The sequence below is a fragment of the Canis aureus genome, chromosome 19 (assembly GCF_053574225.1).
Source record: "Canis aureus isolate CA01 chromosome 19, VMU_Caureus_v.1.0, whole genome shotgun sequence".
In the NCBI taxonomy this organism is placed as follows: domain Eukaryota; kingdom Metazoa; phylum Chordata; class Mammalia; order Carnivora; family Canidae; genus Canis; species Canis aureus.
In genome coordinates, this window is record NC_135629.1 from 55,661,232 (window position 1) to 55,730,984 (window position 69,753).

Genomic DNA, 69,753 nt, shown 5'->3' on the forward strand with positions numbered 1-69,753 from the left:
CCCCCCCAGTGGTGGAGATACCACAATCACACCAGTTTTACGGTCCTGGAGACTCAAGCGCAGAAGAGAGGCAAGCCTCTTTTGTCAAGGGCACCCAGCAGTAATAAGGCTGAGCAGGTGACAATGGAAACCCATGTCCATTTGTCACCAGACCTGGTCCCTGCGAGCAGTCTAACCTGTCCCTGCATAGAAAGGAAAGACTTCCCTCCGAAAAGCAGGTAGGATCTTGAAGGCTTTGCAAGGCTCAGACCCCATGGTTGGGTTTGAATCTCAATTTCAGCCACTATGTGGCCTTGGGCAAACATTGAACATCCTCTTGCCTCCACTTCTTTGTCAAGGGGATGGGCTGTCGTGGGGCTGTTGGGAGCTGCGGTCCTGAATATCATGGGAGGACTGTCAGATAAAATACAAAATGCCCAGAAACATCACAAATAACTCTTATGTATAAGTATGTCCCAATATGGATGGGTGGGACATACTTATACTAAGAATTCATTTGTTGTTTATCTGAAACTCAGACTTAACTGAGCCTCCTGTACGTTTATTGCTCAATTTGGCAACCCTCGCATGGGGCTGTGAAGGAATAGAAGCTTCTGGACACGGTGGGGCGGACTCATTTCCATACACGGTGCCAGGCTCTCATGGCTGCTGTGGGTGCAAGCAGGAGGTCTGCAAACCCCGAGCAGGCTGAGAGATTTTCCGGCAATATAGCACCCTTGCCTCTCAGTCGTTTGGAAATGGCCATGTCCGTGGGACTTGCCTGTCTTGGGCAAAGCTGACCAGACACCCAACGTCTCGAGAGGTGACAGCAAATGCGGTCGGACTCAGGCCACCGTCTCCCAGGCCTGTCCCCCTGCCCCCCTCCCCACCAGGGCTGGCCCGCCACCAGCCACCTCGTCGCCGCCCATCCCGAAGGCTGGTGGCACCTTTCTCAAGGTGTCAGTATCTCGTGTTCTAAATTTCGCCCCAGAAATCAATTAGGGCTCCGGGCGACTTGATTATAAATCAGCTATTTTCATAATTGTTATGTCTTTAATAAATCAAAGCCATGCACGTCGCCGGCAAAATGGAACTGATCTCCGGGGGTCATCCATTCCCCGGGGGAGACAGGGCTGCGGCCACGCTGCCCGTCCTCCTCCGGAGCTGGAGCCGCGGCCCGCCAGCCCAGCCAGGGAGTTCCTGGACCCGGGCCGGACTGTTCCATTACAGAATTGCTTAAGCAGCATTTTAAATAACAAAAAGGGATATCATTTAATTTTTTCGCAACGTGGAGATCAATACACTGTCCTTCAGATGGCATGACGGATCATCTTGGCCGGCTTCTCCGAGTTAATCCAATTTCCCCTGGTCTGGCTGCGACGGGGCAGGCCGGGCCAGGCCTCCCGCCTGCCGGAGCTACCCAGCCCGGGGTGCTCGGGCTCCCCGTCTTCCCATCCCAGCCTCGGGGGCCCGCGCTACATATGGGGGTGTGGGAGGCAGGGAGCTGAGCAGGGACCGCACCCAGGAGATGCTGAGTGATGTCCGGGGACATCTGGTTGTCACATGGAGGGGGACTCCTGGCATCGAGGGGGTGGGGGCCAGGGGTGCTGCCCCCCCGAGAATGAACGGCCCTGAATGCCAGCAGCGCTGAGATTCATGGAGGGCAGTTTGGGGTGCCCCTCCCTGTTGTCCATCTTCACCCCTGAGCCCTGTGTCCTGGTTGTTCCAAAGCTGAGAGGGATGAAGTGGAGAGACCTGGGTTCGAGTCCTGCATCTGCAGCCGATGGTTCTAATCCAGAGAGAATGGGCTGTTGGCTCTTTCCACCATCATGGGGGGCCTCTAGGTCCCCAGAGCCTGGAGTCAGTGATTCAATCCACCTACTGTATATTGAGCACCTACTGTATACCAAGCACCACTCTAGGTACTAGGAACTCAGCCACTGAAATGGAGAAAATGCCTGTTGTCCTGTGGTTTAGATTCTGATCAGGGGAGAGGGAGTCAGAGTGTAACTACGGGAAGGAAGAAGGTGATTTCAGAGCTCAGTGGAGGAGATAAAATGGAACATGCGTGGAGGTGAGGCGCCCGGACAGGGAAGCCCTGGGTGGTGTCTCAGTCAGGCTTCTGCAGGGGAACGAAATAGGATGGATGCAAGTCTAGAGAGAGGAATTTGTTGTAAGGAATTGGCTCCCAAGATTATGAGGCTGAGAAGTCCTAGAAGCTCGAGAGCAGGAAAGCTGATGCTGTAAGTCTCAGTCAGAGGGCAGGAGAAGACAGATGTCCCAGCTCCACTAGTTAGGGAGGGAGGGGAGGAGAGAGGGAGACAGAGGGAGACCGAGGGAGACAGAGCGGGGAGGGGGAAAGAGGAGGGGAGAGAGGGAGGGAGGGAGGATGGGAGAGAGAGAGACAGAGGGGGGAGGGAGGGAGGAGGGGAGAAAAGGAGGGAGTGAGATAGAGGAAGAGAGTGGGGGAGAGAGGGAGGAGGGGAGAGTAGGGGGAGGGAGGAGACATAGGGAGGGAGGGAGAAGGGAGAGAGAAGTCTCTTTTTGTTCTGCTGGGACCCTCAGTGGTATGGACAAGTCCCGCCCACCCTGGGGAGGGCCATCTGCCCTACCGAGTCTACCGATTCCAATTCTAGTCTCTTCTGCAAACCCCCGCTTCCCCCCAAATACACCCAGAAATAATGCTTAACCAACTGTCTGGGCTCCCTGGGGCCCCATCACCTTGACACCTGAAATGAACCACCCCAGGAGGGCTGCCCTGAGGAGGCGTCAGGGAGCAGGAGCCCTCTGGTGGCAGCCGCGGGGAGGACAGGCTGTGGGCTGTTTAAGGGGGGGAGGGGGGATATGGGGGATCAGGGCAGAGGGCCCTGGGCTGTCCCCGGAGGGCAGGGCGGAGGGCGGAGGGCGATACTGGGGTTTCAGACCAGAGCAGAGGGAGAGGAGGAGAGAGGAGCCGCCAGGCTCTGGGTGGGTCTGAAGCAGAGGGCTCAGGACTGACTGACAGAGCGGATGTCACATGGGCCGAGGATAGAGGTCCTAGGGGCACAGGGCCCGTCACATATGGGAGCCAGGGGGAGTGCCCCTCGCGGGCCCTCAGCGTTCCAGTTCAATGGGGCCCAATCTCCTGTCTCACCACAGCCCATGACTGTGTGACTCCAGGCTCAGGCATCCCCGACACCTGGATGCTTGCACGCCCGGTTTCAAGGTCAGTGTGCAGCCCACAGCAGGGCTACAGGTTGACGCGCGTGTGAGTGGCCTCTCCCAGCTCGAGGTGGCACCTCAACCTTGCTCTAGTATCCCTGGTGGGGGAGGTGGGGGGGATAGAGGGGCCTGAGTGGGGCGGGGGAGGTGAGATCTGACCTGAAGCCTCCCTGGATAAGGAGTAGAGAAATTCTATTTTCTGGGCTTTGGGTGGGTTTGGGCAGGGGCAGAGTTAGGGGAATCCTATGTAACAGGCGCAAATCCTGGAGTCTGATGGAAACGTCTTCTAGTTTATTCTTGTGGCTGTTGCAATAAACTATCACAGACCGGGAGGTTTTCTTTTTAAATTTTTACAAAAATTTTATTTATTTATTTATTTATGAAAGACAGAGATAGAGAGAGAAGCAGAGAAACAGGCAGAGGGAGAAGCGGCTTCCTGCAAGGAGCCTGATGTGGTACTTGATCCCAGGACCCCGAGATCATGACCTGAGCCAAAGGCAGATGCTCAAGCCCTGAGCCACCCAGGTGCCCACAGACTGGGAGTTTATTTTTTTATTTTTATTTTTTTAAAATACTTTATTTATTTATTCATGAGACGCACACACACACACACACAGACACACACACACAGAGGCAGAGACACAGGCAGAGGGAGAAGCAGGCTCCATGCAGGGAGCCTGACGTGGGACTCGATCCTGGGTCTCCAGGATCACGCCCTGGGCCGAAAGCAGGCACCAAACCGATGAGCCACCCAGGGATGCCCCCAGACTAGGAGTTTAAACAACAGAATTGTATTCTCTCACAGGTCTGGAAGCTGCAAGTCTGAAATCAGGGTGTTGGCAGGACCTTGTTCCCTCCAAAGTCTCCAGAGAAGCCTTCCTGCCTCTTCCAGCTCCTGGTGGCCCCAGGCATCCTTGGTGTGTGGTGACAGGCCTCCCATCCCTGCGCCTGCCCTCCCACGGCCGTCTTCCCTGTGTGTGTGTGTGTGTGTGTGTGTGTGTGTGTGGCTTCACGTGGCACGTCCTCTCTGGGTGAGCATCCCCATAAGGACACCAGCCACACTGGACTCGGGTCCATCCTAATGACATCATCTTAATTCAATTTTATTTGCAAAGACTCTATTTCCAAACGAGGTCACGTTCATAGGTGTTGGGTGTTGGGGCTTCAGCATATCTTTTGTTTTATTAAAGATTTTAATTTATTTATTCATAAGAGACATACAGAGAGAGACGGAGACAGAGAGAGAGACAGAGACACAGGCAGAGGGAGAAGCAGGCTCCACGCAGGGAGCCCGACGTGGGACTCGATCCCGGGGCTCCAGGATCAGGCCCTGGGCTGAAGGCGACCCTAAACCGCTGAGCCACCCGGGCTGCCCAATTCAGCGTATCTTTTCGGAGGGGACACAATTCAAGGGGTAACACCTGGCCTTGGGACCTCCTGCCTCTACGGGGCAAGCTCCTTGGACCTCTCTGAGCTCCCGTTTCCACATCTGTAAAACGGGGTTGTGAAGAACACCTTGACGCTTGAAATGACAACACTGGGGTAAAGCACACAGCACGGGCCGGCACGGTCAGTTCCTGGCAAGCGGACTGCAACATGTGCTGGTGTAGACACCGCCCTCCCTTTCTGCTTGCATTCCCTCGGCTCTTCGGCGATCTGGGGCAGGCGGGAGAAGTTTGGTGAGTGTCTAGGGGCAGCCAGGAGGGAGATGGAGGGCTGGATGACCCCACTAGGACCCAGCTGGCCCACGTGAATTCGTAATTTGTGGTGGGTTGAATAAAAGTACTATTTCTAAGTAGGCCCCACACCCAGCATGGAGCCCAATGCGGCCTGAGCTCATGACCCTGAGCTCAAGATGTGAGGTGAGGTCAGGGGTGGATGCTTAACCAACTCGGCCCCCCTAGAGGTACTATTTCTAGAAGGGTGCTGGAGGTGAAGAGAAATCCCTCAGGGGTGGTTCAGCACCCTGGCTAGCGGCAGCGGAACGGCCTTCCCGCCTAGAGCCCAGCAGGCGAGGGCACGCGGGTCCTGGACCCCAGGGAGAGCTGTGTGGGGAGGGTCACCCGGCCACTGGAGCCTCTGGGAAGATGGAGCAGCCCTGCAGGGAGAGAGCCGGGGGGACGTACCTCCCCAGCCCCCTGCAGCCCGTCTCACGCCTGCCAGGTTGCTTGGTCCATCATGTGCTTTGGGGGAAGCTGACTCAACCCTCGGTCCCAAGAGAGAAGCACCTTCTGGCCTCTAGGACTGTGAGGAAACAAATTTCCAGGACGGTCTGAGCCTCTCGGTTGGTGGTAGGTACTCTGTCTACTGCAGCCCTTGCAAACCACCACACCTGCCTTTGGGGGAAATTTTTCTTTTCTTTTCTTTCTTTCTTTTTTTTTTTTTTTTTTTGAGAGAGAGAGAGAGAGAGCATGCATGAGTGGGAGGAGGGGTAGAGAGAGAGCGACTTCAAGCACACTTCCGGCTGAGCGTGGAGCCCGATCTGGGGATCAAGCTCACAACCCAGGAGCTCACACCCTGAGCCGACACCAAGAGTCGGAGGCTTCACCGACGGCACCACCCAGGCGCCCCATACACCCGCCTTTGGAAGTGAGGTGTGGCTTCGTGAGTTGCTCTGGCTGATAAGCTGCGAGCAGAGGTGGTGTGGGTTCCCTCCAGGTGGGAGCTTTCAAAAGCCGGAGGGCAGCTCCCCACCCCACCCCCCTGCCTCAGGGACCGCTGGCGCTTTATCCATCCGCCCCGACAACCTGCACATGTAGCGCGAGTCATAAATAAGCCTGGGCTGTTTTAAAGCCACTAAGATCTGCGGACTTGCTCTAGTTACTACGGTTGTGTAGATGCCTGAGAACGTAGTAGCTTCAAATCACAATTTATTGCTGCTCACGGTTTTGTGGGTGAGGAATTTGGGGGCTGCGTAGCTGAGCAGTTCTGGCTTGGGATCTCTCGCGAGGTCACAGCCAAGCTGCTGGCTGGGGCTGCCTCATCTGAAGGCTGGAGCGGGGCTGGAGGAGCTGCTGCTTGGGAGCGGGCTTCCTCGCTCCGCCGCGGGCAGGAGGCCTCGGCTACTTGCCACGCGCGTCTCTGTTGCTCTGCTTGAGCTTCCCCTCCCCGTGGTGGCCGGCTCCCCCCGGGGCGGCCGATGCAGGACACAGCAATGAGGACGCTGAAGCTGATGCTTCCACTATATTCCACGGGATGACACGAGTCAGCCTTGATTCAGCGCCGAAGAGTCTCCACGAGGTCACAGATACGGGGTGGGGGTGTGTGTGACTCTATAGGGTTGTTTCTCACGGAGCCACCAGCCCGTCCTGAGTGACAGAGACACTGGCAGCACCGGCTGGCTGCTGAGCTTCCGGAGATCACCTCCGCCTCGTGAACCCAAGTTTTCCCATCTTTGAGAGAGGGAGGTCGGTAAGGTGGGCAGGCCTGCCGGGCAAGGGGGACTCCCCAGGGGTAAACCGAGTCCGCGGACTCCATCGCAAACCTGGAGATAGGTTCACAGGGGGGAAATCTTCTCCCCCTTCAGCCCCTATCCTGGTTGCCTAAGTTGAAGATTTGAACCCAGGAATCTTGGCCAGGAGACCCAGCGGTGCTGAAGCGTGAGCGCCAAGTTTGTAGGGTCTGGATGACATCCGATGTCTCGTCCCGGCTCTAACCACCCACCAGCTATGCGGTCTTTGGCAAGAGGCTGCATGTCTGCAGTTTCCGTTTTTCTTAAATCGTGAAGCGGTGCTGATGCTAGAGCCCACCTCATGCGGGAGCCGGGGACTGACACTCACCTCATCACAGGCCCAAGGAGCTTGGTCCTTACCAGCCTGGCCGACAGGAAGCATTGCTAATGTCCACTGTGAGGACCGTGGCCAAAAGGGCCATTGGGGAAACTGATCCCCACTCCCCGTGGGGGCCCAGACTCACCGGACCCTAGAGCTGCCAGAGGTTCTAAGGATCCTGCACTCACATCCTCTAATTTTCTAGGCGGGGACCCTGAGGCCCAGGAGGAGGAGCAGACAAGACTGGGCTTGGGTAGCAGACAACTCCCTGACCTCTCTTTCCAGGGACCCCACAGCTGTACTATCTTTGAACATGACATTTGAGCCAAGGAATTAGGGGAACGGGACATGGGTGGTTAGAAGAGTGGAACAGGCCTGCCAGGTGTGGGCGAAAACCCGGGGGTGGGGTGGGGTGGAAAAACTTGGGGAGTCTGGAGAAGAGGCTGGGATTCGATCCCAGAACAGACAGCGCAAACTTGGACTCTCAATGAACAGCTAGAATGCTGGATCAAGCCACTCTTGAAGTCCACCCCGCTTCAGAATTAAATGCAAACCCGGTCCCCGTTTGCCTCGCAGGTTGCTGAGGCTGGGGGACATTCAGGAAACCCACAAACTCTGTGGGAAGAGAGCTGGCGAGCTGGCGAGGCGAGCTTCCTCTCTGGGCTGTTGCTTGCCAGGTTGCCCGGTTTGGACTGAAGTCTTTGGTGGCCGGGAGCCATGGAAGGTGCTGGAGCAGAGCACTAACTCCCTGAAGCCCTTCAGTGATTTCACTTTTCTTTCCGTGACTGGCTTGGAGAGGGCCTCAGGCCGGGAGCCGGCCGGCTGGGACCCCCCAGTCCCCCCCAAGACTGGCTGCTGGGCTGTCATCCCTGCGGGAGAGCCTGGGAACCGGAGGAGAATGACCCTTGATTGTCACAGAGGCCTCTGCTCTAATTTCCCAGAATGGGTTTTGAGCGGCTAATGCGGCCCCCGCTGGGCAGGAGATGGAGCTCCCGGCAGGGCTTCCAAGCCTAGAGCTGGAGGCTCAGCCACTGCTGGGGCCTTACCCCCAACCCTCTCGCTCGCTCAGTGCCCCCCGGGCCCCCGGAAACCTCCAGTCCCCGGAGCTCTGCTGGGCCGGGCGGGACCCCTGCTCCTTTGGACTCAGCTGAGCCAGCGGTGGGGGCAGGTGGGGGGTGTGCCGCCCCAGGCCCTGCAGTGGGACTTAGGTCCGGGTTTAGGATTTAGAGGTGGTGGGTCTGGGAGCAGCCCAGTATCTCCTGGGGCTGGATGTGGAAACTGAGGCCCCGAGTGGGGCAGCATCCAGCATCCCAGCCTGGACCAGGGCTCAGCTGGAGCTGGAGCTCTCTGCCTGGGTCGGACTTACTCAAAGGGGGCAGCAGGCCAGTGTTTGTTGAATGAATAAAGGAACTTCCCGATGGCCTCCATGAGGCCCATGACAGTCACCATGGTTCTCGGCATGCTCCACTGCTGGTAGGACTGATGTGGCTGTGACCTTCTCCCACCAGGTGCCCAGAAACTAGGTGGGGGCACTGGGGCTATGAGGCTTCTCTCCCAGCCCCCCCAATCCTGCCCTGGCAGGTGGAGGCCGCTGTGGGGGTGGAGGGGGAGGGAAGGGCTCCGTGTGTGGGGCCTGAGCCAGGTTGAAGGTGGGGGGACAGTGTGGGGGCTCAGCCAGGCCAGCTTGGGGTCTGGGGTAGGGCAGGGCCTTGGTCAGGAAGGGGATGCCGGGGACACGTGCGAGGTGAGGGTCATCTTGTCTTCCCAGAAGGTTCTTTCCATATGAGGTTGTGGCTGTGACAGTTACAAAGACCCAGGAGGGACAGATGTTTGTGGAGACCCACCGGGATGCCCATCTCCTTCAGGGTAAAAGCCCAAAGCCTCCCAGTGGCTCACAAGGCCCTGTACAACCTGCTCCCCTTACCTCCCTGCCTCCTCCACCCCGACTCTCCTCCAGCCACATGCACCTCCTCTCCCTGGTTCCAACAGGACCTTTGCATGCGTTGCACCCTCTGCCCAGCGATGTCCACGTAGCTGGCTCCATCACAACTTTCAACTCTCTTAGTGCAAATAACACCTCTTCCAGGAAGCCCTCCCCGACTTCCCTGACTTAACTAGCATTCCTGGATTCCTCGACTTCATCGTTCTATGTGTTTTGGCCCTGAACTTAATCATCACCTGACATCCTGTTGTTTGTTTATTCGCTTGGCGTTCCTTCTCTGTCTCTCTGCTGCACGGGACGAGGGCCGGGGGTGAGACTGTCTGGGCCACCCCCCACCCACAGCGCCGGGCAGAGTCCCTGGTACACAGTGGGTGCTCGGTGCATACCCGCCAGTGGAAGGTGGGTCCTGCCTTTGGAGCACCTTCAATTAATCATTGAGAATAAAGCGGCGCCCGAGCGAGGAGCACACTTGGCGCCGGTGTGGGGCGCAGCCGAAGCTGCTGCACCTGTGAGCCACCCTCTGTCCAAAGACACCGGTGCTCCCGATGTTTCTTCACTTTTTGCTTTTCTTCCGGGGCCTTGGTGGCTGGAAACGGCAGGGGTCTTGCTGGCGTCCGAGATGCTGGCCCGGGCACAGCCTCCGGACACCAGGCTCTCGGAGAACCGCATGGGATTGGACGCCTGGCCAGGAGGGGTCGCCCGGAGGGCCGCATGGGGGGCCAGGGGCACCGCTGGGTGCTGGCGCTGGAAGCCAGGCGCAGGGTTCCCGCAGCGGACGGGCCCGGGGTGCTGCACAGGGGGGCCGGGTGGGGGTCGGACTGGGGCAGGCGGGCCCCACCCTCACTCCCACCCTCACCCCCACCCTCCCCGGCTCCCCAGGAGCAGGCGGGTACTGGCCAGCGGCACGCGGGCACCCAGAGGGGCTTCCCGGTGGAGGTGTCCCCCAGGCATGGAGGGAGAAGGGCGTGTAGGGTGGGTGGAGGCTTTGGGGGAAGGAAGTGTGTTCCAGGCGGAGGGAATGGCAGCGCTGCCCCGAAGCAGGGTTCCGACCAGCCCAGGCGCCCCTCCTTCTCCTGGGATGCCCCCCCAACCCGCGGCCCCACCCTGGCCCCCCTCCATCCTCAGGACCCCAAGTGGGTTCCCATCTCTGAGGGCCCCACGTGCTCGCCCCGGAGCCCCGGATGTTGACCTCGCCCTGGCTCTCAGCATGGGCCCCCAGCGTCGGCCTGCCCGCCTCCCAAAGCCTCTTCCGTCAGCCTCCTCCTTTCTGCCTCCACCCGGGCCCCCACCGCTGCCTCCTCCCTGGCCCCCCAGCATCCCTCATGCACCCTCTCCTATTGCCCAAGGGGGTCACAGTCTCCCCTCCAGCTGCACCCCCTCAAATCTTGTCCCTTGCTCCTTCCCACACATCCTTCAGGTCTTTGCTCCCAGTCGCCTCCTCCAGGAAGCTTTCCACGGTGCCTTCCCTCGCTGGGTTCAGGCCCCCTTACCCGAGCGCCTCCCTCCCACATCGGCCCCACCACCCCGTTTCTCAGGCCGTCCCTGTCCTTACACAAGGGCAAGCGTTTTTGTTTTTTTAAATCTGTTTGTGTCTCTTCTGTGTCCCGTGGGCTCAGGCACACAGCAGGTGCTCAATAAATATCTACTGAAGGAAGAAATATCTGCGGGAGTGAGAGCGCAGGGTCGGATCCCAGCCTCCAGGCGCTGCCTGGCCCCTTGCACGGCTCATTTCCTCGGTACCAGGGACCAGCGGGACCAGTGAGCTTGTGTCCCGACAGGACAGGACAGGACAGGTCGCCGCGGGGCAGACCCAGAGGGGGGATAGAGCGACCCGAGCCCGTGGGCAGGATGGAGGGGCAGGGGAGCTCGGGGACAGCCCAGCCCTGGGTGGGGCGCCTCACCCTCTGGCTTGAGCCCAGAAGGGGGGGGGGCCCACACCACAGCCTCCGATTCTGCCCTTTCTTTTGTTTTTTAAGATTTTATTTATTTATTTATATTTTATTATTTTTAATATATATATATTTATTGAAGTTCGATTTGCCAACATATAGTGTAACAGCCAGTGCTCATCCCATCAAGTACCCCCCTCAGTGCCCGTCACCCAGTCACCCCATCCCCCTGCCCACCTCCCTGATTTTATTTACTTATTCATGAGAGACACAGAGAGAGAGGCAGAGACACAGGCAGAGAGAGAAGCAGATCCCTGGGGTGGGGAGCCTGATGCGGGACTCAATCCCGGGACCCCGGGGTCACGCCCTGAGCCAAAGGCAGACACTCTACCCCTGAGCACCCCCGGACGCCCCATGATTCCTCACTATCTTAGGAGAAGAAATGACATCTGCGCAAACTGCCTCCTTTCATTGCCTCTGGGCGACAGAACGGTTTGGGGCGTGTTATTAAATGGTTTGCAAGCACAGGGGCGCCCCCCCCCCGCCCCCGGAGCAGAGCTGTCATGAGCCCTGCCCCCCCCACTGAGGCTTCTGTGCCCCGCCCCCTGTGAGCAGATTGGGGGGTGGCACAGGGGTGGCTGTGTTGAGCTCAGGCCCTAGGGGCTCATCTCCTGATGACACAAGACTCCCCACCCCGAGAGTCATCAAAGAGGATAAAAACCAGGGGGCGGGACAGGAGGGGGCACAGGAGCCTCAGGGGTGCCTTTTGCCCCGAAGGGAATGACCCTTTGCCATCTGCTGTCTTGTGCCCCGAGCCCAGAGCTTGGGGTGAATTTGCTCGTTTCATCCTCCTGCTCCTCGGTGGTGTTGGGGCCGCCGTTGTCCCCGTTTTACAGATGCAGGAAACGGGGGCCCAGGGAGGGGAGGCGACTTGCCCGGGGCCACACAGCATGACGGTGGCAGATCTGGGATCCAGAGGTGGGCAGGCTGGCATCCACCGCTGGAGGACCCTTCCTGCTCACAGCCCTCCTGGCCACCCCTCCTGTCCCCAGGGCCACTGGCAAAGTTGAGGCTCTGAATGCTGGAGCTCCGTGAGCTTGCCTCCGGCGCCCCCCATTCTGTCCACCAGCTGCCCTTGGGCTGCTGCACCGCTTTGTTCCAGGCTGGTCAAGCTCCCGGTCTTTGCCCAGGCTGCAACCCTACATCTTTCATGAATCCTTGAGCTATTCCTCCCTGGAACAATCTCTCCTGTCTCCTATTTGGTCCTCAAACCTGCTAGGCAGTAAGCTGCCTCAGGGCCTTTGCACTTACCATCCCCACTTCCTGGCACACCTTTCCCCCACGTCTTTATATGGCTGTTCCATCCCAGGTTTCCCCTTTCAGAGAGGCCCTCCCCGACCCCACTCTGCTCCACCCCACCAGCGTCGCTCATATCCCCCCATGTCCATCGTCCTGCCCGTGGGCGCAGAGGCCGTGCACGTGTCTTGGTCACGGCTGAATATCTGGTGTTACATGGTTGAGCGCGACTTCTTGACGACCCCAAGGGTCAAGGTGTACCACTGATGCCCATTGACAGATGGGGAAACTGGTCCCCATCAGAGGTCCCCTGATGCCAAGGCTTTGCCCGGACCCCCTCTTCCGACCCCATCTGGGCCAAGCCCCCTCAGAGGGTGGGCGGACCGTGCTCCCTTCCGAGGGCCAAGGGACTTCGCAGGTGGGATCAGGCTAAGGCTCTTCAGATGGGGGTTATCCTGGGTGCCCGGGGCGCCCGATGTCAGCACCAGAGTGCTTATCAGGGGGAGTCGGGGGGTCGGAGTCACAGGAGACGGGAGGCTGGAAGCAGAGGCTGGAGGGAGGGGCCGGGGGTGCCGCCTCTGGAAGCCGGGAAGGGGCGGGAGAGGGTCTCCCTGGGGCCCTGGAGGAAGCAGCCCTGCCCGCACCAGGGTCCAGCCCCGGGACACTCAGGTTGGACCTCTCACCTCTGCGGCCCCCACCTGCGCTGTGACCTTGGCCCCCGCCTCGCTCGCCACTGAGCTGCCTCTGTTTTCCCATCTGAGACAGGGAGTGGACGCGACTGCTATCCTCGCCCCCCCCCCCCCCCCCCCCCCCCCCCCCCCCCCCCCGGCGGTGGAGAGCCCCAAAGAGAAGCCGGCAGGGCGACAACACGCTCCGAGGCAGCCAAGGCGGCATCAGGGCTGGGCTCCCCTCATCTTCGTCTCCACTGGCCCAGGTCGGCTGTGGCCTCTGTTCTGTGCCCTGAGCGCCTCGGCCATCATGTCCTGGGGACTTCCTTCCTTCCTTCCTTTCTTCTTCCCCTCCCTCCCTCTCTCCTTCCTTCCCTCCCTCTCTCCTTGGCTTTTTCTTGCTCACCGAGGGAAGACCAGGAAGACCAGTCATTCCCCGCCCCCCACCCCCGCCCCGGGGGACAGTTCCTGATGACTCGGGTTACTCCAGATGTGCCTGTGCGTCCCCAGGAAAGCCCCCGTCACCCTGGAGCTGGAAGGCTGGGCCCTTCTGGTCTCTGTCCCTAGTGTCCAGCACGCAGCCTGGTACGCGGTAGGAGCTCAGTCACTTTGTGGCCTGAATAACTGAACTAATCGACATCCAGTGGATGCATTATTATTATTACTTTTTATTTTTTTGGATGCATTATTATTACAGAGGGGGAGGGGAGGCTCCAGAGGCCATCTGGGAACCATCCTTGTGATGATGCTGGAAAGGTGGCTTTTGTCCTCAGTGGGGACGCCCTGCCCAACCTCCGTGGCCTCTCCTCTCGTCCTTACCCTAAGGAGCCTGAACAAAGAGCTTTCCTCCGGGTGGCTGGCTGAACTTGGGCAAGCACCTTCCACTCTCTGCTCGCTCCCAGATAGCACCTCCCTCCAAGGTGGGGACATCAGGGGTTGCTTATTAGCAAGGCACAGAGACCGCAGGCAGATTCTTCAAGGTCACACAGCAAGCCAAGAGGAGAGAGGACACTGGCCCCCAGGGGGTCTCTGCTTCTCAAACCTCTGATCCAACCTCGGGCTGGTGCCCACCCCGTGCAGCCTGCCCGCCTTCTCCAGGCCCCGGAGGGGGGCGGGGGGACGGTGGGCGTCCCTGGCGCGCGTTAACGAACGTCTGGTGGCCAGATCTTGCGGAGACAGGCCCGATGAATTTGTTTTTGTGACTGTCTGGCTGCAGCTGCCAGGCCCGGTGCGCCCGCCCGCGCGGCGCCCCGACCCCCACCCACCCCCGCCTGCGCCGCACCCCGCGCCCGCCTTTGTCGGTATCTCAAAGTGCCAGGCGAAAATCCCCTTCCGTGCAACCTGGGCCCGAAGCTCGGAGCATCTCTTTTATTTTACCCTCCACATTTATTTATTCTCGCCAACCCCCCCCACCCCCTCCTCCCACAGCTCCCGGAGGAAGCGATGAACGCAGACAAGGCCAAGAAAAGCCGAACAAAGGCGCCCGCGTTCTGGGCTGGCCGCGCAGAATGGGGGATTTTGAGGCAAGAATGTGGCAGCAAAGGTGGAACGTGGCCTGAAAGGAGGCCGTGCGAGCAGAGCAGAGGATTCCACCGGCTTCGGGCACAAAGGCAGCCCTGCAGCCTCCTGGCAAAGCCGCCGGCACCTGCTCCCCTTTCAGAGGCCACAATAGGGCAGTTAAGCTTTAGCCCTGGCCTCCTGGAATCGGAAGGCCTCTATCTAGCCCACGGGGCTCAGCTGTCCCCAGAGCTGCAGGGACACCAGGGGGATGAGCCAAAGGGGCGCTCAGCTGGGTGGGAGGCTTGGGGTCACAACAACCTGGATGCCAGAGTGTTACCTGGCTTGGAAGCCCAGCTCCGTTCTCATGCACCTGCTATGTGTGTGTGTGTGTGTGTGTGTGTGTGTGTGTGTGTGTGGCGGGGCGGGGTACAGGGCCCCGGGGCGGAAATGAGAGGGAGGCCACATTCCTTGTCCTCGTGTGGCTGACCTTCTCACAGACTGTGTAACCTTGGGGACCTGACTTTGCAGCTCCGGGCCTTGGATTTCCCGCATCTGGAAAATGGGTTGGTGTTTCTGCCCACCTCGCCGGACGTTCAACTAGAAAAGCCCCCGGAGAAGCCTGGTGCGGAGTGAGCATCCCTACACGTTAGCTGGCTTCAGGGACCCGTCACCTCCCCTTGACCCTGCAGGGGGCTGTCGCCCTGGGTTCACGGAGCAGCATCCCTGACCCCTGCAACCCCATGACACACTTGATGCCAGGAGCACCCTCAACCCAGTTGTGACAACTACAGAAACCTCCAGATACTGGACACTGTGCCCGGGGTTGGGGGGGGGGGGCATAGTCAACCCTCCCCCCCACTGCCCCATCAACCCCCTGTGAGAACCACTGCTTTACATTATTATTAATTCTTAGAAATGTCTTGGTCGGGCCACAGTCGTTATGCTTGTGGTTTAAACACTCGTAGATGTTGTCAGCTGGTCCCTTTGCATTTTCCACCCCGAATGGCAACGTTGTTAGGTTGTGACTGTGACCCTAGCTGGAACTGGATGGATGCCCAGCAGCAGCTCCCACCTCACCTCTGCTGGGATCCAGCCGCCTCCTCCCCCCACCCCCTGCCCTCAGCCTCCGGGCACCAGGGCCTGCACCCCCCTGCAAGGGGGACTGAGGGGCTGGCTCCGGTGGGGGTCCCTGTCATGGGCTGGGGAAGGAGGGGGGCTCTAGGCCTGCAGGTGGTGAGCCCTAGAGCTGAGCAGGGGCGGCTCTCTGAGACCCTGATGTCTGGGGTCCCTGGCTCCTCCCGCGCCAACACACTTGTTCATTCACTCATTTATTCATTCTTTTTTTTTTTTTTTTTTATGTCCTCATTGCCATGATCTGTTCTAGGCACTGGGGGCAGCAGCAGTGACCACAACAGACCCAGCCCTGTCCCCCCAGAGCTCCTGATCTGGGGGAGGGAGGGGGACACATGACTGGGCAGTGAGAACATAGATGCTGAGAGACAGAACTGGGGGCGGGGAGCGCACCAGCAGCCCAAGAGCCCACAGGAGCCCAGGCCTGGAGATCAGGGGAGCTGCCTCCTTGCAGAGTCTGGAGGCGGAAGGAGGGGCAGCTGGGTGAAGGTGGGCAGCGGGCAGCCCGATCGGATTTGGGGAGCCCTCTGGAAAGGCTCCGGACTGGAGGCTGGGGCCCAGGAGGAGAGGGTAAAGCCCGTGGTGGGTGGCGGGGCCAGGTGGGGGCCAAGCAAACCTACGGGCATGCCCGAGATGGGAGCAGGCTTGGGGCGACGGCCGGACAGGGGTCTCTCCGGGTCTGGGCGCCGCGTGGTCGGCGGCGGTAAACAGCAGTGGGGGAGCCGAGCAAGCGGGGCCTGAGCAGGCCGACAGCCCGAGTGACGGGCCTTTATTAGCTCGAGAGCCTCGTGCGTTTAAAATAGCATCGTGAAGGCAACAAAAGCAATTTGCCTTCTGAATTTTCATTCTGAACGGATGATCTGCTTTTAATCAAGCAAGGCGTCCCAAAATGCTCTTAATTACCCGGAGTCAAGGGCTCGGCAGTAATTTCGATGTCGACTTTCAGGCGGGCGTGATTTGGTTTCCACGAGACAGGTTCTGGGGAAGCGTGGCTGGCGGAGCAGGGTGTTGGGGCGAGGCTGGAACCAGCAGGCGGGAGGCCGGCCTCAGCCGGGAGGTCAGTCTCAGGCGTGATTGCGTGACCTTGGACGAGTCACTCTCCCTTTAGAAGCCTGTTTCCCCTCGGAAAATGCAGAGCCCCACGGTCTGTGCGGCGAGGATGACGTGAGACCGTGCTTGAAACTCCTTGGCATCAGGCCACACACTTCGCTCATTCATTCAGCCAGCATGTATTGAGCGCCTGCTGTGTGCCAAGCCCTGTGTTTGGTGCTCAGCGACCATGACAAGCAACATCCTGCCTCTCGGGTCTAGCAGGAGAGACAGTCACGAAGCAATGAACACAACATGTTTCACTGAATTGATGGTAAGCAATTTTCCCGTTTTAACGTCTCTGCAATCAGGATGTGTCTTCTTCGCCGGGGCCGTGATTTAACTGGGCAGGGCTTTGCAGGCTATAAAATAAAGGCAGGCTTTCTTTCTTTCTTTTTATTTTTTTAAAGATTTTATTTATTTATTTATTTATTTATTTATTTATTTATTCATTCATTCATGAGAGACACACACAGAGAGAGGCAGAGACACAGGCCAAGGGAGAAGCAGGCTCCCTGCGGGGACCTCAATGTGGGACTCGATCCCAGGACCCCAGGGTCGCACCCTGAGCCGAAGGCAGATGCTCAATCGCTGAGCCACCCAGGTGCCCCTAGTCCATGTTTTTCTGACCTCCCTTGGATTAGTGACTCCTCACGACATGGACACCTTCGTCTCACGGCCAAAGGCAGGAACACAAGAGGGCGTGCGGAAACACGCAGTCCTTCTTGGAGCCTAGGCTCCGCATTGTCACTCTGTCGCTTTTGCTCGTATCACCTTGGCCAAAGCGCATCACAGGGCAGGGCCTGACATGAGTGGCGCCGGGAAATATATGGCTCCCTGTGGCATTTGGGAAGAAGGCGCATGAAATTTGTTGAATAATGAGGTAACCTTCCATACCCCGGGAGGTGAAGATCAGGAAATACTACTTGGCGAGAGCATTATTTGTTACCACTCATAAGCCGTAAGGATAAAAACCCAGGTTGCAAGTGAAAAGTCCGGGTGTACGTGAGTTTCAGGCATGGCTGGATCAAGGAGCCCACGTCTCTCGGTCCCTCCGCTCTGCTTTCTCCGCATTGTTCTGTTCTCAGGCTCCATGTAGACGCCTCCCGAGATGTCCGCAGCGATGCTGCCTTCACAGCAGCCCGGGTTTGTGCAGAGCAGAAGGGCCTGCACGGTGACATTCCCTTTCCAGGTGTCAGATCTCTCCCACGGCGTACGACAAAGAAACAGCAAACTTCATTACTTGATTGACAGGCAAAATGAGCAAATTATAGCCTTCTTTTCCCACTGCTCCCCTCACACTGCCAGTCCCAGCGAGCAGTTCATCTTGTGCAGATGAACGGGCTCCCGTCTCCCGGGGTTAACTCACACGGCAGCCCCCCCCACCTTCCCCACGGGGGTTCAGATTAGATGATCCAATATCGAGGCTCCCAGGGGCCCGGGTCTGGGTTCTCTGGATGGAGTCCTGATCCCGCAGCCCCTTCGCAGATCTGCCCACAGATGCGTTTGCTTGAACCCGACCACGTCCGCCAGACCCGGAGCGTGAGCCCCTGGGCTGAGGTCGGAGAAACAGGGCAGCAGCCGCCATCGAGTTTGTTTAATTGATTTGCTCCTAATTGGCCGTCTTCCCGGATGGTCCGGGGGAAGCTTGTCTTGCGCACTTGCTGACCACCCGCTTCTTCCGTGGGCTCCGGGGGTGGGGAGGGGGAGAAAGAGCTGGACCCAGATGCTCCTGGCCCTCAGTGCTGAGGGGAGGGCTGGGGGGCCGGAGCAGGTGGGCGGGGTGGGGAGCTGAGAGTGCCACACAGGCAGTCCAGCAGCCTGGGGTTCCAGTCCCTGCTTGGCCACTCATTCCCTGAGACCGCAGCAGAGCCTCTCAACCCTGTCTGCCTCAGTTTCCCCAAAGAAAGCAATAGCATCTAACTTATAGAGCTGTAATAAAGGAGTGAGTACACGAACCGCAGGAACCCTCGAAACCCCGCAAAGGGCCAGAAAGTCAAAAGTTTGGGCTTTGCAGGCTGTGTGATCCGCTCTGGCCTTGTGCAGAAGCTGCCATCAATCACACGTGAGCAAATGGGCATGGCCGTGTGCCAATAAAACTTTATTCGCGGGCCCTGAATCTTGAATTTCATATCATTTTTGTACATCCCAAAATATTATCCTTTGATATTTTTTTCTCCTCCAGCCATTGAAAAATGTACAAAACAGGTGCCGGGCTGCATTTGACCTTGGGCTGACCCTGGTGTGTGTACAGCATCGACAGTAGGACTTGGCACATAAGGCTCAACAGACGTCACGGCTGGCACGATTGCTGCTGCGATTGTTAACCTTGAGGTCATCAAGGGGGTGTCAGAGTGAGGGTAGGAGGGCAAAGCAGGACTTCAAGCATCTGTTTCCCAAATGGGGCTGCTCCTCTTCCCAGCCATGTGACCTGGAGAAAGTGACTCCACTTCCCCGGGCCTCAGTCTCCCCCTCGGTATGATGGGTACACTGTGGCCTCCCTCAGAAGCAATGTGATGCCTCAGGCCCTCGCCCCCTTTGCACGACGACACAACTCTGCAGGTGCATCTCTCTCCCTAAAGCTTCCAGCACTTTGTCCTTGTAGGTCCCTCCACCCAGAACCTGCCATCGCATCTCACTGTTGCCTCCATCCCATCCTTAGCGGGCAGTGCAGGGGCTTCCTCCTCTAGGGAACCCTTGCTGACGCCCACTCCTCCGTGGTGAATCAGACCCTCTTGGGCCTGGGAAAATAGGGACTGACGAAAAATATGTTGGGATTTAATGTCTTTCTCCTAATTCCCAATCACTCTTACCTGCAGCTCCTCCCGCCTCCTCTTTTTCTTCCTTCCTTCCATCCCCGAAACCCCACTGGGGTCCAGAGCCATTGCAAGCACTCTGTCCCTTTGTTTCCTGTAGCAGACAGAGCCTCAAGAGGTTCTTAGGATTCCTGTTCCTGGCGTCCACACCTTTGTATGACCCCTCCCTTTGCATGTGGGTGGGACTTGTGACCTGCTGCTGCTTCTTCTTTTATTTATTTTTAAGGATTTTATTTATTTATTCATGAGGGACACACAGAGAGAGGCAGAGACACAGGCAGAGGGAGAAGCAGGCTCCATGCAGGGAGCCCGACGCGGGACTTGATCCCAGAACCGTGGGATCACGGCCTGAGCTGAAGGCAGAGGCTCAACCGCTGAGCCACCCCAGCACCCTTGTGACCTGCTTCTAATTGGTAAACTACAGCAGAGGGGCCAGGATGCCACATCCCTGATATGTTACCTTATATAAGCCTCTGTCCTGCTAGCCGACCCGCCACCTTTATTCTCTCTTACTGGCAAGTGGTCATGTTGGGAACAGCCCGTGAAGAGGGCCGTGTGGCAAGGAACTGGGTGGCTTCCAGAAGCTGGGGACAACATCCCGCTGACAGTCAGCAAGAATCCAGGGACTTCAGGCTTATAGCCATAAGGAAATAATTCCTGCCAACAACCTGAGTGAGCTTAGAAGCAGATCCTCTCCTAGTCGAGACTACTGTCCCGGCTGACACCAAAATTGCAGCCTCATGAGAGACCCGAAAGCGGGGCACCCAGCGAAGTTGGGCCTGGATTCCCCACGCACAGAAACTGAGATGATAAATGTGTTGGTCGCTGTTGCTGTGTTTCGAGTACTTTGTTACGCAGCAGTAGCTCACTGATACATCTCCACTTAAGCATTTCCTTCAGGGCTCTTTTCAGGTGACATACAAGGAGTGCCAGATTCCCCCACTCAACCTCCCCGGGCACCCAAATGAGGCCCATGGCCACCGGGTGGGGTGTGGTCATGCTGTGGGGTGTGGCAGGGTTGGGTGATAACAGCCAGAGAGGGGTGGCCAAGGACACGGTGGCCATCACCTCAGGCCTGTGGGTCCAGACCTTCCCTGGGGAGGAAAAAGCCATGGGCCCAGGAGGCCTCATGTGGACATGGGCTCTTCCACTGTCTCCAAAGCCCTTGGGCTGTGTCCACCCCGGGCAATAGGTTATCGTGGGGGATGCTAATAAACACGGGTGGCTTGTAAGATGTCATTTTGGCCAAGACGGGGTGTCATATTACACAGAAGAATGAGAACATTTACTCTCAATTCTTTCAATCCTTCTAGAGGCGCACAGTGCAATACAGTAGCCAGTAGCTACATGGGGCTATTTAAACTTAATTAAAATTAAATACAATCTGATTGACAGCAGGGACTCAGGCAGGTATTTGGACACCCAGGTTGATGGCAGCCTTGTCCACATTGGCCAAAAGGTGGACACAACTCAAAGGTCCATTGATAGGTGACCGGATAAATAAAATGTGGGATATATCCCCACAACGGAGTATGATTCAGCCTCGGGAAGGAAGGCACCCCGACACCTGCCCCCGTGTGGACGGACCCCAAGGACACCGGGCTCAGGGAGGCGACCCAGACCCAGAAGGACGCCTCCTGCAGGTGTCCCCACTCCCAGGAGGTCCCCAGAGGAGGCCCGTCCACAGAGACAGAGAGGAGGTGGTGGGAGCCAGGGGTGGGGCAGGGAGCCGGGGAGGTCAGTGCTTCCTGGGGACGGGGCCTCCGTGTGGGGAGACAGAAGGTTCTGGAGATGGATGGTGGAGGTGGGTGCACGGCGGGGTGAGTGTGCTTCGTGCCCTGAGCTGCTTGCGTAGAAATGGTCAAAATGGTGAGTTTTTTGTACGTGTTATCACAATCTTAAAAAATTAATTAAAAAATGAAATAAATTAGAAATGCAATTCCATAGGTGCACGAGACACATTCACTGCTCCGAAGCCCTGCCTTCCACGGGGGGCGCAGCACCGACACCCCGTTTCTGCTTTCACAGAGGGTCCGCCCACGGTCTTTTAACACCTCTTCACACCCGCTAATTTTCCTCTTCAGGAGGCAGCGAGGGGGCCCTGGGCTCACTCGCAGCTTGGGGAGAATGTAAGATCCGGGTCGTGTTTTCATTGCGGATCCCCCACATGTTCTCCTCACGGCGGCCAGAGGGCGCCCGCGAGCTCCCGAGTCAGGCCCTGGCCTCCCCTGACCAGGGGCCTCCAGAGCTCCCACCTCCCTCGGGAGGGTGGTGCTGGGCGGGGGGGGCGGGGAGCCCAAGTCTCTATCAGGGCCCAGAAGCCCCTGCCCTCCCCTCCTCCCTCTCTTCCCCTTGCACCTCCATCCCTCTCCTTGTGGTCCCTCCCACACACCAGCAAGGTCCTGCCCCAGGACCTTTGCACAGGCCGTTGCCTCCGCAGGCAAGCTCTTCCTCCCTTTTTCACTTCCTGTGTGTGTGTGTGTGTGTTTTGCTCAAACGGCTCTGCAGTGAAACTCTCGCTTTATCCTAATTACAAACCGCAAACCCCTGCCGCCCGTACACTCAGAATGTCGAGCCATCATCTCCTCTTCTACACTCCCGACAAGAGCCCTGGGGCTGGGAATCCGGGACTCCCCGGACAGTGCTCCTCGGATTGGGGGTCCAGAATGCTCCCGCCCGCCCGCGACCTTGTCCTCAGCCTCGCCTGTCCCCAGCTCGCTCTGCGCCCCCCCCACCCCGCAGGAGCTCAGAAATTCACCCGGCGCACAGATGCCAGACGGGAAAATTAATTGGGCCTTGCTAGGGCTGCTCTCCTCGCTCCCCGTCAATAACAGCCGTAAAGCGGGATTTATGCGGCGGTGCTGGCTCCGGATGGAAACCAGGAGGAGGGGCGACATTCTAGAAAAGTCAATCCCTTGCCATGAGAACAGGCAGCAGCTGGGACTCCAGGACCAGAGCCATCTTCCCGTTGCCTTGCTGGAGGTTGCACCCTTCCCTGCGCGGGGTGGGTGGGCAGCGAGGGCGGTGCGCCCCCGCGGCCCCATCCCTGGTCAGGAATCACCGAGCTGATTAGATGCCACATTTTTCTAAGCACCTGCTGTGTGACAGGCCATGTCCCAAGTGTTTCTGGAACAGTAACTGTCCTAATGGGGTCGGGGGGAGGGAAGGTAGAGATTGGGTTTTCTTTTCTATCTTAACCAACAGGGAGTGTGTGGCACAGAGAGGTGAAGTGACTTGCGTGAGGTTGCACAGCTGCCGCCACAGTTTACCCCTGGCTTTGGGGTCTGTGGGACTCGGATGCGACTGGGACGATGTAGGCCGTCGAAGAAGGTGTGAGGGCCAGCTGGTGGACTCCAAGAACACCCCATCCCCATTACCTTTGTGACTGTGGGTGAGGGGGGTCCTCTCCCCAGATGCGGCTTCTTCCAGGCTCCACATAGTCACAGCCCGATTTAACTGAGGGCTGCTGGATGCAGCGGAAGCTGTTGAATGGAACGTGCTGGAAGCCCCCTGCATCTGCTGGTCCCTCGGCCTCTCTTGCCTTTCCTCCCTTCTCTGGTCTGGGAGGGAGCCCCTTCCGGGCATCCTTGGGGAAAGCCGGGGAGGGTCTGGGTTTCAAATCTGGACTCTGCTGTGTGACCTTGCAGGGAGAGGGGGATGTGTCTTCCTGTCTCTGGGCTCTGCGTCCTCATCTGGAAAATGGGGATCATAGTCCTCGTGGAGCTGCTGCGGCGCGGGGGAGGCGGCGCGGGGGGCATCTGGCCCTGACCCAGTGCTCAGGGGCAGCCCCTATGTTACTATTATTCTTAGGGCTTTTGTGGCGCCCCCCAACTGCAGCGAGAGGCGAGGCGGCTGCCTCTCCCCTTCCCCGGAGCCCTTCTTGCGATCCCCGGACCAAATCCAGCGGCCTCCTTTTCCTGCAGGCACCGCAGGGACGGTTTTGATGGACATGTTTTTTGCACAGAAAAAAAAGCGGGAGCAATTGTATTTTGCCAAAAGTGTCAGCCGGAGAGAAAATATTTCCCGCATCTCTGGCGAGTGTTGATGTGCGAGAGCTAGCACATTGGTAGGGGGTGGGGGGCCCACACGACAGCGCCCCGCTGTCCCCACCCAGCCCCGGCAGCCTCTTCGGCCTCCCACTCCCTCTCTCCCTACACCCTCACGCGTGGGGGGCCCGGGACCCCGCTTCCCACCCCCTCCTCCCCAGTCTCCGCCTGGCTTCTCCCCTTGGACGGGCTCACATTCTCTCTCAGACACCCTCACCTGTCGCGCTCCCCTCCGTATGTTTGGGATGAGCAAATGGCATGAGAGCTGCGATTTGCAAAATGAGGAGTTGGCTTGGAGAAGCGGGTGGGCAGAGGGTGCAGCTCGTGCAAATGCCCTGGGGCAGGGCCCTGCCAGGCATGAACTGGAGCCCCAAGTGTCTGGAGCAGAGGGAGCCAGGTGGAGGGAGGGAGAGGAAGCCGGGTAGGTCATGTGGGGCCTTTTGGGCTGCAGGGAGGACTTGGGGTTTTAATCCAGGGGCGCTAGGGAACCCTGGGAGGACTTTGAACAGGGGAAGAAGGGAGATGACATGGAACAAGCACGTTCACACACGTGGGGACAGTGGGACATGCCAGCAGCCCTCCGTGGAACTCAGAATAAACCGAACTGGGCCCCTACCCCATCCTATAGCGACAGAGATGTGTCCCATCCCCTTTGCTTGGGCGTCAAGGCACAAAGCACCAGAAACCCACCGCCAGGGGGTGGGCGGCCCCCCGCGACCTGACTGAAGGAACCCTAGGCAGGCGTGATGATGATTGAGGAGGGGTGGGCCATGGGAGCCCACGTGGATCCATGTCTGGGGCACGCAGCTGGGGCGAGAGGAGGAAGCTGCAGAACAGTGACACGGGTCGAGAAAGTTCCGGAAGCATTTGCACCAGATTGTCCATGGGGCTCACCCAAGGCAAACAGGTTGCTGCTGCAGGATTTTAGTTTGTTTTATTTTATTATTATTATTATTATTATTTTTTTAACTCCAGGGAAATTAACCATAACATGAAATTAACCAGTCTAGTGGGGTTCATTCCCAAGGTCGCCCTAGTTCTCTCTCGTTCCAAACCATTTCCATCACCCCAGAAGACTGAGTCCCCCTAAATATTAATTTGTTTTATATTTCAAAAGCGTTTGTTATTGGGGTGAAATGTGGGTAACATAAAATGTCCCATTATTGGCAATTAGTATCTTCACAGTGTTGTGCGACGACCACCTGTATCTAGTTCTAGAATATTCCATCACCTAAAGGCAACCCTGTACCCGTTAACAATCACGTCACATCCCCTCCCCCAGCCTCTGGCCCCCACGAGCCCCCTTCCTGTCCACGGACGAGCCTGGACGTGTCACACACGTGGACTCACCCCGTGGAGCCTTCTGTGTCTGGTTCCCTCTTCCAGCCTGTCAAGGGCTCGGGGTCCATCCCCGGGGCGGCAGGTGTCGGTGCCTCGATCCTGTTGGGGCTGAATAATATTCCAGAGCGTGATGGACCACGTTTTCTGCATCCACTCACCAGCAGGTGGACATCTAGTTTGGCGTCCCGACCAAACTAGTATTAATGCTCTTAAACCAGGGGGAGTCCTTGGGTGGTGCAGCGGTTTAGCGCAGCCTTCGGCCCAGGGTGTGATCCTGGAGACCCGGGGTCGAATCCCACGTTGGGCTCCCTGCATGGAGCCTGCTGCTCCCTCTGCCTGTGTCTCTGCCTCTCTCTCTCTGTCTCTCATGAATAAATAAATAAAATCCTAAAAAAAAAAACACCATAAAATAACCCCGTCCGTATGAGCTCCCTGTGGCTGCTGTAACAACTGCTGTAACCACACACTTCGTGGCTGAAACAACACAAACATATTATCTTACCCCCTGGCGGCCAGAGGTCACAGTGGATTCAGGAGGCTAAAAACGCAGGCATGGGCAGGGCTGGTCCCCCCACCTCCACCCAGGGCCCTAGGGAGACCCGGCTCCAGCCTCCGTCCCGCCCCCCCCCACACCATCCAGAAGCCCCTCCTCCATCCTCCCTGCGCAGGGTCTGCCCACCTCCGGGCCTCCCACCCTCTGCCTCCCTCCCACGAGGACCCAGGTGATCATATTTGGCCCAACTGTTAATCGAAAAGAATTTCCTCGTCTCAAAATCCTTAATCTAGTCACGCTTGCAAATCTCTTTTTTCCTGAAGCTGCTGCGACCAAGAACCCACAGACTGGGTGGCTTAACACAGCAAAGACTGATTTCTCCAGAAGGCGTGGGTGGGGCCGTGCTCCTCCACCCCAGGCTCTAGGGGAGGGTCCCTCCAGCCTCCTCCGGCTCCCCGGGCTTGGGGGGAGGTGACCCCGGCCATTCCTGGGCTGTGACAGCGTCCCTCCATCTCCGCTGCCCGCTTGTGTCCTTGTCCCTGCCTCCCCTCTTCTTATGTGGACGCTAGTCATGGGATTTAGGGCTCGCCCCGGACGCAGGCTGATTTCGTGCCGGGGTCTTTAACTAGTTACATGTGCAGGCCCCTGGGTGGACCCGAGTCTGGGGGGATCCTACTCACCCCACTATGCCATGGAAGGTGTAGCCATAGGTTCCAGGGGTTAGGATGCAGACGTCTTTCGGGGGATGCTGTTCGGCCTCCCACACCCTGCTCTGTCCCTGCCCTGCTCATAGCCCCCCACTGCTCCCCGGCTCCCCATTGCCCTTGGGGCCATGGGGCTCCAGGGGCCAGGATCTGAGTCCTCCTCCCATGCCCCCCGCCCCCCACCTCACTGCACCTCCGTGCTGCTCTTCACATAGTCCCTGCATGTGCCTGCCTCAGGGCCTTGGCCCTGGCTGTGCCTTCTGCCTGGAATGTTCTTTCTTACCCTGGATCTCTCCTCGGTGGCTTCTCGCTCCCCGAGCACTCAAAGCTCTAGGCGTCTTCCCAGGACACCTGTGCTAAATCTGCGCCCTCCTCCGCTTTCATTGACTCATGTAACTGTCACCCATGGGGGCACCCTCCCTGACCAACTCCCCACGGCCTCCCTCCCCGCGGTGGCCTCCAGGGGGCACCCGTGAGCACCCGGGTCAGGTCCTGCCTCCTCTGCCCTGGGGCTCCCACCTCCCCTGGGGGAAAAGCCCCAAGTCCTCCTCGCTGGTGTACTCTCTGGTGTCCTCAAGGCACGACCTGCCCTGTCCCCCCTCCGCCCTCCCGGCCTCTCTGGCTCCTCGCCCACTCGCTTACTCGGCTCCAGCCACAGGGGCCTCCTCGCTGCTTCTGCGACACACCAGGCCCAGCCCTGCCCCAGGACCTTTGCACGGGCGGACTCTCTGCCACAGTGCCCTTCCTCCGGGTACCCACGTGACCCCTCTCGTGACCACCCTCAGGTGTCACCTCCTCAGTGAGGCCTCCTCCTCTGTTTATAGCGTCCACTCTCCTCTGTCTCTGGCATCCCGTACCCCTCTTCCTGCTTTTCCCTGTAGCATTTATTACCAACATGCCCCACAATTATGTATGGTGTTTATTGCTTGTTGCCCGTCCTCCCCGCTGGACAGGGGCCCCAGGAGGGCAGGCCCAGGTCTGTGTCGGGCTGCTGGCCTAGTCCCCCACCCGGGGCCCGGCATTCGGGGGGACTCAGACAAGTTCTCGTGTGACCCAGGATGGCTTACTTCCTGTCCTAGAGCCTCAGTTTCCAAATCTGCCTGGTGGGGCCCTGATCTGTCCCTCCCTGGGGTCGGTGAGCGGCCCTAGCGGTCCCCTAAGCGTGTGGAAGCACTCGGCCAGCTGGGCCCTGGCAAACGGTAAAAGCCCAGCTCACGCTCCCTCGGTCCATCACTCAGACCCGGGGTGGGAGGTGACAGGCCTGCAGATGCCACTGGCTCAGGCTGTATCATCGGGGCCAAGACACTGTCACATTTAGCAAATTGCTGGCAGGCGGCTCCTGAGGCCGCAGTGCTGGAGGCAGCCAGGGACGTGACTGGGAAAATGCGGAGTCCCTCTTGAGGGTGAGGGCTGGGCTCGGAGGGAGAGGCCCGGGAGCCCTCCCTGCTCCTCACGGGGCTTCAGTTTCCCTATCGGCAAAAAGAAGAGCCATTGAGATTGTCGAGGCCTCTTCGAGTTCTTTCTTCCGCATTCTTCTGCATTGGTTCCCCGTGAGCCTCCATATACAAAGTGCGAGGATGAAAGAAGAAGAAAGTAAAGTCTGAGCATGGGGCTGGATATAAGAGCAGGGACTGTCTCCTTTGCTGTTCCATCCCCAGCTCCCCGGGTAGGACCCAGAGCACAACGAACAGTAATAATGCCTCCCTCCTGGTATGTGGAGCATCAGCTGTGTACCTGTGGATGCACACTGAGAGCTTTATAAGGGATTTTATTTTTAATTTTTCAAAAGAATTTATTTATTCACTCATGAGAGACACACAGAGAGAGAGAGAGGCAGAGACACAGGCAGAGGGAGAAGCAGGCTCCATGTGGGGAGCCCGATGTGGGACCTGATCCTGGGAACCTGGGATCACATCCTGAGCCAAAGGCAGATGCTTGAACACTGAGCCACCCAGGCGTCCCTATAGGGGATTTTAGATCTTATTTAGGCCTCGTGGCAGCCCCGTGAACTGCCATTATGCCCATCTTGCAGACGGGGCAACCGAGACCCAGACAGGGGAAGGCACTCACCCCAGGTGACACAGCCCAGGAGTCATGGGGGCTGAACTGGCTCCGGGGCCCCGATCCTGTCTGCCCCCCTGACCTGCTACCCTCTGAGCCCCAGCAGACTTCTGTCACACGAGTGGGGAGGGGAGGGACGGGGGCTCTTAGCCACTTGTCATCAAGAGCAAGGGCATGGTCACGACCCCTGCCACCTCTAACATCTTCCTGCACGGCTGCTGTCTCACACAGAGGCATCCAGGGGAACCGCTCCCTTCCTTGAACCCCAAGCTAAAGGCTCCCCATCCCCTCCGCGTCCCTCTGGCAGGGGAAGGAATGAAAGACAGGCAGCAGAGGGGAGTGGTGGGGGACTCCCCACATTGACGGCCTGCAGCCTCCTTTACAGACCAGCAGAGTGTATATATATAAAAAACCCCCCCAAAACCCAGAGTCAGCCCGCTAGCTGCGTGCGAGCGTGTGTGTGCGAGCGTGTGTGAGCACACACACAGATCTATGAAATATTTAGGTGGTGCCCAACGTGTTTGGGGCCGTAATTAATCTTGTGTCTTGTTGGCGGAGGGCGGCACGTTAAGAAATTACTTTCCGCGGCCTCGGGGTACAGCGCAGGCTCCCCGGGCTGGGGGTGTGGGACGAGGAGGGCGGGGGCAAGCTGCCGGCCTGGACCAGCTCGTCCCCGCCCCACCCCCATGCCTGTGCCCCGTTACAGCCATGACGTCCCCACCCCACCCGGCTGAGCCCCCTGTGCCCTGGGCTCTGGGCCAAGTGAATGTTTTGTGGTGATTTCGTTCCGTTTTTATGGCTTTATGAAGGTGTAGCCGGTGTGCAGTCACCTGCAAGTGTCGGAGGTGTGCAAGTGGGTGCATTCTCTCCCTCCCCCTCCCTCCCCTCTCCCTCCCCCTCTCTCTCTCTTTCCCTCCCCCTCTCCCCCTCTCCCTTCCTTCCCCTCCCTCCCTCTCCCTCCCTCTCACTTTTCCCTCCCCCTCCCCCTCCCTCCCCCTCCCTCTCTGTCCCTCCCCCTCACTCCCTCTCCGCCTCCCTCCTCCCTCTCCCTCTGTCTCCCTTCCTCTCCCACTCCCTCCCTCTCCCACCCCGTTTCTCCCTCCTCCTCCCCCTTCTCCCTCCTCCTCTCCCCTTTCTCCCTCCACCTCCCTCCCTCTCCCTCCCTCCCCCTCTCCATCCCTCCCTCCCCCTCTCCCCATCTCCACCTCTCCCCCTCCCCCTCCCTCCCCCTGTCTCCCCCCCACACCCACACCCACACCCGGAAAGCCATTAGGACAGTGATCAAACCCATCACCCCCAAAGTTCCCTGGGTTCCCCCCGCCGTGGATCCTCCCTGCTGTCCCATGCACCCATGCATCCCCTTTCCAGGCACCCCCAGCCTATGTTTTTTTTTTATAAATTTATTTTTTATTGGTGTTCAATTTGCCAACATTTAGAATAACACCCAGGGCTCATCCCATCAAGTGCCCCCCTCAGTGCCCGGCACCCAGTCACCCCACCCCGCCCACCTCCCCTTCTCCCACCCCTAGTTCGTTTTCTGTCTCCCTTTTTTTTTCTGTCTCCCTTTCTGATATTTCCCACTCATTTTCTCTCCTTTCCCTTTATTCCCTTTCACTATATTTTATATTCCCCAAATGAATGAGACCATATGATGTTTGTCCTTCTCCGACTGACTTACTTCACTCAGCATAATACCCTCCAGTTCCATCCCCGTCGAAGCAAATGGTGGGTATTTGTCGTTTCTAATCAGCCTATGTTTTTGATTATAAATTAGTTTGCATTTTCAGCTGTCCCGGAGCGTGCACCTTTTGCGCCCGGCCCCTCCGGCCCCTGTCGGACTCTGAGGACTCTGACGTTCCCCTGTGCTGTCGCAGGCCGAGCACTCTTGTGTCTTCTCACGGCCGAGGAAAGTTCCACGGTGCGGATGAACCACCGCTTGTTTCTTCGTTCGCCGCTTGACGGACCGTGGGCAGCTCTCAGGCGGGGCGATGGCGACCGCTGCCCTGAACACGAGGGCTCAAGCCTTTGCGTGGACGGGGGCGGGGGGCTCTGGTTTCTCTAGTGTAAATCCCTGGGGGGGTGAAACTGCGGGGCCATATGGTTGGCGCCTGGTTCACTGTTGAAGGGATTAGGGCTGAGCGTGCGTGTGAAGGTCTAGGCGTGCACCTTGCCCCGTCCATGAGACAACTCAGTGACAAGAAGGGGAAACTGAGGACAGATCCTATGGTAGGACAGTGGCAGAGCTGGGATTCCACCCCAGGGCTGTCTGTGCCCAGAGTGTCACTGGGGGCTGCTCCATGTTGAACTGGGATGGAAGCACGTGCGCGTGCCCAGCGTCTCCCTTTCCCTCAACTTGGCCACGCGTGGGGTCTGTTCCTGCCTATCATCCCCGGAGGCCCAGGTGTCCGGTAGATGCTCTCACAAACGCCCAGATGAGAGACATTACGTCTGGCTGCAGATCAGATCTTGCTCCCTGCACCCCCCCACCACCCCGAAACCACCTCCATAGTGCCTTTGGGATAAAGCTCAAACCCTCTTAATGCAACTGAAGCCTGGTGCGAATTCTGGCCCTACTCCTGCTGCAGCCACGCTGGCCTCCTTGCTATTTGCACATAGTCCTGCCTCAGGGCCTTTGCACCTGCTCTTCCCCCTGCCTGGAGGGCTCACCTCCCTGACCTCCCTGACCTCCCTGTGCAAGTCAGCCCCACCCAGACCCTCTGTGGGATCTGCCACCCTCTTCTGTCCTCTCCCTAGCCCTCTTTGCTCTTTCAACTTCTATCCACCCTCTACCAGGCACCACGTTTAACATGTGGCAGCTCATCTAAACTTTTTCCCGACCCCCTGCGTGAGGCACTGTCCTCACCTCCATTGTCAGACGGGGACACTGAGGCGCAGAGTGATTCAGGCCACATGGCCGGGAAGCGTGTGAAGCCCGGGGGTCTGTTCTCACGGGCCTGTCGCACCCGTAATGGGGGGGGGGGCGCCTGACAGCTGCAATCCCGGCGCGGGGTGCCGTTTGGTGAGGCGGGCAAACAGCTCCCTCTGTGCAGAGAAATCCCGGGGGTGGGGATGGCTGGATTCGAACCCACATCCCAGGCCATGTCTCCCGCCGTCCCCGGAGCTGCCACCAGGGCCCCGGAACCGTGAGCTCAGAGGCTCGGAGTGGCCTCCGCGGGTGCTGGCTCAGACGGCGAACAGATGCTCGCTATTTTAAACCCACTGTTTAACTCATTAAGACAGCTGTTTCCCATCCCCAAAGTCGGCGGAATTAGAATTAAATTCATTCCAGAATTAAATACACACATACACACGCGCACACCCCGCCACCATTTGGAGGCAAAACTTGTTAGCATTTAGGCAAGCTGTGCCTCTGAGCCTGGGGACGTGGCTCCGCGGCCGCCTGACAAGTCACACCCCGGCCCGGCGGTCGCCAGCTGGGCCCGAGCGCCCCGCGATCCCAGGGCCGCCCTGGGGCTGCTGCTGCGACCGGCCACCTGCCGACAGGGCGGCCCCCTGGGCTTCCCCTGACCCCCCAGGTCAGCAGGGCCCAGACAGAGCGCAGGGTCTGTCCCTGAGCTGGCTGCTTCTCCAGAGTCGGGGGCCGTCCTGCCTCCACCTGGGCTCGCGGCAGAGTCCGGGTCCCCCTCTTCCCCCTCAAATGGTCAGGACTCCCTGGTGATGCTGCTTCCAAACAGCTCTGCTCCGCCCCCGCTGGCTACTGCACTGGTCTGGGCCTCTGCTCCCCCAAACCCGGATGCTCGCTCCCTGCATCCTCCCTGCGCTCCCAGATTCCGCCTCCGTGAACCCCAAACTGGCTGCTTTTCCTCAGCAGAGGAGGCCTTTTCCTAGACTCGCCGTCAGATTGCGTCCCTCTCTTTGTTTAAAATTCCCCAGCGCAGGGCCGTCCAATACAATTGTTGGCGATGACAGAATGTTCTAGACCTGTGCCCACCCAACACCGTCCCTCCCCCCTTCCCACCCATGTGGCTACAGGGGACTTGAATTGTGGCAAGCGGGAGTCAGGAACCGAATTGCTAAGGTTCGCCTCATTGAGGAGCACTCGGCTGGCTCGGTGGGAGAAGCGTGTGAGTCTTGATCTCGGGGTTGTGAGTTCGAGCCCCCTGTTGGGTGTAGAGATTCCTTAAAAATAAAATCTTTAAAAAATTTGCCTCATTGAAATAATTTTTTAAAAAATTGTATTTATTTATTCACGAGAGGCAGAGACACAGGCAGAGGGAGAAGCTGGCTCGCTGCGGGGAGACCCCGGGATCAGGCAGACGCTCAACCGCTGAGCCCCCCCGCTGCACCCCCCAGGCGTCCCTCCAGTCTTGGCTTAAATGCCAACCCACTCAGAGAGGACTCCCCTGACCACCCTCCAGCCACCGGCTGAGGCTCTTTCTCTTCCTTCGTCTTCTTTTCCTTAAGGCTGTCTGGGTCTTTTAAAAGCTTTGTTATGAAATAATTTTAGATTTACACGAGGGCTTCATGGAGACCCGCCGCAGGGAATCCAGAATCCCTGCACACCCCGCACCCAGCTCTCCCCAGTGGTGACGTTTTTACATAACTCGGCCTGATGATCAAAACCAGGAAACTGGGACGCTTGGGTGGCTCAGCGGTTGAGCGTCTGCCTTCGGCTCAGGCCGTGGCCCCGGGGTCCCGGGATCGAGTCCCGCATCGGGCTCCCCACAGGGAGCCTGCTTCTCCCTCTGCCTGTGTCTCTGCCTCTCTCCGTGTCTCATGAATAAATAAATAAAATCTTAAAAAAAAAAAAACACAAAACAACCAGGAAACTAGTGGGGGCACAGCATTGCTAACAAACCTACAGGACTCATTCGGGTTTGACGAGTTTCCCTGTGGGGGTCCCCTTCCTGACCCAGGATCCCACCCAGAGCCGCTCCCTGTACCTTGTCAGAGCATCTGCCCGGTGGCGCCCTGCGCTCTGGGACAGTGTCCTCATCTTCTATGACCTTGGCACCCAGGAAGAGCACTGGCCACCGGTTTTGTGGGACATCCCTCAGTTCGGGTCCATCTGGAATTGGCTCACGATGAGCCCAGGTTGGGCATCTCCACCCGGATCCCGCGTATGGCAGCGGGGTGGGGGGGGGCAGGCGGGGACGACAATGTGTCCCCCGTGCAGAAGGCCAAGCCCCTGGAAGCGGATGCGTCTCCTTGATGTTAACCTTGATCCCACGGTGACCACCGTGTCTGTCCCCGCCCCCCCAACGCAGGCTCCCCCACTGGAAAATTCCCGTTTTACTTTCCGAATTCCTAAGGATCTCGGGAGCGCTGCTTTGACACCCTGCCAACACCCTGCTTGTCCTCACGCTCTTGCCCACGATTTCTTGTCTCGCAGACACTCGATCGCGTCTCTTCGTTGTCTTACTTCTGTCATGGGACTCGCCACCACTGTTTGAAATATGCTTGTTCATTTGTTTGGAGGCCCTGCTCCTCCCCTGGACTGAGCCCCGGGCGGGTGGCGACTGACTGGGTCTGTCCTGGTCACTTCAGTGTCCCCAGCGTCCAGGCCCAGTGCCTTGCACACAGTGGGTCCCCAGCAAACATTTGATGAGCAAATAAAATGAAATGACGCCGATCGGCAAACCCCAGGTCAGTTTGGTGGAGTGTGATTTGGTGGCGCCCCAGGAATGTTCTAGAAGCAAAGTTCTTCCCTCTTCCCATTCAAACGTGCGTGCCTCAGGGAGACTTTCCTTGAGCGCCCCCCCACTCCACCCCCGCAAACGCTGCCCCCCGCTTGATTTCCTTCGCTGCACGTCACACCCTGAAATGATTCGTCTGATGGCTGCTTTATTCATTAAGCTAATTCGTTGTTTGGCTGTCTTCCCTCTTCTCAGCTGGAACAGAAGCTCCGTAAGGTCAGGGGTTTTGTCTTGGTCACCATGGTGCGTCGTCGGGCGCCTCGCACGTTGTCCCAGGCAGACAGACAGACAGATCCCTCTGCTCAGAAATGCCTTCTGCGGGGGGATGGGGGGAGGTAGGAAGAGAAAGGGGGGAGTCTGGCCAAACAGCGAGGCCGCTGTTGGTTTGCAGCCGACGCCGGGCCTGCGGGGCAGGATGACGCGGGGCTCTGGGGCCAGGAAGGCAGCCCGGCCCCCCTCGTCGGCTGCAGCCTTTGGGAGGATCGTCTCCTCTCTGCAGGCTCGCTGGCTCCTGGGGGCCACGGGGAAAAGCAGAGTGGCAAGCCCAAAGGGCAGTGGGTGGCCCCTGGGGGACGGTGTTCAGAAGGCCTCTGCCGACCGTGCATCCGTCCCCCCGAAGGTGAGCGGTCCGAGGGGAGGAGCAGCCTGCTGGGTCAGCGAGGGCCACTGTCGGGCTCCAAGGGCGCGGCGGGGGGAGACTGAGGCCAACCACATCATCGCGGGGCCGAAGGGACAGACACGGAGCCACCGAAGGAAACACGACAGGCAGGAGAGAGTAAGTGAGAGAAACACAAGGGGAGACGGGAACAGAGATGCCAGGAGAGGAGAGACCGAGAGACAGAGGGGCCCGGGTCTGGCTGCGGGTGGACGGCTTCTCCCTGCCTGACCCTTGCACACCTTGCCCCCCCCGCCCCCCGGGGCATTCCTCGCAGAGAGGGGCAAGTTGGACACTGAGTGCAACAGGGGATGCGGGGATGCGGGAGGAAGGAGGGAAGGACACGCGACTACATGTGACTCTGAGCTCCGGGACACATCCCGTCACCCCATCTGACATGTGTTTTCTAACAGCCTGAGGAGCCAGACACCTTCAGCGTGCCCCCGCCAGCACCACGAAAGGAGGCTCCCCCTGCAAACATTGGGTGGCAGGTAGAGGTGGGTGAAGCAGAAATAGAATATCAGGCTTACAGTTGTGCCGGGTGTCCCTTCTCAGGTGAGGTTCTGGAAGCCTCACCTCTTCCCTGGGAGGTTAATTGTGTGGGGACAGAAATCTCCTTTCAGCCAAAAAAAAAAGGGGGGGGATGTATTATTTCATCTCCCAGGTGGCCTTCAGGCTCAGCTCGATCCAGATGTGCAGACGATGTTTCTAGCACCTGGGCGTCTCTCGGTCTCTTTGTTCTGTTTTCTTATGCACCGGCTCTGTTCTCAGGCGGCCTCCTAGTTTCGGCTCCCCTCAGAAGCAGATCCTGAGACAAGAATTTGAAATGAGATTAGTGATGTTGGCAGTGATTTCAGAAATCCCTGGGAGGGGAGTGGGGTGTGTGTGTATGTGTCAGACACAGGAAAGGGAGGGCAACTTCAAGGAAGCACAGTCAGCATGGGGGCAGCTGGAGCTCAGTCCCACTGGGGTCCTCAAGGAGGTGGTGAGGGACACGCACCCCAAAGCCATTTCATCTGATCGCCTGAGGAGCGCGAGAGATGGAGTGTTGGTCCACGGGGTCCCACCGGTCGTGGGTCCGGGGCCGCTCCCAGGGGTGCTCACTGGCTGGCTCACGTGGGCAGAGCAGGTTCCAGCAGCTAGAGGAGCCCTCGAGGGGGTCGGGGGGTGGGGGAGGTACACGCTGCCGACACGTTGATCGTGGACCTCTGGTCTCCAGAACTTGGAAAAAAATAAATTTCGGATGTTCTCAGCCGCCCAGCTCGCGGTGCTCTGCTGCGCAGCCCTAGGAAACCAAGACGCCTCGTTATCAGCTGCCGTCTTTGGAGAACCTTTCTCTGCCTTTTTCCCCATAATCGTCCGTCATTCCTCTACTTACCAAACATCCCCTAAATATCCACGCTCCCGTCATCTTCCCTTAAGGCCGTGGTGAGAATCACAACATAAAACCCCAAGTCTCTCACCACAAAGGGCTGGGACTTGAAAAATGCAAAGACACAGATGTAGGATTCCAGCGGGGCCCAGGCCCGTCCCTTAGGGAAATGAGCAGTGGCTTGAACAAGACGACAGCCGCCAGCACCAGTGACTTCTGGGAATGATGCCCCTGTGGGTGGGGGGGCAAGCACCTTCAGTCCCCTTCGCTTGCTCACTCGGGCTGCGGTGTCCCCTCTGAGCCTGTCTCTGCTCCCCGGACTCTCTGTCCTCCCCTCCGCAGCTTCCCGGCCTCCTGGTCCCTCTCCAGTCTGCCCTCCAGCCGGAACCGTCTCTGGTCAGAAGCACTAATTGCTTTTTGTTTCAGGAGCAATGAGGGACTTGGTTCCCCTCGCAAAAGGGCCAAGCGGTGCAGAGATGTGGAGACTGGGGGTGGGGAAGCACCTGCCCTTGTCCCGCATCCTCTGGGCCTTGCCTGGGCCTCTCCAGCCCTTGAGTCAGACCCTCCTTCCAGAAGCTCAGCTGGTAAGTCCTCCCTCCCCATCCCCCATCCCCCCCTTCCCTTCCTCTCTCTCCCCCTCCCTCCCTTTCCCTTCCCCTCCCCCTTTTTTCTCTCTCCCCCTCCCTCCCCCTCCCTCCTCCTCCCTCCCCTCCCCCATTCTCCCTCTCCCTTCCTTTCCTCTCTCCCCTCCCTCCCCTCCCCTTCCCATCCCTTCCCCTCCCTCCCCCTCCCTCCTCTTCCTTTCCCCTCCCTCCCCCTCCCTCTCCCTCCCTTCCTTCCCCGCCTTCCCCTCCCCCATTATCTCTCCCCCTTCCTTTCCTCTCCCTCCCTCCCCCTCCCCTCCCCCCCAACCTCAGGACCTTCTCACTCTCCCTTCCCATTCCCAGCATGCTCCTCTCCGCTCTCCCACACCCAGCCCATCCTCACTCACCCTCCACTCTGGGCGGGGTGACACCTTGCCCCGCTGGCTCCCCTGGACGCAGACCTGGGGCAAGGCTCCCAGGGAATGTTCCTTGCCTGCAGCGGCTGCTGTAACAAGGAACCACCACCCCAGGGTGCGGGGCTGGGGGGGGGGTCATGAAACCACTGAACTTTCTTCTCTCCCAGCTCTGGAGGCCAGAAGTCTACAACCCAGGTGTTGGCAGGGGGCGGTTCCTCCTGAGGCCCCGGGGGAGACTCTGCCCAAGTCCTGCCGCCTGGGCTCCTGGCGAGGCTGCCGCCGGCCTCCTCCCCGTGTCCCTGCCTCTCCCCCGTGGCCAGATGAGGGCTGCCCAGGGAGGCATCCGGCCACCGAGGAGACCTGAAGGGTAAGTAGTCAGCCTGGCGAGGTGCCACGGAGGAGATGCTGCCGCTCCTGGCGCTGGAAGCAGCGTCTGCAAAGCTCTGGAGGTCAAGGACTCGAGATGCATTTGGAGCATCCAAGGGCCTCAGGTGGAAGAGATCGATGGGCAGGGTCTTGACCATCATGGGGGGTGGGGGGCTTGTGGGCCGGTGTGTGGCCTGCATCTGGGCGGCAATGGGGAGCTGTGGGAGAGGCCGGAGGACTGGGACTCTAGAAAATTCCCTGACTGGAAAGATTTCAAAGTGGAGGCAGGGCCAGTCCGGCAGAGAGAAACGGTCAGACCCCAGCGCTGGGCGCAGATCACGGGTCATCTCATTCACTTCTCTCCCCGCCCGGCTCCTAAGCTGGGTTCCTCATAGTTATGCCTGTTTTTTAGGATCTGGAGTCGGGGGCCCAGAGAGATTGAGTGATTTACCTGCTGTCACACAGCTTGTGAATGGCAGACCCAGCAATGAAGCCGGGAGCAGGCTGCCTGGCCCGGCAGGGGGCAGACTCCAGGTGGGAGGTGTGGGGGATGAGGTGTCCTGTGGCTGAGGAAGGGCCCGCGGGGGTGGGGGTGGGGTTGGGGACAGCTGGGGACCCGGCTGGAGCAAAGGCACAGAGAATAAAGCTGGTGCAGGACTTGAGGCCTACCAGGCGGTGAAGACAGGGACCACCCAGTCCTGCCAGCTCCACCCTGACTTGGGCACCTCTCTCCCCCCAGATCAAATCTAGTTAGACTCTGAGGACGTGCAAACTCAGACCTCAGTTGTGAGAAAGAGCCGGCCCTGGGAAAGGGCATTTCAGGCAGAGGGCACAGCCTGTGCTAAGGCCCGGGGGCAGGACCGCGCCTGGTGTGTTGTAAGAACCATGAGGAGGTGCCCGTGGCTGGAGCAGAGTGAATAGAGCGGGAGAGACGGAGGAGCTTTGCAGTTCGGGTTTTGAGACCCGACCTCATGGGGGAAGGGGTACCCTGAACAAGTCTGGGTCCTTCTGTGTATCTCTAAAGGGTGGGGGGGGGTGACATTGGCACCTAACCTTGGTGGATCTTTGGTGGTCTCGGGGAGATGACACTCTAGAGGATGGGTATAGGCGCCGGATCCGCGACCCTGGGGACCACCAGCCACTTTGTGGCACCCCGGAGCCTCGTGAGGTCCAGGACCCGGGGGTGCTCTGAGCGTTCCACAAGTTTTCTCAAAGGCTGCTCAGGCCCCGAGGTCAGAGACCCAGGAATGCTGTCCTGGCCCCAGTCCTAGGCAACTGGGGGCTCCTGGGGACAAGATGTAACAGGACGATGTCACAGAGGCCGGGGGCATCTAGAACCCTGGGGCTTCCTGGCCTCAGCGTCATCCGCCCGCAAGGCCGCCTGGGCGGGTCAGCTGCTCCTGAGACCAGCCTTCGGAGACACGATGCGCGCCGGGCTGCCGCCAGGAGCAGCTTCCGCCTGAGGCCGCCCTGGTCCCGGCCGCCCTGCGAACCCGCCTCGGAGCCCCCCCGCCCCGGCGCGCTCACCTGCCGCCCGCCCGGCCACGGGCCCCTGGGAGGCCCTGGAGATGCCCGAAGGCCTCCCGTCCGCCGTGCCCAGCGGGACCTAGCTGCCCGCGGCGGCCGGAGGAGGGGCAGGGGCCGGGCCGGGGGGCGGCCATGGGGTGGGCGCGGGCAGCCCCGGCCCTGGGGGCCGCCGAGGCCTCGCTGATCCTGCTGGCGCTGCTGGTGCCGTCGGAGGCGCTGGTGCGGGCCGTGCTGGACGGCAACGCGAGCACCGTGGACTTCGCCGACCTGCCGGCGCTGTTCGGGCTGCCGCTGGCCCCCGAGGGCGTGCGGGGCTACCTGATGGAGGCCAAGCCGGCCAACGCCTGCCATCCCATCGAGGGCCCGCGGCCGGGCAACGGCTCGCTGGGAGCCATCGTGCTGATCCGCCGGTACGACTGCACGTTCGATCTCAAGGTGCTGCACGCCCAGCGGGCCGGCTTCGAGGCGGCCATCGTGCACAACGTCCGCTCCGACGAGCTGGTGCGCATGGCCCACGTCTACGAGGACCTGCGGCGCCAGATTGCCATCCCGTCGGTGTTCGTGGGCGAGGCCGCCTCGCAGGACCTGCGGGTCATCGTGCGCTGCGACAAGGCAGCCCACGTCCTCCTGCTGCCCGACTACCCGCCGTGCCCCGACCTGGACTGCCACCCCGTGCTGGCCGTCTCCTGGGTGCTGGGCCGCGCCCTGGCCCTGCTCACGTCCGTCCTCTTCGTCCTCCGACAGCTGTGGAACTGGCTCTGGGCCTGGTGGACCCGAGGGCCGGCGGTGAAGCCCCAGCCCTGCCAGAGAGCCCAGGTCCGGACCTTCACTCGGCGGAACGACCTGTGCGCCATCTGCCTGGACGAGTACGAGGAGGGCGACCAGCTCAAGATCCTGCCCTGCTCCCACACCTACCACTGCAAGTGCATCGACCCCTGGTTCTCCCAGGCCGCGCGGCGCTCCTGCCCCGTGTGCAAGCAGTCCGTGGCCGGCACGGAAGACGGCTCCGACTCCACCGTCGATAGCTTCGGCGACGAGGACCCCTCGCTGCCCGGCCACCGGCCCCCGATCTGGGCCATCCAGGCCCGGCTGCGCTCGCGAAGGCTGGAGCTGCTGGCCCGGGCTGGAGGCTCCCAGGGCTGCTGCAGCTCCACCTCCTTGGGGGTGGCGGAGGCCGTGGCATCCTCGGAGAGGTCCTCGGAGAGGCCCCCGGAACCCTGGTGAGGCCGCGGGCCCCTGGCCGGCCAAGATCGGGGTGGGGAGAGTGGAAATACGGAGTGTTTCTAGTCTAGAGAGAATAAAGTGGGTTTGAAAGCGGATTCTTGCCCTGGCTGCTGTGGGGCTGCCAGGCTCCTGGCCCCTCGTGCCTCCCATGTCGCAAATCCCAGCTGGGCCCTAAGAGTGGCTTCCAGCTTCCCCAGGTGAGTGAGGAGACGGGGTGGGGCAGGGGCAGGTGTCTCCAGAGCCGCTGTGTGGTCACACCGGCGGTGGCACCGGGACACACCCCGCGCCTTCGTTCCACCCTGGGCACGCGGGCTTCGGATCTCTGATTCGCTTTTTCATTCTGCGTTTCAACGTGTTTTTTTTTGTTTTGGTTTGTTTTGTTTTTAATAAAATGTTTACTTTGGACTGATTTTATATTCCCAGAAAAGTGGCAGAGGTGGCACAGGGAGCTCCCACGTACCCCCTCACCCGGCTTCCCAGAATGCTCACCTCCCACCCGGGCCCAGCACGCTTGCTCGTCCCCCTCCGAGAAAGCAACGTGGGTGCGGACGTTTGGGTGAACTCACCCCCGGCTTGGATTTGAACTTCCCCAAAGGCCAAGGAGACGGGAGAGAATAACGATCCTCCCGCACATGCACCCGTTACTCGGATTTGACAAGTGCCTATCCAGGGCCACTCTCCCCGCCTCCCTCAGTCGTCGTTCCCATGAAAATGCCAGATGGTTTTTAGGGGTAAACATCTGGTGTTTCTAAAGCAGCAGTTCTCACCTGGGTTGGGGATTTTGTCCCCGGGGGACTCCGGGCCGGTGTCTGGGGACACCTTGGTGGTCATGCCTGGGGTGGGGGGGCTGGCATCAAGGGGGTGGGGGGCCGCTCAGCCCACCCAGCCAGCGCCCTTATGATGAGCAGGCCCCAAGGTCACCAGTGCCAAGGAGGACGGCCCCTGCTCTGAGATAAGACTCTCTCTCTCTCTCTCTTTTTTTCTAACACGGGGCTTTATCTCCTGACCCTGAGATCATGACCTCAGCGGAGACCAAGAGTCAGATGCTTAACTGACTGGGCCACCCAGGGTGCCCCTCAGATCAGACCCTCAAGCCCTCACAGACTTCAGTATCACGTTCAAAATAACGATTCCCTCGTGGCATCAGCTACCCAGCCAGCGGGCGTGCGGCACCGTGCACGCTTGTGAGGCGGGTTCCCTGGTGTGGTCTGGGCCACGGTCTAGATAAAGTCTGGAGTCGGCGGCGGTCTCCTAGGTCTCCATCGACAGCTTCCCTGTCTCCGGCTCTCTTACTCCTGCCTTGCAATTTATTCATTGAAGCCACTGGGTCGTAAGCCCCGTGGCGACATCTCCCACCTGGCTTTGCCCAGCTTGTCCTCTTGGGGCCACATAGCCTGCTCCTCGGTCCCCTGGGTCTCCTGCAAGTTTGCAGCTGGATTCGGAGGCCAGCTCAGATTCGGCTTAATGTTCTGGCGAGCAGATGAGGTGCCCCCTTCAGGAGGGTCAGGCCTATCAAGGGGTCCTCCGGGAGATGAGGGAGGGGCAGTTGCTTCGGCCTCGTGAGGAGGAAGGTCAGGGAGGGGACACTGGATCTGACGCTGCTGACCCTGGAATGGCGAGAAGGAGGGGCATGTGAAGGAAGAGTAGTCCAGGCCGAGGGAATAGCCCATGCAAAGGCCCTGGGGCAGCACCAGGCCTGGCATGTTGGAGGAGCTGCAGCCAGGAGGCCCTTGCGGCTGGAGCAGCAGGGAGGAGGTGAGGGCAGGAAGGGGACGGAGGCAGGTTGTACAAGACCTTGTAAATTTGGGCAAGGAATTTGATTTTTATTCTGAGGGCTGAGTAAAACCGCGGGAGGGCTCTCAGTAGCTCAGAGAAAATCCTTCGCAGCAGCACTTCTAGGTCGCTGCTTTCCAGATGAGGTGGTCCTGGCCCAGAGAGGTCAAGTAGTGGCTTGGGGTCACGCAGCATGAGAGCCATGGTAGGATTCGGGCCATGCAGTCTGGTGTCGGGAAGCCCACAGGGGAATACGTGTGCGTGGTGGGAGGTTTCCCGTGTTAAACATATGAAAGTGTTCTTCACCTGTGCTTTGCTGCCCACACTTCCTGACCAGGCTGGAAAACTTCGAGGTGGTTTAAGGAAAAGAGTCTCCCTTCTTGGATTGATGATGGCGACGGATAGGCCCTTGGTCATGGCTCTGGGGTGCACGTGTGTGTGTGCACATGTGTGCATGCGTGTGCGTAGAGGCAGGCTGAGGTCTTTGCATGGGATCCCTGAGGGGCTGCGGCTCTGTGATGAGGACTCACACCCACCTCCTGAGGGACCTGCTCCCAACTCTCTGTAATGTCACAAAGAAATGCCTACATTGTCCAGGGCTCCCTGCTTGGCCACGGGGGATGCCCATTGGCTCTGCCAAGCGAGGACAAGCATCTCCATCTAGCAGGCACGAGGGGGGTGAGCATGGGGATATGGAGACTGGGAGGGACAGACGTAGCAGTCAGGACTGGGGTTGGTGATGGGATCCAAGACCCAACCAGAGAAGAGTAAGCACACGGGGCTATAAATCTGAGCAGTCGGTCGGTGCAGGGATGGCATGGAGGCTCTACGGTGTCCAGGGCCTGGGCTCCTTCTATATTATTGCTCCATATCCTTAGCAAGTGGCCACCTCCTCCTGGGACAAGCCAGATGCTTGAGCTCCAGCTATTGCATCTGCAATTCCAACCAATGAGGAGGAAAGGGTGAGGAAGGGCTTCCCACTTCCTTTTTTTTTTTTTTTTTTTTTTAGATTTTATTTATTCATGAGAGAGACACAGAGAGAGGCTGAGACACAGGCAGGCTCTTCGGGGAGGCCGGTGCAGGACTCAATCCCAGGACTCCAGGATCACGGCCTGAGCTGAAGGCCCATGCTCAACTGCTGAGCCACCCAGGTGCCCCTCCCCACTTTCTTTTAAGGATGCGTGCCTAGGAATCCCATATACCACCTCGGCTCACACCCCATTGGCCAGAACTGAGTCATGTGGCTGCACTTGCCTAAAATGACATTGGGAAATGTAGTCTTTTTTGTGAGTGGCCCACAGTCCCGCTGAAGACCAGAGGTTCCACTGGTGGTGAGGAGGGGGGAGCAGGTAGGAAGGCTGGCCAGCACCACTGGCCACCTGCACACGCTGTGGAACCTGGCTCCCGTGTTGGTTGACGGAGTGAATGAACGAATGAAAGAATGAACGAATCCCCTCATCTTGAGCTTGGGCCTCCTTCAAGATCACAGGCACCACAGGGAAGCAGGCACCCCCCAGGTCACGAGACAGACGACTTTCCTCGCAACCAGGCTGCCAGGTGAGGGAGTGAGCTCCCCGTCACTGGGGACAGAAACCAGCTCTCACTGAGGCCCTGCGGTGCTCCAGGACTCAGGCCACGTGGCTTCCACCAATAACCCGTCCCAAGCCTCAGTTTCTCCATCTGGAAAGTGGGGGCAGCAAGAGCAACGGGCCCCGGAGGGTTCCCACCGCACAGTGCCTGACACGAAGTGCTCCGTTGGTGTTTGTTGATGGACTAAGTGACCTGCCTCCAGCCCCTGGCCTTGACGGAGATCAAGGGGGGAGCTCCGGCACCATTTAACCCAAAGGGAGGTGCTTGCCCCACCCAGAGAATGTGGGAGGCTTCCTGGAGGTGGCGTCTTCTAGACCGGGAGCAGAGACAGCGGGAATCAGCACCGTGAAAAGGAAAAGTGATCCCGGCAGCTAGAAGGGCAGGGGCAAAGGCTGGGTCCGGCATCCAGTGGGTGCTTAATAAGTGTGCATAGAGCCCTTGCGCCCAGTCAGGACCTGCCCCGTCCGAGAAGGGGCCTCGGCCTCAGCCCAGCCTCCCCAGCGGCTGCTCCGAGCGAGCCCCAGAAGAGGCCTCCTCCCGCCCATCCACCGGTGTCCTCTCTATGGGGCAGGGTGGCCAAACGGGGAAACTAAGGCTCGGGGCTGGGGGATGGGGAGCAGCCTCGGCGCAGAGGTGGAGTATGGGATGGGAGAGGCCACCAGCACGGCACGTTCTTTCCGCACGGACTCCTTGCCTCTTGGGCCGGGCTCCCGGGCGATACCCCGCATGTTCCAGACGAAGAAACAGTCTGTGAGAGGACATGGTTTGCCCAGGGCCACACTGCACGCTGTTTAAGTGGCTCTCACTTTTATAAAAAAAAAAAAAAAGGGACGCCTGGGTGGCTCAGCAGTTTAGCGCCTGCCTTTGGCCCAGTGTGATCCTGGGGTCCTGGGATCGAGTCCCACCTCGGGCTCCCTGCAGGGAGCCTGCTTCTCCTCTGCCTGTGTCTCTGCCTCTCTCTGTGTCTCTCATGAATAAATAAATAAAAAATCTTAAAAAAAAAATACGTGGCTCTCACTTTGAATTCTGCAGTCAGCTGGCCTCCAGGCCCCCTGGGGCGGGGTGGTGAGGACGGTCACAGCTCCGACTGTCCGGACAGCAGTACGCATTGGCCACCTACTCGTCCATCTGGGTCTTTCTGGGCGAAGGACAGAACGGAAGCGGGCGGGCAGGGGTCCGAAGGGTGTTCCAGGGGGAGGGAACAGCACACGCGTTTTTAGTTCTAGCGAGTGAGGACCCTTCCGGTTACAGCAAGGCTCTCTCCAGGGGCCCCAGAGTGCGTGGCCTCGACCATTCGAGAGAGACCAACGGAAGTAGGTCCTCTTATAATCAACCCCATTTTTCAGATAAGGAAATTGAGGCCCAGAGAGGTTTAAGCGGCTCAGAAGGGACAAAGCTGGACTTTGAACCACAGAAGTTCCCCTCCGGAGGCGGTTTGCACCACTTCCATGCCATCCTCAAGGAGAACGGTTGGAATGACGAGCGTGAGTGCTGGAACGAGGGGCAGAGTGATCCGGTTCTCCCAGGGCAGGTTTCTGGGGCCATGCGGCACCCCTGGCTCTGTCCCAACTACCCCTCCTGACCCCCTTTGGTGGATGCCCAGGACTGTGCGCTCTTCGCCTCCTCTACTCCACACCCAAAGCTCCTTGTGATATGACCAATAAGGAGCAGGATCCAAGGAACTTATGGCCACACCCAGCGGCTGCTGGAGGCAACCCCAAAAACAACAACAAAAAAAATGGTAGAGGCTTGAGGAGGAGGAGGCCGAGCGCCAAGTTCTCACCCCCGACCGCCTCTGGAAGAGGAGCGACAAGGCTCGGATGTGTCACCTGGTCCTGCTTCCTTCCTCCTCCTCTGTCCCCGCCTCTCCTCCACGCCCTGCCCTCTTCGTTGCCCACCCCTCCCCGCCTCCCAGCCGGGGCCCAGGAGGGGAGGACGTTTTTAGGAACAGATGGCTGTCTTCCTCGCCCAGCATTCTGTCAGTTAATTAACGCCGCCTGTAATTAAACTTCCCACAAATTAGCTGTCAGCTACGCTAAAGGGAACCGTCCCTCTCAAATGCCACCTTGACTTGCTGAATTGTGAGCCTTGTCGACAAAATAATTAAAGGCAGAGGGAGGCAACCAAAATTTGGAGCCTTTCTCCCCCCTAATATCTCTATCTGTGTCCATGGCTACACGCTCCCGACCAGGAATCTGGGGAATACAACCCGGCTGTTGCCCGAGTTTCCGTGAATTAAATGCCCTCCTCCGTGGTGGGAGGAATGATTATTGAGCACCTGCTTGCTGTGTGCCGGGCACTGTGCTGGTAGCTGGGCACCCAACGGTGACCAAGATAAACATTGTCACTGCTTTCTCGAAGCTTCCATCCTTGACATACTTTTTTTTTTTTTTTTTTTTTTTTAAGCAAATAAGTGATTAGAGCTGTGGGAAGAACACTCAGGGAGCAGGAATAGCCAGTGCAAAGGTCCTGAGGCAGCGCTCGCCACGCCGGAGGCTGGACCAGGGAGAGATTGAGGAGGGGGGAGAAGTGGGTGGATGTGGGATTGATTTTGCAGGCAGAGGCCACAGGGGTGGCTGATACATGGAGGGGGAGAGAAGGGGAGAAAAGGGGAGAGAAGGGGAGAGAAGGGCGGTGCAGATCTCTGGCTAAGGAAGTAGAAGAAACCGATAGTTGATCCACAAAGTTGCCGGATCTCCACGGGGGGAAGCCTTTTTTCAAAAAGAGAAAGTCTTCAACCTCAGATAGGCCGGTCGTCAAGGCAGGGGGGTGTGGTTGGATGGAGTAAGGGCCCCCCAGTGCCAGCACCCAGCCTCCCCCCCGGAGGGGGGTCTCCCTGGCATCAAGGGTGGCGGTGAACACGGCCTACACCTGTTAGAACATGAGGAGGTCCTCACAGCTGCAGAGCTGAGCCCCGAGGAGGCCCCATGGGAGACCAGCGATGCACCTGCCGTCTCCCACCTGCTGCAGAAGCTCAAGCCCCAGCTCACTGGGGTCAGAGGAGGGTCTGGGGAGCTTGGCCTGGTGGTGTTTTTACCTTTCCCAGGATACTGTGTTCCCGCGGGACAGATTTCAAGCTGCCTCCCTCACTACCCCTTCCTTAAATGTCAGGTCAATGCTCAGGTAATGCCTCCTCCAGGAAGCCTCCCTGAGGCCTCAGCCTGAGGCCTCCGGACCCCCTGCCAGGCCTGTGTTCTCTCCATTGTAGACCTAGTCACTCCCTGTTGGGTCTACCCGGCTCCGCGTCTGCCTTATTCCCCTACTGGACTGTGAACCCGGGGTGAGGGGCGGGGGGCTGGGACTGCTTCGCTCACTGTAGTGTCCCCGCCCAGAGGAGAGTTGGTGGCATGCTGTAGGCTCAACATATATTATTTAGGAGGTAATGGGCAGCCCGGGTGGCTCAGCGGTTTAGCGCTGCCTTCAGCCCAGGGCGTGACCCCAGGGTCCTGGGATCGAGTCCCGAGTCCCACATCAGGCTCCCTGCGGGGAGCCTGCTTCTCCCTCTGCCTATGTCTTTCTCTCTCTTTCTCTCTGTCTCTCATGAATAAATAAATAAAATCTTTTTTAAAAAAGTTAATAATAATAGGGTGCCTGGTAGCTCAGCGGTTGAGCATCTACCTTTTGGCTCAGGTCGAGATCCCGGAATCCTGGGATCGAGTCCTGCATCAGACTCCTTACAGGGAGCCTGCTTCTCCCTCTGCCTGTGTCTCTGTCTCTCTCTCTGTGTGCCTCCCATGAATAAATAAAACCTTTTTTAAAAAAAGAGTTAAGGGGATCCCTGGGTGGCTCAGCGGTTTAGTGCCTGCCCTTCAGCCCAGGGCATGATCCTGGAGTCCCAATATCAAGTCCCGCACATGGAGCCTGCTTCTCCCTCTGCCTGTGTCTCTGCCTCTCTCTTTCTCTCTCTCTCTCTCTCTGTGTCTCTCACGAATAAATAAATAAAATCTTAAAAAAATAAAAATAAAAATAATTAAGAGTTAATAAGAGCAGAGCTTATCTGAAACCCTGAGAACCAGATATTTTGGAATTCAGAATATCCTAGATTTTAAGACACTGACAACAGGTACTCAACATATATACTGTGTCGCACCCCCAAGCAGGGCCTGGGCAGCCCGTTCCCCTTTCTGGTCAAACACAGGACCAATACGATGGGAAAAGCCTCCATAAATGGGACAGGGAAAGCTATATAGATGACACCTCGGAAATCCAAAGGCCCCGAAGCCGGGCTCACAGGCGCTCTCCCCCGCTGCTGGTGGGAAGGCAAAGATGGTACAGCCACTCGCAAAGACCGCTTGGCAGTTTCTTAAAAAGTTAAACACACACCTACCATTTGACCCAGGCATCCTCCTCCTGAGTGTTTGCCCAAGAGAAATGAAAGCATATGTCCACACGGAGACGTGTGTGGCAATGTTCATAGCAGCTTTATTCGGAGCAGCCAAACACAGGAAACAACTCAACTGCCCAGGAGCTGGTGGTTAGAGAAGCAATGACAGCAACGACAAAAAATGAGCTACCCGGACGTGTCACAACTTGGAGGCACCCCGAGAGCATCGGGTGGGGCGAACGAAGCCAGGTTCCAAAGACCGAGTCCTGTGTGATTCTACTTACATCAATTTTTAAAGTAGGTGGAGTAATCTGTGATGATGGAGCTGAGTTACCTGGGGGAGGTACCTGGCAGGGCAGGGGTGGGGTGGGGGTAGAGACTATTCCCTGGGAGCCCCTACCCGCACCCCAAGCCTTCTGGGTGGTGGAATGTTCTATGCAGGGGTCAAGGTGAGCTGGGGGAGGCCTGGTTCTCAGGGACAAAATTCAAGGAAGCGCCAAATATTTCAGCAATCAGGATAAGTCATATTTGACAGCCATTATTTTAAAAAATCAAAATTAATGCCAAAAAAAAAATCCAGGATGAACAAAATATCAGACTTCCAAATAAAGGCAGGATTCCACGGTGCACTTGCAAGATGCATCTCCACTCCCCCCCTCGCCGCTGGGCGCTGGCCGCCAGAATCTGCACGGGGGTAGAGCTGGCACGCAGCTGTACGCCTCACGTGTGCATCGGTGGCGTGGATGCGGCACCTCAATAAGCCAGAAAAAAAAAAGCAGATGAGACCCTATCTAGTCTCAGGAACGCCTACAATTAAAAAAAAAAAAAAAGTGCCCATTAGATCGGTTCGGGAGGAAGGAGGACAAAAGAGGAAGAAGTAAATATATAAAAGAACCAGTGGGGTGAGTGTGTTGGGGGGCTGTCAAATGTTTGTTGAGTGAATAAGGCAGGGAACAAAAAGGCAGAGCCCCCAAGGTGGGGGGAGCTCCCCGTAAATAAACAAGTGGATGTGATAATTTAGGGGAAGGCCCCCCTTCCTCCCCCCCCACGCCTCCCCTCCTGCCTCCCCCTGCCTCCCCCTCCGCGGTCCCTGCCAGCCCCTTGGCAGCCGCAGATGGTGCGGCCTAGCTGCCAGGACACCCCTGCGGCCGCTGCCTGCCCCGCCCCCTCGGTCCGCAGCCGTGCTGGCTGGCGAGGGGACGGAGGGGTGACTGCTGGTGTGTCCCCCGTCCCCGTTATTCTGGGGAGCCCCTGAGGACAGGGGCCCGGGTGCGATTTCGTCACCTCCCTATCCTCAGGGGGCCCTGGGCTGGCATCCAGTGGATACTCAGTGAACGTGCAATTAGGAGCAATTATGCAGAGAGGTCGATCAAAACTCTGGGGTCTCTTGATTGCTGGGGGTTGGGTGGGGTGGGGATCATCCATCCATCCTTCCGACCTTCCCGCTCAGGCGGGGGAGGGGGGCGGGGGGCGCCCCTGTGGGCAGGAGGGGGCGCGCAGGGGTCCCTAGGTGCAGGGGTCCCTCGGGAAGGGCAAGGGCAGGGAGGGTCCCAGGGTCGGGAGGGGGCAGGTGTCTAGGTGGCGCCGGGGGCAGTAGGGACCCCTTCCCGCGCCTCGCACGGGCGCCGCCTTCCAGGGCCGAGGAGAGCCCGGCCTCCAGGCCAGCCAATGGGAGCGCGGAGGGGCCGCATTACCTCATCAGGCGGCGCGGCCATTGGCTGCGGGCTCCCGGGGGGCGGGCGGCGGCCTGGGCTCCCGCGGACCCGCTGGAAGTTGCTGGGGCCTCGGCGGAGGGGGCCCGCGGGGAGGGGGGGAGCGCGGGGGAGGAGTTCGCAGGCTCTGCTGGGCTGGGAGTCTTTATGATGAGCGCCTTGCCCTTTACTCGGGGTCGCCCCTCGCCCGGCCACCCTAAGGCCCATCGCAGGGAGGAAGCAGAAGGGGAGGGACAGCATCCTCTCCACTAAATTAGAGCCCCCGGGTTAGCAGCCCCTCCCCGCACGCACACACAGGGTACCCCCGCCCCCCGCAGCGTGGACTGCCCTGCCCCCCCAACACCCCCCCACCTCCATCCTCCGTCAGACAGAAGCTCTGTTTGCTGATCTGTGCCTGAGACACCACCCCTGGCCCCCCAGGGTTCGGGGCGCACCCTCCAGCCCTCGACAGCATTGGAGCACCCGCAGCCTGCAGGCGGCCCCTCTCGGAGCCTCAGGTCCCCCCTGGGTGAAATGGGGTTGCAACAAGCCTCCGCAACCGGGGAGGTGCTGTGAAGATTCATTCAGTGGGTCAAAAATCAAGTATCGACCACTTACTGTGTACGGGGCCCTGTGCTGAGGACTGCGGACCCGGGGGGACCAAGGCAGGCCTCAGCTCAGCATCCTGGGCCGTAGGTGAGGAAAACAAAGGTAAACAGGTGAGCATTCGTTTGAGAGGACTGTAGTGCTGCGAGGAAAATAAAAGCAGGGGAGATGATGGAAGGAGAGAGCGGGATGGCACCTTAGTGGAAGGATCCAGAAGGGCTCACTGAAGAGGTGATGCTCCAGCCGAATAAGAAGAAGCTATGAGAAGATGTGGAGGACTAGCACTCCAGGCGGAGGGCCAGCATGTGCAAAGGCCCTGAGGCAGGACAGACCCTGGCATGTGGCCAGAACAGCCAAGAGGCCCTGCGGCTGCGCTGAGTGAGCCAAGGGAGGGAGAGAGGAGGAGAGGGCAGAGAGGGGCCCTGCGTAGGTCATGAAGGGTCTTGGGGCCGCCGGCGGGGAGGACTTGGGCTTTTCCTTCTAGGGAGGTGGGAGCCCCTGAGGGCTGTGGGCACAGGAGGGTGGCACCTGCCCCCAGGTGCTCCCGGGCGCCCTCTGGTGGCCACTGTGGGGAGGACAGACTGTTGGGGGGTTCTGAAGTGGGGAGCCAGGGTGCCAGGGTTGGGGGAGGTCAGTCCAGTGATGATGGAGCCGAGCAGGGTGGGGGCCACGGAGGCAGTGACAAGTGGAGCAGGGGAAGGTGTCTCTTGGAGTCAAGAGGTTTCGTTCCAGAGGCGTTGGGCCGCAGGGAGGCGGGAGCCTGGGCCCGGGGCGGGTACTCAGCAGGAGCAGGGAGTGGCAGCGGGGTAATCGGGTGGCCTTCTCCCCCGCGTCCCCTGAGCCTCCACACTCCAGGCCAAATGAATGAGTGAGTCACCCCGGGCTGAGAGCGGCAGGGAGAGGCACACACTGGGCACTGACTCAAGCGTCCCACCCAGGCATCTTTGACTCATTCACACCCCCCCTCCTCACTGTGGGCCCAAGTGTGCCCCCCAAGTGAGATGAGTAACACATTGCACCCCTATCTACAGGGGCCACCCACCTTCCTGGCAGAGAGCCTCCACCTGATACCAAAAATCTCCGCCCGGTCCCTGTGGGTGGCTCCCGGCCTTACCTTGCATACCTTTGGGACTGGGCAGCTCACTCTTTGTAAGTAAGTCGGAGATCTCATGACTGACCCCCAAATCTGCCTCCATCTGCAGGGATATCTTTTTAAGATATAAGTCAGGGGGCATCTGGGTGGTTTAATCTTTTGGGCATCTGCCTTGGGCTCAGGGCGTGATCCCGGGGTCCTGAGATCGAGCCCCGAGTTAGGCTCCCTGCTCAGCGGGGAGTCGGCTTCTCCCTCTCCCTCTCTCTCCAATAAATAAATAAAATCTTAAAAAAAAAAAAAGTAGGGACACCTGGGTGGCTCAGCAGCTGGGTGTCTGCCTTCGGCTCAGGGAGTGATCCTGGAGTCCCAGATCGAGTCCCACATGGGGCTCCCTGCATGGAGCCTGCTCCTCCCTCTGCCTGTGTCTCTGCCTCTCTCTCTCTCTCTCTCTCTCTGTCTCTCACGAATAAATAAATAAAATCTTTAAAAAAAAAAAAGTAAAATAAAATCTAAATCTGAACTCAACCCCACGACGCTCGGATCAGCAAGATCAGCAAGGTCTTCTCGGGATCCTTAAAAGGCCCGGTGGGGTCGGCCTTGTGCAGCTCACTCACACGCAGTGTTGTCTGCGTATTTCCTTCCCAACCTTTGCACAAGCTGTTCCCTCTGCTTGGGAGCCCCTTCTCCCTTCCTTCTTCCCTTGCCTGCCTCGTTTTAGCACAGTCTAGGCGGCAGCTGCTCCAGGAAGCCTTTCCCCCACCCCCGGGGAAGAGTTAAGAGAATCGCAGGGTCCCTCGAGTGGCTACATTGTATCCCCACCCCCACCCCCTGCGGGCAGATGAGACTTGCTACTCGCCCAGGCAGTCCCCTCCGGGCTGGTGGCTGCCTGCAAGGCTCCGAAGCTCCCCCGCCAAGGCTACGGTGGCAGCGGCTCCCCCCGGAGCTGCCCCTCGGGCTCTCCCTTCGGGCATCATTAGTTTAAAACCATCTCCTCCGCCAGCCTCCCGCGGGCGACCCCCCACGCAGCCACAACGGAGCCCCTTTTGAAGAGTGATTGACTAACAGCCATTAGATTAATGGGCAAGGCGCGTTCTCATTTCTGCAGCATCTACAAACTAAATGTTCCCGTGTCATTACAATTAAGGACATGTTGGCGTGTGACGGCTCCTGGCTTCCCCAGGCCACCCTCCCCGCCTCACTCAGGCCCTCTGCCGGCCCCTTTTCTTCCTCGGCCTTGGGGTTTCTTCCCAACTTCCTCCTTCTTCCCACCTTTCTGCCCTGAAAACTTTCTCCTCTCTTCCTTTCTCTCTGTCTCTCTCCCAGGTCTATCTCTCTATTTCTTCCTCAATTTCTCATACTTTCTGTGTCTATCTCAATTTGTTTCCATCCCTTTCCTTTCCTTTCCTTTTTTTTTTAAAGATTTTATTTATTTATTCATGAGAGACACACAGAGAGAGGCAGAGACACAGGCAGAGGGAGAAGCAGGCTCCCTGTGGGGAGCCCGACGCGGGACTCGATTCCAGGACCCCAGGGGACCCCTGAACTGAAGGCAGGTCCTCAACCACTGAGCCACCAGACGCCCCATCCCTTTCCTTCGTCGCTTGTCTCGCTGTGTCTGTCTCTCAGTCTCTCACCCTTTTGCTTTCTTTCTCTGTCTTTGCCGATCCCTCAGAGGTCTTTCCCTCCTTTTTATCCATGCCCACCCCAAGTTAGAGAGGGCATCTGGACCCAGTTGCATTAGGACCCAGGCCTCCTGGGGACAGGTCTCTGTTCTGAGGCCTCCAGTTGGCTCCTTCTTTTGTGTAGTTTCTGTTTCCGGGTCTGTGAAATGGGAGCCAGGGGTGCCGGTCTCCAGGCTGTGGATCCGGAGACCCTGGCCCCTGCCCCACGCAGGTGGGCAACACGGTGGGAGCAGCAGGAGGAGCTTTCTTCCTGCCTGTGAGGCCCAGGGCGGGACATGGGCTTCCCAGGACAGAGGCAGGTCATAGCACTGTCTCCCATGGGGGCCCTGGGGTCATGGATTTGTCAGCACTTTCCCTGGGGAAACAGGATGCAGGCTGGATACCTTTCCTTAGAGTCAAGGCGGGGCCTCGGACCAGGAATCTCATGCTGTTTGATCCCATCTGGAGCCCAGATTCTCCTTCACCTGCCTAGCCTCAATTCCTGTCTGGTGTCCTGTCCCCAGTACAATCAGGTCTGGGTACCACTTCCACTCCTTTGCTTAGGCCAGTACTTCCCTCTCCTTCCCTGTCCTACCCAAAGCCTCCAGGCCTTTGAAGTCATGGCTCAAGTCTGACATTCGTTTTTTGTTTTTTTTGGTTTTTTTTTTTTTTTTTTTTTTTAATGATAGTCACAGAGAGAGAGAGGCAGAGATACAGGCAGAGGAAGAAGCAGGCTCCATGCACCAGGAGCCCGATGTGGGATTCGATCCCGGGTCTCCAGGATCGCGCCCTGGGCCAAAGGCAGGCGCCAAACCGCTGTGCCACCCAGGGATCCCTGACATTTGTTTTTTGCCTCCCCCCCACCCCCCGCAGTGACCTAGCACCGGTCTGGGCCTCTAGTCTGGGTCAATTAATGACAACCTCCATCGTTGTTGTCGTCATTACCATCATCATCATCATCCTTGCATTTACTGAACATTCAGAAGGTGCCAGACCTTGTGCTGAGGGCCCGACCTGAATTGTCTCAGATAATCAATGATTCACCAGGCTTCTGAGACCAGCACAACCACTGTCCCCATTTCACAGATGCATACACCGAGGCACAGAGAGCGTGGGGGACTTGGCTCAAGGGCACAAAGCCAGTGGGTGGCAATGCTGGGATGGGAACCCAGGGTGACCCCAGATCCACCCTCCCACCCACTCACACACTGGAAGTGAGGGTCAGAACCTAAATTCAGCTTCTCCTCACCCCTCCTTGTGGCTGAAACTGAGTTCGCAGACAACAAACGAACACAGGCTGTCAGCAGCTCCTCTGGCCTCTGATAAATCGAGAGAATTAAAATCCATTTAGAGGGAAATCTCTAAATAGGTCTGTGTTGTGTTTTGTGTGTGTGTTTTTTTCCCTGTCTTTTTTTTCCCCCCTGCTGTCTCCAGCTGGGTAATGTATTCCAAGAGCAGAACTGAATCTGACTTAATTGAATTTAAAAGCAGGTATTACATCTGCACCGTGTATAAGGGAAGGTAGGTGGAGGGATCGCTCGCTGCTGAGACAGTTTCTACCCAGCAGCTCTGATCTGTGCACGGGAACAAGTGCCATCAACACCCCCTCACCCCATCGGGGTTCCTTGCACGGGGGCTCCCCGGGCTGGCCCATGAAGGGTGAGCTTCGCAGGGGAGAGGCTTGGGGGACTTGTGGGTAAGGTGGGTGGCCGGGCCTCCGGAGAATGGGTACAGTGAACCCCACTGCCTGCAAAGGCCACCTTTGGAGGTGGGGCCAAAAGGAAGCTGGCATGGCACCTCCTCCCGGCCGCCTGGCAGCCCCACTTCCAGAACACGCCCCCAGACGCCCACTTCTCACCCTCTCCCCTGTCTCCACTCTGGTCTGGCTTGTACTCGCTGCTCCATCCCGGATCTCCGGCAGCAGCCAAAATGTTTCTTTTTTTTTTTCCCCCGTCTTCTTCTTCTTCTTTTTCAATTGTAGCTCTTTTTAAAAAATGTGGTAAAATATACATAACATAAAACTTACCATCTTCACCATTTTTAAGTGTACAATTCGGTGGCATTAAGTACATTTACAATGTTGTATAACCATCCCCACTATTTCCAAAAAATTTTTGTCACCCCAAACAGACACTCTGTACCCATTAAGCAGTAACTCCACTGTGTGAAATCACACGAATTTTTGTCCTTTTGTGGAAAAAATGCGTATTTCACTAAGCATAATGTTTTCAAGGTTCCCCCTGAAACCTTGTTGTACCATGTACCAGTACTCCGCTCTCTTTTTTAGGCTGAAAAATACTCCACCGCACGGTCAGGCCGTGTTTTGTTTGTCATTCATCCATCAGTGGACACTTGGGTTGTTTCTACATCTTGGCTCTTGTGAATAGCGCCGCTGTGAATATGGGTTACAAATATTTCTCTGAGTCGTTGCTTCCAATTCTTCTGGGGATACATCTAAGAACAGAATTGCTAAGTCATGTGATAATTCTATGCCCAAGTGATTTTTACCAAATGTCACTCCCTCTCCTTGTTCTAAATGCTCCCATGGCTTCCTGTTGTTTACGGGAAAGTCGAGACACCCTCCCGTGGCCCCCAACGTGCGGCCAATGTGTCACTCCTCTCTCACTACTCATGCTTGCACCCTCCAACCACAGCAAATCACCCTCACCTGCCCCTGGGCCTTTGCACATGCGGTTCCCTCTCCCTGGAGCCCTCTTCCCCTTCTCATATTTTGGTTTGACATCTAACTCCTCCTCTGCCTTCAGCTGTCAGGTTTTTTTTTTCTGACTCCAAGAGGTCCTCCCTGACCTCTCAGGCTGAATGAGGCACCCCCGCTGTGCCCCCAGAGCGGCCTGAGCAACCTCCGTCATGGCCCCGATCATGGGTCACAGGGGACCTGTGTGTCTCCCGCATTGGGAGGGTAGGGTGGGGTCTGTCCTGGTCACCGCTGTGTCCCCAGCACCCAGCAGGTGCCCATTACGTGCTCACTGAATGTTGCCATGATTTTTTTCTCTTCTCCCGCAGACCCCACGTCCTTGAGAAATGAGACACAGCCACTTCCAACTTCTTCCAACTAATGGCAGATTTCAAACGGTATCTTAGGCTGTCGATTAGAAATAGATCCAATCAATGTGCTTGTTTTTCATTCTGTGGTGCGTCCGTGATGGATGGGCAGGAGGGTGGGAGTGCTATTAAGCTGGGAGAATTTTCTATATGTTCCAGGCTCTGGGCAGACTTTCTTCAAAAAGCTGTCTGGCCCCATCTCAAAATGAGAAAGTCATTAAGCACGCACACACTCACGCACGCGCGCGCACACACACACATTGCAGACATTGCAGGAGAGCATCTCATTCTCGGGAAAAAAAACCACAATTAATACGCAACTGCAAATGTCGCGCTGTGTGTGCAGACAGCAAGGTTCACAGCTGACAGGGAGCAAGAGGCAGTGGTTTTGTTCCCCCCCGCCCCCCGCCCAAAGCACGTCAAAGTTCTCCCTGGAAGTGCTGCCAAGTGAGTTGGGGCTGAGAGATTTTCACTGCAGCTCTGAGGTTGGGTTGCCTGGAAGCGGGCCGAAAGGAGGATTTGGGGGCAAAGAGTACCCGTGGGAGGTGATCCCAGGAAGAGGCAGGAGGGGCGGTGGGGACAGTGGGGACGGGAGCCGAGGAAGGAAGGAACCGCCGCTCATGAGCAAGTGATTGCTGAGGGCAGCCGGGCTTCGTGGCACTGGGAAGCCCAGAGGGAAGCGTGCACTGAGCTGTCCCTCCTGAGGGGTATTTACCCCCCTGCACCTGTCTGTCTCCGGCCCAGGGCTGCCTCCTGGTGCTAAAGCTCCCTGACACTTCCTGCCTGCCCTGGACCCAGGCTGAGCAAGCCTCAGCTAGGGAGTAGCAGGTCAGGACAGAAAGATGCTGCCAGCAGGGACCTCCATGCGGGCGCCGAAGCATGTGGATGGGGCACCCACGGCATCTGCCATGCACGGCGGCATTCTCTATTTCCAATCGCCATTCATTCATTCCAGAAGATTTATTAAGCCTCTAGTGGGTTTAACGCGGTGCTGCGTTGGTGCTGAGTTGGGGACCGGGGACAGTGGTGAACAGGACAGAGCCAGCCCTTGTCTCCTGGAACTCAAGGACATGTACCCAGGCAGTTGCACACCCGCGATGGGGAAAGCTCAAGCAGCTGTGGCAGCTCAGAGACGCTTCTTCCCCACCCCCCCACCCTCCCCACCACCACCACCCCACACTGGGGAGGGGGCCAGGGGAAGCTTCCTGGAGGGATGACATTTAAAGATGAGTTGGATGAAAGAGAAGGAGTGGGGCAAGGAAGAGTGGAGTGGCTAGGCTGGGAGGCATTTTGGAAAAGAACTCGCACTTTTTCCTGAGAGCACAGGGGAGCCACGGAGAGCTAGGGAGGAAGAGGAGCTGGTGTGGTGATAAAGCGATGCGCTGGGGCTTGGGTAGGTTGTACCTGGTGGACCTCCGCGAGGAGGTGTCCCAGGGGAGAGGGCTCTGTGGCCACGTCTGGTTGGAGATGGATGGAGGTCAGGGCATCGTCAGGGTGGTCAAAGCTGCAGAAACAGGTTTCTGAATTTGGACCTTCCAGGACAAAGGCCAGAGCATTAACAAAAATAATAAGCCATCAATTAATATTCATATTTATAATAGCAAAAGGAGTTCCCTTTTCTCTCCCAGTAGCAAAGGTGAGAAGCCCCATTCTCTGGCTTTGGGGACTCAGCCAGCAGCCTCGGTGTTCCCGTTGGTGGTCCCTGGAAACCCATCCAATCTCCCCAGCTGCATCCTGCGGCCACGCAGCCTCGGCCGACCCAATCAGGAGGCCAGTAGGCATGGGATTCGGGATCTGACATCACCTACGCCTCACCTGTTGCTGGGGGTGGCGCCCATTAAACCATAGCTCCGGAAAGTGGGAAAGGCGCAGGTTGGTTAAGGTAACCCTCTGGGCTGTAATCAACCGGCACACCTCGGGGACTCGACACGACACAAGTGTGTTGCCCATGGAAGGCGCAAACAGGTGTTCCTGCTTAGCACGCAGCTGTCCTCCACTCGGTGACTCAGGACCTCGCCACCTACCTCTGTCTCGTGGCTCCTTCATCTTTGACGTGGAAAAGAGCTTGGCCAGGACTGGAAGTGACGGAGTCATCGCTTCCACCCACATCCCACGGGCTGAGTTCCGCTGCCCCAACGGCTGGGGGTGCTGGGGATGTGGTCTGGCTGTGTGCGTAGAAGGAAGAGCACAGGCATTTAGCAAAGGCTCTAGCGATTTGAAGCAGGTGGGGCAGCCCCCAGGCAGGGGCAAAATCTGGGTGCTGCTGCCCCCTGAAGGCGGGGGGTGGGGAGAAGAAGGCTGTTTGGCAAAGGCCACAGATGTTCACCAGGATGACCCCTGCCACCAAACAACGTAGTGAAATTCTCAGCCCACCTTGTGATGTTGCTCAAGGGATGGAAGATGTCCTCGCTGGTTGAGAAGCTCCTGTTGGGTAAGAATGAGATTTGTCTTGGTCACGATTGTGTCTCCAAGCCCTACAACAGTGCCTGGTATACAGCAGGCATGAGAGTGTATATTTACCGAGCAGATGAATAGGTGGCTGGGTGGGAGGGCGGATGGGTAGATGAATGGGTCGGTAGACGGGTGTAAGGCGGGTGGGTGGGTGGATGGATGGATCTACTTACGAGTGAAACCATCCCTTCTCAGTGATGGGGCTGCGCTGATATGGCTGGAGACTAATTGCAGGATTCTAGGGTATCAGGACCGTTGTCTGTCTTGGAGATGGACACCAGCCTGGTGACCATGACATGGTTTTAAATTATACGTCAAGCCATTTTAAATGACCCTCATGGCTAGAGATTTCTTCCTTTCACTTCTCTTGGAAGAAGAAAGTCTTAATTGGGTGCTGCTAATCAGCCTTTCACACCTCCCTGACACCTGGGACTCTCCCTGTTTGGATAAAGAGAGCAAACCCCAGTGCAGAGCCTCAGAGACAAGTGTCTCCAGGCAGAAATTAATAATACGATTGTGCTTCTATTGAGTTAGCTTCTACTTATGGTCGTTGATGCTGGCTTTTCATTTACAGTCATAATAAACAATTTCATTTTAATGAGATTTAAGATTTTAAGAACTGGATCCATCTGAAGGAAAATATTCAGGAAATAATAGCTGTGGCGGTGGAGAGGTGGGCTAAGGTGAGCCACACTTTGGGAATTGGTGGCGTGGGTGGTCTCGCGGTTGCTGTGTGGCTTGGAAATGTCGCTAGCCTCTCTGTGGCCCGATGCTTTCAATACTCCTCATGTCATGGGATAGCTTTGTTGATTAGGTGAGCTTGCACAGGTGTGACCCTGGAAATAGGTCCTTCCCCTCGCTGGGTCTTCTTTTGTCTGCCAGCCTCAGGAGAAAAAAAAAAAAAAAAGCAGGGGATGGAAATTTTCTCCTGAAGTGAAGGAGGGTATATATGGAGAGGAAAAAAAGAAAAAACAAAAACAAACAACAACAACAACAAAAACCCAAAAAGCCTCTTATCTGTCCAGGTCCTTGGGAGATTTGGGGGTGTTTTTTGTTGTGGAGGATACTCTGTGGCCCATCACCCGTGCTGGATTTCTGCTCCTGAGTGTGAGCCTGGGCACTCACGGCGGGACAGAGGGATCCCTGGACAAAGGTTGCACCTGCTGGGCACAGTGTACCTGGGGACAGCCTTGGATAGAGAGCCCAGGGGTCTGCCCAGGATGGGACTGGGGTCACCCTGGAATAACGTGAGTGTGTAGAACCGCATCACAGGGCACACAGGGTGCACAGGGCACAGAGGGCACGCGCACCTGACCTTCCTCCAGAGTCCGGGCTGTGTCCTCTCCTCCCGTCCCCACCCTCACCCTCCCAGCCTGGACCGACGTGTTTTCCCTCGATGACATTTGGAATCTTTTAATAGTTGTCACATTAGCATACATTTGCATACCTTATGCTAATCAGGCTATTTATTTTTGAAAAAGCACTTTGACTTGTGGGGCCCTTTCTCACCGGGGATCTCAGGACGTCTTTCCTGGAGACTGGCTGCTTCCCCTGGGGTGGGGGTGCTGCTCCGGCCCCCAGCCCAGCCAGGGGCGCCCACCTCACAGGTGCACCCCCGGGGCAGAGGAGCGCGTCGCCGGGCCAGCCTGTGCGGGGACGGGTACCCATTTTGCAGACAAGACTGGCAGAGGCGGGATGGACACGGGTCAGGGGTCCCTGGGCGTCATTCAAGGACATGACTCCAGAAAGGGCCCCTCGTCCTACACTGCCTCTGGCCCTGCAGGACCCTTCTTGTCTTACAGGGTCGTGTTCAACTCTCCTGCCCCTCTGGCCGCAGCCCACTGCTTGGCCTCTTTGGCAAAACTCCTTGAAAGAGTCGTCTACACTCGCTGTCTGCATCTCTCTCTCACCCCCATCCCCAGCTCTATCCCATCAGCTTCTCGAACCATGTTCCTCATCCCCCCCACTGGGCAGAGTCTGACCCCTCTCCCCAGGGACCCTGCACTCCTGGCATCCCTCCTGTCTCCCCTTCCAGCACCTCCCATGCTCCGCTCCAGCATGGTCCACTCTCGGGGCTCTAACCCCCTCTATGTCCCCAGGACACCCACAGTCTTGTCTCCAGCCCCTGCCTCCCCTGAGTTCCAGGCTTGGGGTCCAGTTGCCCCCCCCCACATCTCCATGCAGGGCCCCTCCACTGGGATCCTGCACTCAGCACACTGGGCCCCAACCATACCCCCAAACCTGCTCTTCCTACAACCCCCTTCTTGGCTGAGGGGAGCCCTCAGCCAGGATCCTGGATACACCCTCCAGCCCCACATCTTCTTGGCCTTCCACCTTTAAGAATTACGTGGGGTTCTCTCATTCTCCCCTGATTCCCCTCTGCTGACCTCCTTGCCCTCATCTCTCCCCCCAACACCCCTACCTGCACTCTGCTCCAGCCTCCCTGCTCCTCCAACAAGCCGGGCACTGTCCTGCCCAGGGCCTTTGCCTGGAGTGACCTTCACGTAAGTCTATTTTGTTTCCTCTTGTGTCCCCGCCACCCACAACCGTGCCCAGCGCACAGTAAGAACTCAATACACATCTCGCTCACGAGTGGACATGTACGCACAGAGAAACAGCTCTGGACGGACATAAGCCCCAACATCGGATGTTGTTAGCTTGGAGATGGCAGGCGATGACAACGTTTTCTGAAGACTTATTTGTCTTTTCTAATTTTTACCACCAGGAATGTGACTCCACCAGGCACCGAATATCTCAAAATATCTCAGTGCAGTTTTGATGCAGGGCACCACCCTCTGTGTGACCCTGCGCAAGTGGCATCCTCCCTGACCATTGGGTTTCTCATCTGGGAAATGGGGATGATCCTAGCACCAGCCCCAGAAAGTCCCATGAGAGCCAACCCTCCCGAGTCTAGCAAAAAGCGTTGAATCCAATCCGGGGCGGTGACATTTGCAATGCATGAAGTTTAAACATTTTCAATAAAGAAAAACAAATCCGGGCCAAAGCCTTTTCTGATTTATAGTAATTGCAAACCAGCAGTGGTTAATATAATTGACCAGTGGAGGGGGTGGCGGGGGGCGGGGGGGGGGCTCCACACGGGGTCCAATCAGCCCCGGGTGGGATGTGGCCCCAGTCAGGTTAAGCAAACGCATTACTTTAATCACCTGGGGAGGCGGCTGGAGCCATTAGTGAGAGGGGAAAATAAATATTATCCCAAGAAGCTCCAGAATCGGTGGTTTTATCACCGAGAATTGTCCCCGTGCTATTTACTTTCAATTTAGATTTTCGGGAAAGTGGCTCTTGGCAAATTTTATGGATGAAAGAGAATGACTGGAATTGAAAAATGACCTGATTTTGCTATGTGGGAGGAGAGGAGCCCTGGTATTTCGGGGTCCCGCCCCATCCCAGTGAGTCACCTTCCCTCCTGGTCACTCTTAAAATCTGAGCACTGGGTCCCCAGGCTCTGGCACATTCTGAAGGTGCTGGGGTTTTCCCTGAGTCTGCTTCAGAGGCCAGGCGAGCATGGAGTCAAATATCCAGGGACCCGGTCTCATTTAGTTACAAGTGACTTTATCTGTCCTCTAGTCTGTTCTGTTTGCTTACTGGTGGGGGAAACTGAGGCCCACAACACGGCTGTCATGAGCTACCTGGCTCTGCTTGCCTCAGTCCCCTTCCTTTCTATACCTCCTCTCGCTCAAGAACCCCCCTTGGCTCCCTTTGGTCCTCAGGGGTGAAACCCTCCCAGGCTATTCGTCACACTCCGAATATAATCCAAAATGGATTGTAGATCTACACGTAAAATGTTAAACCATTACATGTTTAGAAGAAAACAAGAGAAAACCCTCAGCATCTGGAGTTAGGGGAAGATCATAGGCATGACACCAAAGGATGATTCACAATGGGGAAAAAAAGATTGATATTAGATTCCATCAAAATTAATAACTTTTCCTCTGAGAAAGAGACTGTTAAAAGGATGAAAAGACAAGCTGCAGAATGGGATAAAACGCGTGGAAGGATCCAACAAAGGATGTGTATCTAAAAAACACGGAAAGGACTCTCAAAACTCAACAGGAAGAAAACCAACAAACCAGCTGAAAAATGGACAGCAACAGGAGCAGACATTTCACAGAAGGAGATATGCAGATGGCAAATAAGTGCAGGGAAAGATGTTGAACATCATTAGCCATCAGGGGGATGCAAATTAAAACCGCAGTTGGCATATCACTGCACACCTGTCAAAATGGGTGAAGAAAAAAATATGATAATGCCAAATGCTGGTGAAGATGCCGAGAAATGGCATCACGCACACGTTCTGGTAAGAATGTATAACAGGACTCTGGGAAAGAGTCTGGCGGAGGTTTTGGGGGTTTTTGTTTGTTTGTTTTGTTTTACAAGGCTAAGCACGTGCTTGCCCTATGACCCAACAGTTGCACTCTTGGGCACTTATCCCAGAGTGATGAAAATTTATATGTATACAAAAATCTGCCCAAGAAGGGCCAGAGTAGCTTCATCTGAAATCGCCTAAAGCTGGAAACTACCCCAATGTCCTTCCACAGGTGAATGGTTAAACCAACTGGGGTGCATCCATACCGGGGAACTACGACTCCGTAAAGAAAAAGAACGAACTGGATATAAATGCAATGATTTGGATGGACGTCGAGGGGATGACACTGAATGAGAGAAGCCGGAGTCAAAAGATTACATACTGGGGAGTGCATTTATTTATTTAAATATTTTATTTATTTATTCATGAGAGAAAGAGAAGCAGAGATACAAGCAGGCCCTATGCAGGGAGCCTGACATGGGACTCGATCCCGGGTCTCCAGGATCAGGCCCTGGGCCAAAGGCAGTGCTAAACCGCTGAGCCGCCGGGGCTGCCCTGGAGAGTGCATTTATATAGCGCTCTTGAAACTACAAAATTATAACACGGAGGACTGACAAGTCCTTCGGGGGGGGGGCGGTGTATCTGTGGCCACAGAAGCGAAGCGTGAAAGATCCTTGCGATGAAATGTGTTCTGTGTCTTGACTGTGATGCTGGTCATGTGGATTTACACATGTGATAACATTGCCCAGAAATACACACACGCACACACACACCCCCACACACAAATGAGTGTGTGTGAAACAGGTGTAATCGGAAAAAGCTTGATGGACTGTATTAATGTTTCCTACTTACGATGTCGTAAGATGTTACCATTGGGGGCAACTGAATAAAGCCAACGTGAGATCTTTTTGTATTCATTTTTTTATTTAAAAAAAAACCACTTTTAGGGGTTCCTGCGTGGCTCAGTCGGTGAAGCATGTGTCTTCGGTCAGGTCATGATCTTGGGGTCCTGGGATCGAGCCTGGCATCGTGCTCACTGCTCAGCACAGAGCCTGCTTCTCCCTCTCCCTTTGCTGCTCCCCTTGCTTGTGCTCGCTCGCTCTCTCTCTCTCTCTCTCTCACTCTCTATCAAATAAGTAAATAAAATCTCTAAAAAAATGTTTTTAAACCGCTTTTATTGAGATAATTCACATGTCACACAATTTACCCATTAAAAGTGTGCAATTCATTGGTCTTTGGTATATTCACAGATACACGTCCGTCATCCTAACATAATTTCAGAACATTTTTATCACTCCCGCCCCAAGAGAAACCCATTAGCAGTTATTCCCCATTTCCTCCTTGCCTCCACCCCCGGCAGCCATAACCGACTCTCCATCTCTACAACTCACTTCTTCTGGATATTTCATGTGAATGAAACCATACACTGTGTGGTCTGGCTTTTTCCCTGAGTGTAGTGTTTTCAAGGTTTTTCTGTGCTAAGGCCTGTATCAGTGCTTTGTTTCGGTTTATGGCCAAATTAAATTCCATTGTGTGATGTACCACATACTATTTATCCGTTTATCTACCCATGGACATTGGGGTGGTTTCAATTTTTTAGCTATTGTGAATAATACTGTTATGAGCATTTTTTTTAAAGATTTTATTTATTTACTCATGATAGACATAGAGAAAGAGAGGCAGAGACACAGGCAGAGGGAGAAGCAGGCCCCATGCAGGGAGCCCGACGTGGGACTCAATCCCGGACTCCAGGATCGCACCCTGGGCCAAAGGCAGGCGCCAAACCGCTGAGCCACCCAGGGATCCCCCATATTATGAGCATTTATGTATAAGGATTTGCATGGGGGGCTCTTGGGTGGCTCAGTTGGTTAAGCATCTGCTGTCGGCTCAGCTCATGATCCCAGGGTCCTGGGATCAAGTCCTGCGTCACGCTCTCTGCTCCACGGGAGTCTGTTTCTCCCTCTGCCTCTCACCCTGCGCATGCGTGCATGTGCTCTTTTTCTCTCTTTCTCTCTCTTTCCCTCAAATAAAAAAAATCTTAAAAAACAAAAAAAGAATATTCATGGACAGGGGCACCTGGCAGGCTCAGTCAGTAAGAGTCTGTGACTCTTGATCTCAGGGTCGTAGGTTCGAGCCCCACGTTGGGTGTAGAGATGACTTAAAATAAATGATTAATTAATGAAAAAGGAAATTTGCATGGACATACATATTTACTTCTCTTGAATTTTTAGGAGTGGAATCACTAGATCATAAGGTAACTCCTTGTTTAACATTTGGAGAAACTGCCCGACTGTGTTCCAAAGCGGTTGCATCTGTTTGGAATCCCACCAGCATTAGCAGCATGTAAGGGTCCCCATTTCTCTACATCCTTATCAATATGTCTTATTGCTTCTTTTTTTTAACAATCCTAGGAGGTATAAAGTGTATTGCAATGTTGATTTGCATTTTCTTTTCTTTTTTTAAAGACTTTATTTATTTATTCATGAGACAGAAAGAGAGAGAGGCAGAGTCACAGGCAGAGGGAGAAGCAGGCTCCATGCAGGGAGCCCAACGTGGGACTCGATCCAGGGACCCCAGGATCAGGCCCTGGACTGAAGGCGGCGCTAAACCACTGAGCCACCCGGCTACCCGATTTGAATTTTCCTAGTGACTAATAATGCTAATCATCTTTGTATGTACTCTTTGGCCATTTGCGTATTTTCTATTCAAATCCTTTGTTCATGTAAAGAGTTGGGTTATTGGTTTTTTTTGGAGTTTTAAGAGTTCCTTATATATTCTAAGTCTTTCATCTCCTCCCATTCTATAATTTGCTCTTTTACTTTCTTTTTTTTTTTTTTTTTAAGATTTTTTAATTTACTTATTCATGAGAGACACAGAGAGAGGCAGAGATACAGGCAGAGGAAGAAGCAAGTTTCCTGCAGGGAGGCTGATACAGGACTGGATCCCAGGACCCTGGGATCACGACCCAAGCTAAAGGTAGACACTCAACCACTGAGCCACTCAGGTGCCCCGCTCTTTTAGTTTCTTAATGGCATAATTTGCAGCACAAAAATTTAAATTTTGGATATGATCCAATTCATCTATTTTTTTCTTGGTTGCTGTGCTTTGGGTGTCAGATCATTGCCTCCCCCAACATCATAAGTATTTGCTCCCATGTGTTTTCATGCTATTTTTTAAAAAATAACTTCATGTTGTACAATTTTCCCCAAATAAAAAGTGAAAAAAAAAGGGGTGGGGGCGGCAAGTGACTCAAATATTTCACCAGAGAGGATAGTAGGTTGCAAATAAAAACATGGAAAAAATGTTCAACATTACTAGCCATTAGGGAAACTCAAAACTTAAGGCATCACTGGATACCCCTGTTCACCCATTAGAGCGGCTAAGGAACGTTGACAATGCCACGTGTTGGCAAGGATGCGAAGCAGCTGGAATATGTGATGCTGCTGGAACGTGAAGTGGTCCAGCCATTCTGGAAAACCATTTGGCAGTTTTTCATAAAGGTGAACATACATTTACCACGGGGTCCAGAGACTGCATTTCAACAGGGAGATGAAGTTACCCAGGTGAAATGAAAACTTACGTTCATACGAAAACCTGTGTATGTTTTTTTTTTAAGATTTTATTTATTTATTCATGAGAGACACACAGAGAGAGGCAGAGACACAGGCAGAGGGAGAAACATGTCCCTGCGGGGAGCCCGATGTGGGACTCGATCCCGGGACCCCGGAATCACGTCCTGAGCCGAAGCCAGATGCTTAACCACTGAGCCACCCAGGTGTCCGTGTGTATGGATTTTTTTTTTTTTGTATGGATGTTTATAGCATCTTTCTTCATCACTGCCCCAAATTGGAAACAACCAAAATGTTCTTCAGAGGATGACCAGGTAAACGAGGTGTGGTCCATGCCTACGATGGAACAGTACTTGTCAAAAAAAGGAAAGAGGGGATCCCTGGGTGGCTCAAGTGGTTTAGTGCCTGCCTTTGGCCCAGGGTGTGATCCTGGAGTCCCAGGATCGAGTCCCACATTGGGCTTCCTGCATGGAGCCTCCCCACCCCTCTCATGAATAAATAAATAAAGTCTTAAAAAAAAAAAAGGGAACCATTATTGGTATGTGCCACGACTTGGAGGATTCTCAGACACATTCCGCTAAGTGCAAGAAGTCAGATACAAAAAAACCTGCATATTGAACTTTCCATATGTATGACTGGGAGGCCAAATAATGGTGCCCCAAAGACATCCGGGTCCTAATTGCTGGAACCTGTAAATGTTGCCTCCTAGGGCACACGCGCACCAAAAGGAGGTCTTTGCAGATGTGATTACGTGAAGGATTTTGAGCTCAGGAGGTTATCCTGGAATCCAGATGGGCTCTGAGTGCACTCACAGGTGTCTTTATAAGAGGGAAGCAGAGAGAGATTTGCCTACATGTGTGACCATCGAGGCAGAGATTGGAGTGATGTGGCCACCAGCCAAGGAATGCTGGTGCCTGTAGAAGCTGGAAGGGGTAGAGAAAGTGTATGAACTTGCTGGGGATGCTACCACGAAACACTGCAGACCTGGTGACTTAAATTTGACAGAAATGTCCTCTCTCACAATCCGGGAGGCTGGAAGCCTAGGATCAAGGTGTCGACAGGTGTGGTTTCTCCTGAGGCCTCTCTCCTTGTCTGGTAGGTGGCTGTGCTCTCCCGTGTCCTTGCATGGTCTTTGCTCTGCCTGCCAGCGTCCTAATTTCCTCCTATAAGGACGCCAGCCCTATTGGACGAGAGCCCATCTCTCTGACCTCCTTTTGCCTTAATTGCCTCTTCAAAGCCCCAATCTCCAAATACTTTGAGGTGCTGGGGTTAACACTTCAATATGTGAATTTTGGTGGGAACCTAATTCCACCCACAACAGAAGAGCGTGTTCCCTAGATGCTCTGGAAGGACTCCAGCCCTGCCAACACCTCGATTCGGACCTGGTTGGGCTGATTTCGGACTTCTGGCTCCCAGACCTGTCAGGGAATAAATGTGTGTTGGGTGAAGCCACCAAGTTTGTGGCCATTCGGCACAGCAGCCATGTGGGAAACTAATACAATGACATGTTCAAAAACACAACACCGTAGTGACAGGAAACAAGAATTAGGGCTGGCGGGGGCGGGGGGGTGGTGAAGCATGAGGGAGTTTTGAGGAAGGAGGGGATTGCTCTCCATCCCAACCGGTTGACTGAATATATGCATGCATTAAATTTCACAGAATTTAATATACCGTATCAATTGAATAAAAGACAAAACCACGTTATCATCTCAACAGATGCAGGAAAAGCATTTGACAAAACCCAACACCTTTTCACGATGCAAACACTGAATAAATAGAAGGCAATAGACGGGAACTTCCTAAACCTGAAGAGAGGCACCTATTTTTAAAAACCCCACAGCTGGGATCCCTGGGTGGTGCAGCGGTTTAGTGCCTGCCTTTGGCCCAGGGCGCGATCCTGGAGACCCGGGATCGAATCCCACGTCGGGCTCCCGGTGCATGGAGCCTGCTTCTCCCTCTCCTTCTGCCTATGTCTCTGCCTCTCTCTCTCTCTCTCTGTATGACTATCATAAATAAATAAAAATTTAAAAAAATAAATAAATACAAATAAAAACCCCACAGCTGACATCATAGTTGATGAATGCTTTCCCACTAGGATCACGACCAAGACAAGGGTGCTCACTCTCGCTATTTCTACTCAACCTCATGCTGAAGGTGCTAGGGAAGGGAAAGACACACCAGCTATCCAGAATGAACGGAAGAAGTAAAACTATCTCTATTTGCCGACGACACTGTCTTATATGGAGGAAATCCTAAAGGATACACGCACGCTCACACAGATACTAGAGACAATAAATGAATTCAGCAAATTTGCGGGATGCAAAGTCACTACACAAATATCAGATTTATATACACCAGGAGCGAACGATCTGAAGATAAAATTAAGAAAGCAATTCTCTTTACAATAGCATCAAAAAGTAAAATTCTGAGGAGTAAATCTGAAAAAAAAAAGTGCAAAGCTTATACTCTGAGAACTACAAAATATTGTTGAAAGAAATGAGAGATCTGGGGGCACCTGGGGGGCTCAGTCAGTTAAGCGTCTGCCTTCAGCTCAGGTCATGATCCCGGGATCCTGAGATCGAGTCCTGCATTGGGCTCCCTGCTCAGCGGGGAGTCGGCTTCTCCCTCACCCTATGCCCCTCCCCTGCTCATTCTCTCTCTCTCTCTCTCTCTCTCTCTCTCAAATAAATAAATAAAATATTTAAAGAAAAAGAAAGAAGTGAGAGACCTGAATAAAGACATTCCATGTTCATGTACCAGAATATGTACTATTGTTTTTTTAATTTAATTTTTATTATTTTAAATTCAATTTGCCAACATATAGTATAACACCCAGTGCTCATCCCATCACGTGCCCTCCTCGTGCCCTCCTCAGTGCCCGTCATCCAGTTACCCATCCCCCCATATTGTTTTTTTTTTAAAAGAGGTACTCCCGGGATCCCTGGGTGGCGCAGTGGTTTGGCGCCTGCCTTTGGCCCGGGGCGCGATCCTGGAGACCCGGGATCGAATCCCACATCGGGCTCCCGGTGCATGGAGCCTGCTTCTCCCTCTGCCTGTGTCTCTGCCTCTCTCTCTCTCTCTCTGTGTGACTATCATAAATAAAATAAAAATAAAAAAAATAAAAATAAATAAAATAAAATAAATCTTAAAAAAAAAAATAAAAAAAAAAAATAAAAGAGGTACTCCCAAATTGATCTACAGATTCCACACAACCCCTATCAAATCTCAGCTGGCTTTGCTATTTTCTTTTTTAGAAATTGAAAACCGAATCCCAAAATTCATGTGGAAATCACACTTTGTGATTACAAAACTTACAGCAAATCTGGGGCAATAAAGATGGTCTGGTACCAGCATAAATACAGACATCCAGATCAATGTTAGAAACCTGGGAATATAGAAACAAACCCTCACATTTATGGTCAATGGGTGGTCAACAAAGAACAAAACAATTCAGTGGAGAAAAGAATAATCTTTTCAGGGGTGCCTGGGTGGCTCAGTCAGTTAAGCCTCTGCCTTTGGCTCAGGTCATGATCCCAGGGTCCTTAGATCGAGCCCCACATTGGGCTCCCTGCTCAGTGGGGAGTCTGCTTCTCCCTCTCCCTCTGCCCCTCCCCCTGCTCATGCTTTCTCTCTCTTTTTTTCTCTCTCAAATAAATAAATAACATCTTTTTAAAAAAAGAATAATTTCCTCAAAGGGAGTTGAGATAACTGGACATCTACATGCAGCAAAAGAATGATGCTGGAAAAAAAAAAAAGAATGATGCTGGACCCCTACCTCCCACCATACACAAAAATGAACTCAAAATAGATCATAGGCCTAAATATGAAAGCTAAAGCTATAAAAACATAGGGGTAAATCTTCATGATCTTGGATCAGGTAG

General features: G+C 56.4%; 1 protein-coding gene and 2 long non-coding RNA genes across 13 annotated transcripts; 2 read left to right on the plus strand and 1 right to left on the minus strand.

Moving 5' to 3' along the window:
- Positions 1-14,335: 14,335 nt before the first annotated feature.
- Positions 14,336-15,165, plus strand: LOC144289388 (uncharacterized). Its single transcript, XR_013357280.1, has 2 exons — positions 14,336-14,418; positions 14,774-15,165. It is a non-coding gene; the product is annotated as an uncharacterized LOC144289388 (long non-coding RNA).
- An 18,549-nt stretch (positions 15,166-33,714) lies between these two features.
- Positions 33,715-38,282, minus strand: LOC144290790 (uncharacterized). 11 transcript variants are annotated; one of them, XR_013358328.1, is made up of 6 exons: positions 38,030-38,282; positions 36,602-37,053; positions 35,617-35,841; positions 35,239-35,523; positions 34,954-35,046; positions 33,715-34,854 (listed from the first exon to the last, which is right to left on the minus strand). It is a non-coding gene; the product is annotated as an uncharacterized LOC144290790 (long non-coding RNA). The 11 variants fall into 11 exon arrangements; XR_013358325.1 differs by having other exon boundaries at positions 36,602-37,194; XR_013358323.1 differs by having other exon boundaries at positions 36,602-37,238.
- An 89-nt stretch (positions 38,283-38,371) lies between these two features.
- ZNRF4 (zinc and ring finger 4) lies at positions 38,372-39,822 on the plus strand. Its single transcript, XM_077860370.1, has one exon. It carries the CDS (start codon positions 38,636-38,638, stop codon positions 39,725-39,727), a length of 1,092 nt encoding a protein of 363 aa, XP_077716496.1. The 5' UTR covers positions 38,372-38,635; the 3' UTR covers positions 39,728-39,822.
- Positions 39,823-69,753: the final 29,931 nt, after the last annotated feature.

Coding starts and splice junctions, on each gene's coding strand:
- ZNRF4 (XM_077860370.1), top strand. CDS start 38,636: ATGGGGTGGGCGCGGGCAGCCCCGGCCCTGGGGGCCGCCGAGGCCTCG.